This window comes from Aulonocara sp. 'chitande type north' Nkhata Bay, linkage group LG12 (assembly GCF_057382095.1).
Source record: "Aulonocara sp. 'chitande type north' Nkhata Bay isolate Kocher_YH1m ecotype deep benthic linkage group LG12, A_spYH_male_GT1.1, whole genome shotgun sequence".
In the NCBI taxonomy this organism is placed as follows: domain Eukaryota; kingdom Metazoa; phylum Chordata; class Actinopteri; order Cichliformes; family Cichlidae; genus Aulonocara; species Aulonocara sp. 'chitande type north' Nkhata Bay.
The window spans coordinates 40,236,200-40,308,288 of record NC_141355.1 but is presented as its reverse complement, the minus strand read 5'-3'; the positions used below and the strand labels follow the sequence as shown (position 1 = coordinate 40,308,288).

The window sequence follows — 72,089 nt, the reverse complement described above, 5'->3', positions numbered from 1 at the left end:
TTGAAAGAGTAGTTGTCAAACAGCTAACAGATCATCTGCAGAGGTTTATTTGAAGAGTTTCAGTCAGGTTTCAGAGCTCATCACAGCACAGAAACAGCTTTAGTGAAGGTTACAAATGATCTTCTTATGGCCTCTGACAGTGGACTCATCTCTGTGCTTGTCCTGCTAGACCTCAGTGCAGCGTTCGATACTGTCGACCATAATATCCTATTAGAGCGATTAGAACATGCTGTAGGTATTACAGGTACTGTGCTGCAGTGGTTTGTATCATATCTATCTAATAGACTCCAGTTTGTGCATGTAAATGGAGAGTCCTCTTCACACACTGAGGTTAATTATGGAGTTCCACAGGGTTCAGTGCTAGGACCAATTCTGTTTACATTATACATGCTTCCCTTAGGCAGCATCATTAGAAGACATAGCATACATTTACACTGCTATGCAGATGACACCCAGCTCTATCTGTCCATGAAGCCAGATAACACACACCAATGAGTTAAACTGCAGGAATGTCTTAAAGACATAAAGACCTGGATGGCCGCTAACTTTCTGCTTCTTAATTCAGATCAAACTGAGGTTATTGTACTCGGCCCTGAAAAGCTTAGAAATATGGTATCTAAGCAGATTCTTACTCTGGATGGCATTACCTTGGCCTCCAGTAACGCTGTGAGGAACCTTGGAGTCATTTTTGACCAGGACATGTCCTTCAATGCACATATTAAACAAATATGTAAGACTGCTTTCTTCCATTTGTGCAACATCTCTAAAGTTAGAAATATCCTGTCTCAGAGTGATGCTGAAAAACTAGTTCATGCATTTATTACTTCCAGGCTGGACGACTGCAATTCATTATTATCAGGAAGTCCTAAAAACTCCCTGAAAAGCCTTCAGCTGATCCAAAATGCTGCAGCAAGAGTCCTGACAGGGACTAGAAAGAGAGCAGATTTCTCCTGTTTTGGCTTCCTGTTAAATCCAGAATTCAAAATCCTGCTCCTCACATACAAGGTCCTAAATAATCAGGCCCCATCTGATCTTAATGACCTTGTAGTACCATATCACCCTATTAGAGCACTTCGCTCTCGCTCTGCAGGCCTACTTGTTGTTCCTCGAGTATTTAAAAGTAGAATGGGAGGCAGAGCCTTCAGTTTTCAGGCCCCTCTTCTGTGGAACCAGCTTCCAGTTTGGATTCAGGAGACAGACACTATCTCTACTTTCAAGATTAGGCTTCAAACTTTCCTTTTTGCTAAAGCATATAGTTAGGGCTGGACCAGGTGACCCTGAATCCTCCCTTAGTTATGCTGCAATAGGTGTAGGCTGCCGGGGATTCCCATGATGCACTGGGTGTTTCTGCTTCACTCACTATGTGTTAACAGACCTCTCTGCACTAGGGCTTGTGACGTATTTCCGTTTCCAAATACTGCCACTTGGGCATTTCCGGTATGTTTGTTTATCTCTTGGTAGCTATGCTAATGTAACTTCAGAATGAGTATAAAAAGGAAAGTATTTAAAACAGAACATTTTCAAAAACAGGAGAAGAAATACTCTGAGCATTGCTGTGTCCCACTTTGTTCGGCTTCAGCCAAATTTAACGGTATACTAAGACAGTGGCTGGTAAACATACGCCGGGATCATTTCACGATTACCTCTCAGGTCTGCAGCAGACACTTTGCCACTTATTGACCACTCCAGTGTTGGTCAAGTTACTTGAAAAAGTAATCAGTAACTAATTACTGATTACTTCCCAAAAAAAGTAATCCCGTTACTTTACTGATTACTTATTTTCAAAAGTAATTAATTACTTAGTTACTTTTTAAAAACACGATTTACAACCTGAACAGGTGATAAAGCGATAGATCTTTCAGCCCAATTCTACTTTTTCTACATAATCATCATACAAAATGTAATCAAATGGAAAAGTCTCTTTTTAAAACTTGTTTTATTAGTTTTAATCTTTTAACTTTATGCATCAAGCAAAAATTTAATTATCTGCAACATTCTCTGACTGGAAGAAATTAGTTTAACATTTAAACCTATTTTCTGCACATTCCAGCACATAAAATAAAATATTTTGTGTGTTTACACTCAGTCTTTCAAATAGATGCAAGTAAAACACAGCAGAAAATAAATAAAGTCAAAGACTCAGCGGTCCTGTTGCTCTATTTTCACCTGTAAAGCAGGAGTGGGGTAGGCGGAGGTTTACCCTGGTGCAGGTGTGCTGCGGTCAGTGGAAGAATCCGCGAGTTTCTCTGTGAGTTTCCCATTACGTCGTAGCTACTCGGTGCTTGTTGGAAGTTTAGGGGGTTTTTCGCTGTAAAAAGAAGTTTTCTTCCCATGCACAGCGGACACTAATGTTTTTGTCACTTTTTATGGAATCAAACTCAAAGTAAGGTCAGTACTTCCACGCTTTAAACGCTGCACGCTCATACTCTCTCTGCACTCGATATATGATCCATTGTTGATCTGCACACAGCTGTTGTCACGAACGTCACACTCGCTTACGTCACTGTCATGAGACATTCTCGCAAAAAAAATCCTGGTTTTAGTAACGCAGTAACGCAGCGTTACTAGGGGAAAGTAACGGTAATCTAATTACCGTTTTTGCAATAGTAATCCCTTACTTTACTCGTTACTTGAAAAAAGTAATCAGATTACAAGTAACGCGTTACTGCCCATCTCTGCTTATTTCAGCATGGACAAATGTTCTTGCCACTGCACTGGGGCCTCAGTGCATCTGGCTTACACGTGAAGAAGTGCAAGCTTACCTCCCTGAGGAATTCAAAGATTTCTCAGACACCCAGATGATCCTTGACTGCACAGAGCTGAGGTGTCAGACACCATCCTCACCACTTCTCCAAAGTGAAATGTACTCTTCATACAAATCCCACTGCATGATGAAAGCCCTGGTTGGCATAGCTCCACATGGTCCAGTGACATTCATCTCTGATCTGTATGCTGGTCAGGTTAGTGACAAGGAGCTATTCAAACAATCAGGCATTGCTGAGAAGTTGACTGAAGACATGGCAGTGATGGTAGATAAGGGCTTCCTAATCACTGATTGTTGTAAATGCAAAGTGTACTGCCCACCTTTTCTATCTAAGCAGAAGCAGATGCCAGCATACCAGGTTAAGGAGACGCAGGCCACAGCCAGACTCAGGGTGCATGTGGAGCGAGTCATTAGGAGGATAAAACCAGTGTTGGGACTAACGCGTTATTAAGTAACGCGTTACAGTAACTACGTTATTAATGTGTTAACGACCACGGTAACTAGTTATTATACCAAAACCAGGAACGCGTTACTCGTTACTGGGATTTAGATAGCCACCACACGAAGTAATGAATAACGAGCCTATCGCGGAGCTTCCACAGATTCAGTAACATTAGCAAGTGGTGGAGGCCAGCAGGTGGATGAGGGAAGGGGACGCAGGAGGAGAGACCCGAGGTGGTGAACTGAACTTCAGGTAAGAAGTTATGACCTGCAGTCTCTCTGGGTCAGATATGAACCAAGTTTAGTTGGAGTTTATTTTCGTTATTCTGACTTTTTCGTACTGCGTGCTAGCTAGCATGACGGAGTTTCTACACAGCTGGGTGGTGCTATGAAGTTAATGAAGTTGCACTTTATTTTGTTCATAAGTTATTAGAGTTGCCAACCGTCCCGTCTGGTATTCAGAGAAAATATTACGCGTTTCTTATTGAGGTGAAAAGGAACAGTTTGTCCCGTAATTCAGCTACAATGAAAAAGGCACAAAGCTGGAGTTATTCTGTGTCTTTGCTGCACAGCTGCCTCTTCTTCTCTCATTCTCTCCCCTCCCTCTCCCGTTTCTACTTCAATCACGAAACTTCTTCAAACAGCAGCGGGGGGACAGCTTGCTCTGAGCCGCGACTGGAGCGCCAAAACAAAGGCTAACCCTGGCGGATAACGGTCCCCACACTCGGCTGTACTGACGGAACATGGCGGCGTACATTTGTGGAAGATAAAGGAGGAAACCGTCGCAATCTGAGCGGATATTTCGCTCCGTGTTTGGCTAAACTCGCTGTCACGACTCCGAGTTGGAGCTACAGGGGCTCCGACAGCTGCTTAGACCGGCGGAGCCGCTTTAGCTTAGCCTGAATCCAGCCGTCTCACCTCGGCGGTGCGAATCTCCACAACCCCTCTTCGACCAGCCAGCTCTGGCTCCGTCGGACATCAAGTTGCGAGTTCGATTCCGAGATCAAGAAAGCGGGTGGCAGCGTTGCACTGCCATGTTGGCATCAGCGTCCATCTGCCAATCGCACAGACCCCCCACACGGAGCTAAATTAAACGGGTAAAAAGCCACAGCGGACCACAGGCTCTGCGGACGCCATTTTCTGCACCGGCGTCATTTCCCTTTTGGGCGGAACTGAAGGGCGTAGTGCGGCGCTGCATCAAAGATCGTGTATTTACCAAGAGGAATCACTCCAACGAGAAAGAAAAAAATCCCTAGGTTTGCGATGATGGCTAACTTACTCAAACCACGCACGAAGAGAAAAAAAGCACAAAAACACTTAAAAGGATTTTGTCTTTAAAGAGATGCTAAACAGCCCCAAAGTTATTGAAAATAACTACGCTACACACTTTCACATGAATAATGCACTCACATAAATGTACAAATGGTTAGTCCTCAATCATCCAGGTAAAGGTAAAGGTCTGTTTCTAAAGATGGCGCCTAGTATGGCAGCCTCGTCGCGAGCTCCCCCAAGCAACGGCTTTCTTCTGTGTTTAATTTTACTTTTCCTTTATTTTTTCACGAGCAGCACTTGTCTCCTTGTGTACGACCGACAAACCTTACTGGACATAAAAGACGGTCTTTCTTATAACTTTCCGGAGTTCAAGTTTTGCAACACGGACGCTCCGTTTGCAGACCCCCCATTCATCTCACCTGAGACGCCTTTGTTCTCTGGCCCTGGAGGCCACAAACGCCGACGCAGAGGGAGAAGATCTGGCGTTCTGGTTCGACTGAGACGGCGCACTTACAGACCACCGTTACCCAGTTTATTACTGGCTAATGTGCAGTCTCTGGAGAACAAGCTGTGCGAGCTTCGGGCACGGATCTCATTCCAGCGAGAGATGCGGGACTGCTGCGTGATCTGCCTCACAGAAACCTGGCTATCGGACAAGGTACCGGACTCCGCAATACAACTGCCGGGGTTCTCCGTGCACCGCGCGGACAGGTCACAGGATCTTACTGGGAAAAGCAGAGGCGGTGGTGTATGTTTCATGATCAACAACAGCTGGTGTGATTATGCGAACGTGCACCCGGTCAAATCCTTCTGCTCACCGGACCTGGAGTACCTGATGATTAAGTGCCGGCCATTCTGGCTACCGAGGGAATTTACAGCAGTGATTATTACGGCTGTTTACATTCCCCCACAAGCCGACACTGACCGTGCACTCAGGGAACTGTACAGCGCGATCAGCAGCGAGGAAACCACACACCCAGAGGCAGCGTTTATCACAGCCGGAGACTTTAATAAGGGAAACCTGAAGAAAGTCTCACCAAAACTCCACCAACACATCCTTTTCAACACACGTGGAAACCGGCTACTCGACCACTGCTACACCTCTTTCCGGGATGCGTACAAAGCCCTCCCCCGCGCCCCATTCGGCCAATCAGATCACTGCTCCATCCTGCTCCTGCCCGCCTACAGGCAGAAGCTGAAACAGGAAGCTCCAACCCGGAGGGCGGTGCACTGTTGGACGGACCAATCGGAGTCTGCGCTGCGGGACTGTTTTGATCACGCGGACTGGGAAATGTTTCACGTGGCCGCCAGAGACATTGATGAATACACAGACTCAGTCTGTGGATTTATCAGGAAATGCGTGGAAGATGTCGTCCCATCCAGAACAGTCAAATCCTTCCCAAATCAAAAACCCTGGATTAACGGAGATGTTCGCGCGGCACGGAACACCGCCTTTGCCTCCGCGAACACATCGGACTACAAACACGCACATTACCAACTCCGGAAGACGATCAAAGCAGCCAAACGTGAGTACAGGGACAGGGTGGAGCAACAGTTTGACAACCCTCGGAGTATGTGGCAGGGACTAAACATGATCACAGACTTTAGAGGGAAAACCAGCACACCGCAGACCACGGCCTCTCTGTGTGAGGAGCTAAACGTATTCTACGCTAGATTCGACACAGCGAACACCATGAGACCGGACAGTGTGCGCACCGCGGATGACGTCAGTGCGCACACTGTGTCTGAGGAGGATGTGCGGAAGTGCTTCAGGAAGGTGAACGCACGCAAAGCTACTGGTCCGGACGGGATTCCCGGCCGCGTCCTCAAGTCATGCGCGGCTCAGCTGGCTGGAGTGTTCACGCACATCTTCAACCTTTCCCTCTCTCTGTCTGTAGTCCCAGCCTGCTTCAAAATGGCCACCATCGTCCCTGTACCCAAATCCTCCACCATCTCCTCATTGAACGACTGGCGACCTGTAGCCCTGACCCCCATCGTGAGCAAATGCTTCGAGAAGCTGGTCAGGGACTTCATCTGCTCTGCACTACCCGACTCACTGGACCCTCTACAGTTTGCATACCGCCACAACAGGTCCACTGATGATGCCATAGCCCTGACACTACACACTGCCCTGTCACACCTGGAGAAGAGAGACACGTATGTGAGGATGCTGTTTGTAGATTACAGCTCAGCATTCAATACCATCGTTCCCTCGAAGCTGGACAGGAAACTGCAGGATCTAGGACTGAGCAGCTCCCTCTGCAGCTGGATCCTTAGCTTCCTGTCTGACAGACGCCAAGTGGTCAGACTGGGCAGCATCACCTCATCCCCCATCACACTGAACACTGGTGCTCCACAGGGGTGTGTACTGAGCCCTCTCCTGTACTCACTCTACACCTACGACTGCACAGCCACTAACAGCTCCAACATCATTGTGAAGTTTGCGGACGACACTACAGTGGTGGGTCTTATCACCAACGGTGATGAGACGGCTTACAGGGAGGAGGTCAGCGCCCTGACCCACTGGTGTCAAGACAACCATCTCACCCTCAACGTCGCAAAGACAAAGGAGTTGATAGTGGACTTCCGGAGGTGCAGAGAAGTACACACCCCCATCACCATCAACGGCGCTGCTGTGGAGAGAGTGAGCAGCTTCCGGTTCCTTGGTGTACATCTGGCTGAGGATCTTACGTGGTCAGTACACACAAACAAAACAGTGAAGAAGGCGCAGCAGCGCCTCTTCTTTCTCAGGAGACTGAAAAGATTCGGCATGAGCCCCTGCATCCTCAGGACCTTCTATCACTGTGCCATTGAGAGCATCCTCACTGGATGCATCACCACCTGGTACGGCAACAGCACCGCCTACAACTGCAGAGCTCTCCAGCGAGTAGTGCGGTGCTCTGAACGGATAATTGGAGGTGAGCTTCCCTCCCTCCAAGACATCTACAGGAAGCGGTGCCTGAGGAAAGCGGGGAGGATCATCAAGGACTCCAGTCACCCCAGCCATAAACTGTTCAGACTGCTTCCATCAGGAAGGAGGTTCTGCAGCATCCGGTCCCGTACCAGCAGACTGAGAGACAGCTTCTTCCACCAGGCCATCAGACTGCTGAACACGTCATAGACACCTCAGCTTCACTACTGGAACTTCAACATTATGCACTCCATACTGTATATAAATGCCACTTGTTTTGCACAAGTGGCATTTATAAAACTGTATAAACTCTGTATATTTTTATATATTTTATTATTATTATTATTTATTTATTTATTTATTTATTTTTTTTATTTTTTTTTTTTTACTATTTAATTTGTAAAAATGTAAATGTGTGTGTGTGTGTGTGTGTATACACACACACACACACACACACACACACACACACACACACACACACACACACACACACACACGTAGGAAAATATTTAGTATACACATCCAGAAATGCATACACTATTATATATTGTACATATATTTATTAGTTTCAGGTTGGCCATTCTTGTATTTTGCTCGTTTGTGTTGTTGTGTTTGCACATCTCTGTTGCTTGTGGGGCTCGCACACAAGAATTTCACTCGCATGTGCTGTGCCAGTGTGCCTGCACATGTGATGTGACAATAAAAGTGATTTGATTTGATTTGATTTGATCAATGATCAGCTGATCGGCTTTTCTCTCTTGTTTGTTTATCGCTCACTTTGTGCCAGAAAGAGGAAACCAGCAGATGTCGCGCTAAACAACAGCAGCACGTTTGATCAGCTGTTGTTAGAATTTATTTAATATTAATTTCTAGTATCAGCTGATGTTTGCTGGAGCCACAGCTGTAAAGCTGCTGGTCATGATGGTTTGGATATGTGGTGAGAGGGAAACATGAAGATGAAACCAGAAGATGTTCTTACTGAACCATCAGAGCTGTGATGGAGAAACAGGTTTACCTTTTAGGTCACATGGATGAGTTGAAGTTATGAACTGTTTCTGAGAGACAAATAACCCCAGGATCCTTTTCTAAGTAGCTGACAGCTGGTAACTGTGCAGGGGCGGGTCTAGCAAAGTGTTGCCAGGGGGGCAGGTAGGGCATTAACAGGGAGAGGGGGGCACAAAGAAATACTTTTCTTTCTTATTCTCATTTAAAATATCTAGCTTTTAATAAATAATTATCTGAATCTTACAACAAACAATTGATAGATTGATGCATATATACCATCAGAACAGTGTACATCACTGTCACAGCAGTGTTTGTTTTCATTCAAAGGCTTTATGATTTTTCCTATAATGGCGGCCGGTCTCTAGTCAAAATGCCCGGGACGATTTTCTGTCCCAGTCCAGCCCTGTAAGCAGCTCATCTGCAGTCTGGTGTTGCCTACATCTTCCTATTCAGAAGCAGAATTTCTGAGTTCTAAGTACAATCAAAGCACCACGACTGCAGTTTTTGTGTTGGATGTAAAAAGCGCACATGACGCTGTGACGTAGGCTAGAATCATGGCGGCGGTCAACGACGGTCCAGGCGTGGGATTTCTCTCGTGGAAATGTGCACATTATCTTTTCCTTTCTATTGGTAGGTGGCACAGTGCACTGTGGCAAGTAAGCAAGCTAGAAGACTGGCAAAGTTATGGAAGCAACACATTAACAAGAGAATTCTGAGTAAAACCATAGTTACTTTCCCTAGTAACTAGTTACTTTGAAAGTAACGAGTAACCTGAAGTAACTGAGTTACTTTTGATAGAAGAAACTAGTAATGTAACTAAGTTACTAATTTAAAGTAACTTACCCAACACTGCATAAAACACAAACTTTTTGATAGCATCATTAGCATGTCACATGTTTACAATATCAACCAGCTGTTTGCAGCATGTATGCTGTCAAATGACCAGAACACAGCATTAGTTTAAAAAATAGTGAGACAAGACGGAAACGACCTGCAGCTGAGGCCACTACAGTTGCATTTCTTCCTTCTCAGCTGACAACACTTGATTACTGTTTAATTATACTACTATCTTACTATTCAGATTCAGCAATTGTTTATCAAAATTATAAAGTAAATCACTGAATTGTTTTCATAAGTGACCCTGTGCTTTAACATCCAAAATATAATTAATCATTTTCTTCCCTCAGTTGAGTTACTGTCTAAATGTATATCAGTATGCTAGGCATGGAGTTTTAAATACCATGTAAATAAGTTCAAATTCAATGTTTCAATGTGTGTTTTTAAAAAATTAAATTGATGCCATTGCTTAAATAACAGTTTATTGATTTCACATAAAAGTAACAACAAAAGAAGTCATGAAATACTTTGCAAATAAAACCTCAGTTATTTTGTTCCAGCCTGAAGGATCTGTTTTCTGTTTGCTGTTCTCACTGTTCATTTTTTTCAAACACAGGTATCTTGGCATATATATGTAAAAAAAGAAGTAGTCGGCCTTTTCTCTGATTGCATTGTGCACATCTGTATCCATGTATATTCTTTGCACTAGGTAGTCCTCTTGTGCCCACACAACAAAGTCACACCACTGCATCCCACTGATGAGCAGTTGTCCTTGCACTTGCCAGTAATATGCGTGGCTCTTTTTTAGTTTAGGGGTACCACATTCCATCTGCACATATTTGCAGTCAATAAAGTTTTGTACATTGGGACATTTAAATTCGACAAAGCCAAACTGGGGGTATTCATTGGGGTCAAAAACAACACCATCAGGAGATACAGCAAGCCAGGGGGCAATGGGGTGAATGACCAGACCACAGGGTGAGTAGTTAACATTCATTAGCCTACTATACTCTGCTGCTATTGCAGGCTCCATCTCAGTTCCTCTCCTCATGTCTGCTGTCTGCCTTGTTCCCTTCAATATACGCTCTGCTAGTGACTCTGCCGAGCTCTGGCCTCTGACGTGACACACCTCCCGAAAAGAAGAGGCAGTCACTCTGGGCCTGCGGAGCTGATGCCACTCGGACGAAGAGCTTTGCTCACGTGTAGCTTCCTCTATTTTGTGAGCCATTTCCAGAGTTACAGACAAGCTTTTCAGATGCAGAAGCTCTTCTTCTGAGCACACAAACACACAATCTGATGGCAAGATGTCATACCCCTCCAGAGGCAAGTGCGGTGTTGGTGGTGCATCGCGGTGTAGTGTGATGTACCGGGTTGTCAAAACCGGCTGCTGATATGACAGAACACTGCCCTCCTGCACCAGCCCAAAGGCACTTTCCACAAGGGGCTTGTCAGGTCTCATGTTCATTGTGGTCACACGTGGTCTGTCCTCAATATTAAATTTTGCATATGCCTCCGTTATTCTGAACAAGCAGGGATCTGGTAACGGACCCACCATACACACACACACACACACACACACGCACACACACACGCACACACACACACACGCACACACACACACACGCACACACACACACACACGCACACACACACACACACACACACACACGCACGCACGCACACACACACACACACACACACACGCACCACTGAAGTATAAATAAAGACCTGGGCAAAGCTCAGTGCGAGTCACTGAGGCTGCCCTTGCTAGCAAGAAGTTCTGTGTGTTTCTCTTCTCTGAGTCTTTACTGAAGAGGTGTTTTAGAATATTTTCCCTAACAACCATCCTTGATAACTGTAATAACTTAGATTGTGTATATTTGCAGTATTAACTTGGTGTCAAATGTTTCTGATCACCCAAACACATGATTTAACTATCTGACTAGTCAAATTAGGAGTGATAAAGCAGGGAGACAAGGAAAACATTCAAGTTGATGGGCCTTTAGGAATGAACTTAACTAATGCTTAAATGAACTGAACCCCACAGAACGGGGATTAACAACTTTACACAGCTTCCTGCCTACACTTGGTCTGTGTGGTGCCTCACTCTTCCTCATTGACCTGTAGCACAGGGCTCTCACACCGACCTCCCCTGACGACCTGTCTTTATTGGACACTGAAGTACCATTAGCATTATTTCTGTATACTTTACACTTAGCAAGAGAAGCGTTAGGTAGTTAACTACCTGCTTAGTTAGCCAACTACCTAACGCTATTATAACAGTGTCTAACAACAAGTGACATTAGTTAAAGCTCAACTATAGTTTCGGACGACATAAAACACAGTTTAAGAAAACGTGTAATGTAGAGAACTGACATCAAATGAAGGACATAGCAGAGTAACGTAGTGTTTGCGTTTGACGTTAGCTAGCGTTTCTTTGTCGGTTAATTTACGTTTTCTTACCCTCGTAGTTGTGTATATATGATGCAGCATATAACTTAATCCTTTATCTAACATGAATCAGTGATGTTCAATTCTCCCTGGGAGGAGAGACCCGAGGCGGCCGCCGGTCCGAGTGTCCAAAAATTGTACTCAAGTAAGAGTAGCATTACTTTAAAATATTATTACTCAAGTAAAAGTGAAAAGTAGTCGTCAAAAAAGTTACTCGAGTAAGAGTAAAAAAGTACTTGGTGAAAAGACTACTCAAGTAGCGAGTAACTGTTTGAAATGTCAGATTTATTTTATAAATAAATGCTATCAGACAAACAAAAATAAATAAATATACAAATCTTAGTATTTTCAACAGGAATATATGTAAAAACAACAAAATAAGGCACAATGATTCTAATTTCCAGGTTTCAGTTTTTCACAACATAAAGCTTTTTTCACCAATACCTGCAGTAAATAATATAAATATATAAACAGTGCAAACAATTTCCAGTGACAAGATATGCTGTGAACTTTATATTCATTGTTGCTCCAAATGGCACAGCAGCCTCAGAGACAACAGAACGAGGCAGCTTCAACATATGTTCATACAAGCCAGCTCAGTTCACCATAAGTTGTATGGGTGTGCATCTGTTTCTGCATATTCAGCAAAAATGTGCCCTTTCTTCACTCAGTGAGGTGATGGTTCAGCTTCAGCAGCAGTTTGCTCTCAAGGTTCTTTCTGTGAAGCTGTGACTGTTCAGCAGTGAACAGGAGTCCTGCGTGACTGAGACGTCCTTCACAAGCTCCAGATGCAGGAAGAGCTGTATTGACTTTGATCGACAGCTTCTTGATGTGAGGAACGCCATGCAACAGATCCACACCTCTGATCTCTGGTCATTATAGTGCTGTATACACTGCCAAGCTGCAGATGTTTGGCAAGAAGATTCAATCACACTGGAGATGTTTTTACTAACTCTTGTAGAAAAACAAAATCCTGTCTTTCATGTCCCGCACAAACAGTTTGCAATAAATTCCAGATTAAGTTTAAAATAAGAATGCGTGTAAGGCTGAGCAGTGCTCGCCAACAGATCCTCCTGTTTGGCTGTTACTCTGGGGAAAGACGAGAAAGACGGTGATGGAAGCGCGACTGGAGCTGCGATGTAGACTCTAATCTCTGCATGGCTGTCCTGAGAAGGCAAACACCTCAGTCTGGAAAAAGATGAAACACGCCCCTTCCAACCACAGAGGAGGGAGTTGGATGGAGCTAGCATCCAAAAGCTGCCCATACACTGTGCGATTTTTGGCCCATTTTGAGCAGATTTTTCAGTCGCGCAACCGATTTGGGGATCGGCCTGAGTTTCGCCTTAATCGTGTGTCGTGCATCATGTAGTATACATGGGGTAACGAAAAGCAGTTAACACCTCACGACCAGCTCTCAATCATCAATCGTTTGGTCGCAAGATAATCAAACCTGTTTGAAATCCTGTCGCCCCTCAACGCAGCCTCTCACACTGCGCACGCACAAACACAGAAATGGAAGTGAAAAGGTGGAGCAGCACGGCAGTGCAGCGTGTGATCTGGACACAAGAGATGGAGGCACAACTCATCCAGGCAAGCTCATCATCCGAGTACGTAAGCGTAGAGCTGCCACCCAGGCAAAAGAAAAATAGAGTTATATCACGTTAGAGCGTGAAAAGTTTATTGTTCTAACAATATACCTTTCACATTTGAACAATATATTTATATTGTACAAACGTGATAATTATGTATATTGTAATAACGTGTAATAATAACGTGATATTCTATTGATTATTATATTGTTCAATATTGGTCCACACTCCAGCCTAGCAGGTGGCGGTAAAGTGCCTTTAAATTAGCGGCAGAAGAAGAAGCAGCTAAACACGGGGTGTCAACGAACATCTAGAAGCTAACTCCTCACAGCGCTTTGCTACATTATTAATTACCCTGACGGTGCTCGCTGCACTACATAGAGAAATGGAAAATGTTTTGCCCATTTTGTGGCGTTAGCTTCAGCCTCTTCACTCCTTTTTGTGCATCCCGCGTTTAGCTGCTGCTTCTTCTTCTGCTGCTAATTTAAAGGCGCTTTACCGCCACCTGCTGGGCTGGAGTGAACCCCAGTTGTCTACAAAGTCGTCAACATCATGGGCTCATCCGATTAGAATGAGAATAAGCAGTCATCAATTTATTCTGAGTCAATAAGGAAAGACACACATGGACTGCCAATGCTCCGCTGCCGCCCCGTGTGGGAGTGAAGAAAGACTGAGCCAGAGTGCAGTCCTTATACAACGTGTGACAGGTGACTGTAATTAAGGGCAAGCACCACACCCAATCAAAGGTGAGAGAACTAAACAAGGTGCATCTGGTGAAGTGAGTGGGTGTGCTGGGATGTGCTAAAAGTTGGGTCTTTACAACAGTTGCCAAAGTGCTGCTCTTAGGGGGTCATATGATTGTTGGGTTTTTCTCTGTGTGTATTTGTAAACATACACGGCAGACCCAGTGGCATTTTGATGCTTTTTATTAAAGCTTTGACGGTTGCTGTCCACAATACTCACAGAGCTGCAGCTCTCCCGCTGCTCGCTCAACACTATCACAACAACACAACCACAGGACCCAATACAATATTTAATTCGGCGGGGCGTGATTGCGGATGCCGTGCAGGTGCGTCCGCCTCCTCTGCACGGCACCGCAGGCCACGCCCCGCCACAGTATTATTGTAGGCTCTGAATTGAATTGAACCAAAATTTACAGGTGATAAGCAGTGAGATATAAGTGAGAGCGGACAAAGGAGGATGAAGATGGAGCTGGCAGGCAGGAGGAGAAGAGGAAGACCTCAGACAGTATTCACTGGTGTAGACATCAACCTGTCAGCCTTTTTCCTCCACAGCTGACTCTGATCCCACTCAGTGGAGCTCACACTGCTCCAAAGTCTTCCTGTGAACGTCGGCTGGCAGCGCCGACACGACTGCTGTGTCCAACAGTAACCCATCAACACTGCAACCAGAAACCATCCATATCCAGCACGAAGGGCTCCATCATCATCATCATCAAGAGGATTTCCAGGGCTTCCTCAGCCCCGAGACGTGTCCCAGTTTTCTACAGTCATGCTGTAATGCTGATAACACATTATATGTAACTTATAAGTAATGGAGTATGTTGCTTAATTACTCTTAACTACTCGCTACATTACTTTCATGTTACGTCATAAAATGACCTGAAACATAAGAAGGAGGGAACAGTCCAGCCCACCTTCACAGACCTCTGTCCGACTGAGGAGACACATGCAGAGCGAAGACGAAAACCCGAACAACCTGACCTCGGAGTGGTTGTCATGGTGATCCTACCGTAGAAACGAGGCTGCAGCCTGACTGTCTTTGTTACCTGCTGAAGTTCCTGCTCTGGCTGCTGGACTCGGGTCTGTGTACACTCGGCTGTCTGCGATAGGGGAACTGAAGAGGGTCCAGCGTGTCGGGGGGAGGAGCAGATGTGACCTTTGACCAGCCGCTCCAGGCACTTCATGATGACGGATGTCAGTGCAACAGGACGGTGGTCATTCAGACAGGAGACCACTGATTTCTTAGGAATGGGGATGATGGTGGATGTTTTAAGGGACCACTGACTGCCTCAGGCAGAGGTTGAAGATGTTGGCGAACCCCCCTGCCAGCACACGCTCTGAGAAGCCGGCCTGGGATGCCGTCCGGTCCCGGAGCTTTGTGAGGATTGACCTTTTTGAAAGTCCATCTCACAGCTTCTGTTTTGAGAGTTACAGCCTCCCTGTGCTCCTGAGGGTAGAGGATCTGCTCTCTGTTGTCTTCATCAAAACGAGCACAGAAGCTGTGAAGCTCGTCTGCGAGAGATGCAGTGGGCTGAGCACTGACCGTGTTGTCCTTCTTGTAGTCAGTGATGCAGTCAGTCCATCCCACAGTCGCCTGGTGTCAGAGCTGTGGCAGCTGGACTCCACTTTGTCCCTGTAGTCCTTTCTGGCCTTTTTTATGGACTTTCGGAGGTCGTACCTGCTGCTTTATATGCATCAGCGTCCCCGGAGTTAAAGGCAGAGGTCCGCACTTTTAGCTTAGCACGAATGTCTTTAATTACCCAGGGTTACTGACTTGGATATATGTTTCTTTACTGTGTCACTGAAAAATGTAATCTGATTACACTGATCATACATCACCATTATGTGGAAGTGATCACAAACAGAAAGATCTGCAGCTGCAGTGAAGGGTGGGAAACATGCAACAAAGAAGCCGGTGGAAGGTGGTTCTGAGGCTCCCTAAGTTAATGTCAGTTTTGCTGATTGGCTGGAAGCCATGGCTCTGCTCTTTTCTTCTTCAGAAGCTAAATGCCAAAATTGCAATCTGTGCTGGAAAACTTTGATCCAGTTTGATCAGATCTGGTCCGTCTACATGACGGGGTCCTGATCACAAACCAGGTCCTGATCACAGAGGCCTCCCCGCAGCCCAGCGGGAGCTTGGGATCTGTGTGGGCCAAACTGAAGGATTCTGGGAAGTCGACACCTAACCTGCCGCTGATGCAAAGACTCTGTTCAGCTTTAGGCTGCACTTCAATCCATCCATGATAGCATGCGACTGCAGAACCTTTCTCCTGAAATCTGTAATAAACGTCCGTATTAGAACGAAGCTGTGCACAAATTGCTGCCATCATTTTTACTTTTTAGTGCCACTGAATGAAAAAGGTGTAATTCACTTGTTCTAAGTGTTTCCTGTCAGGTTCAGACCTGCGGCTCAAACAAAGCACAAAGAATTCATTCACATTCACATTCAGAGAGAAAGCAGCCACAAAATGATCCCCCTTCAGGCTGACGCGTCCCCCGCAGCTCACACTCACATGCAAAGGTAACCTCCCTGCTCAGCATTAAAAGGCAGCTGTCATTAAGGCCACTGCAGTGTGTAACCACGTGTGTGTGTGAGCTGCCATTAGGCGCCCACCGCAGAGCAGCTCGGTCCACTCTGGCCCACGGCATGCTGGGAAAATCTTCAGCTTCCCTGCCGGTCTGAGCTCAGAGCCAGAGAGCTAAATGACAGGGTTGGCTCCTCCTGGACACCCCGCACGGCGAATCCAGCGCTCCCTCCACTGCTACCCTGCAATTAACACACTGCTGAGAGGAGGAGGAGGAGAGAGCTGAGGGAAAATAAAAGTGATGAATGTGTCAGATGAGGATAAAGATGTACTGAAGGAGTCGCAGCCATGATGGAAAAGCTCCATGTTCATGTATGTAGTCTGTGTACCACTCAGCCTCTTCTCACTGCTGCTGAATCATCATTCAGAGCCTGAACGGATCATGATGTCAATAAAACAGCAGAATAGCAAAACAGTCCTCTTTCATCTAACTGATGAACTAAGGACCGTTAAACGCTTTGAGTCAATTCAGATTAAGACTTTGGGGTGAAAAAAGGCACCAGGGAGCCTCCTGGGTGGGTATTTCATTACCAACATCATGGAGACCCAGATCATGCTGGGGGTGGATGGATGGCTGACAGACGGATGGCTGATGGATGGATGGATGGATGGATGGATGGATGGATGGATGGATGGATGGATGGATGGATGGCTGACAGATGGATGGCTGATGGATGGATGGATGGATGGATGGATGATGAATGGATGGATGGCTGACAGATGGATGGCTGACGGATGGATGGATGATGGATGGATGGATGGCTGACAGATGGATGGCTGACGGATGGATGGATGGATGGATGATGGATGGATGGATGACAGACGGATGGATGGATGGATGGATGGATGGATGGATGATGGATGGATGGATGGCTGACAGATGGATGGCTGATGGATGGATGGATGACAGATGGATGGATGATGAATGGATGGATGGCTGACAGATGGATGGCTGATGGATGGATGGATGACAGATGGATGGATGGATGATGAATGGATGGATGGCTGACAGATGGATGGATGATGGATGGCTGACAGATGGATGGCTGATGGATGGATGGATGACAGATGGATGGATGGATGATGAATGGATGGATGGCTGACAGATGGATGGATGGATGGATGGATGGATGATGAATGGATGGATGGCTTATAGATGGATGGATGATGGATGGCTGACAGATGGATGGATGGATGGATGGATGGATGGATGGATGATGAATGGATGGATGGCTTATAGATGGATGGATGATGGATGGCTGACAGATGGATGGATGGATGACAGATGGATGGATGGCTGACAGATGGATGGATGATGGATGGCTGACAGATGGATGGCTGACGGATGGATGGATGACAGATGGATGGATGGCTGACAGATGGATGGATGATGGATGGCTGACAGATGGATGGATGGCTGACAGATGGATGGATGATGGATGGCTGACAGATGGATGGATGATGGATGGCTGACAGATGGATGGATGGCTGACAGATGGATGGATGATGGATGGGTGGATGGATGACAGATGAATGGATGGCTGACAGATGGATGGATGGATGGATGACAGATGGCTGACAGATGGATGGATGGCTGACAGATGGATGGATGGATGGATGGATGGATGACAGATGGCTGACAGATGGATGGATGAATGGATGGATGGATGGATGACAGATGGCTGACAGATGGATGGATGAATGGATGGATGGATGACAGATGAATGGATGGCTGACAGATGGATGGATGGATGGATGGATGGATGGATGACAGATGGCTGACAGATGGATGGATGAATGGATGGATGGATGACAGATGAATGGATGGATGGATGGATGGATGGGTGGATGGATGACAGATGGATGGATGGATGGATGAATGGATGGATGGATGACAGATGAATGGATGGATGGATGGATGGATGGGTGGATGGATGACAGATGGATGGATGGATGGATGAATGGATGGATGGATGACAGATGAATGGATGGATGGATGGATGGATGGGTGGATGGATGACAGATGGATGGATGGATGGATGAATGGATGGATGGATGACAGATGAATGGATGGATGGATGGATGGATGGGTGGATGGCTGACAGATGGATGGATGGATGGATGGGTGGATGGATGACAGATGGATGGATGGATGGGTGGATGGATGACAGATGGATGGATGGATGGATGGATGGATGGATGACAGATGGCTGACAGATGGGTGGATGGATGGATGGATGACAGATGGCTGACAGATGGATGGATGAATGGATGGATGGATGACAGATGAATGGATGGATGGATGGATGGATGGATGGGTGGATGGATGACAGATGGATGGATGGATGGATGAATGGATGGATGGATGACAGATGAATGGATGGATGGATGGATGGATGGGTGGATGGATGACAGATGGATGGATGGATGGATGAATGGATGGATGGATGACAGATGAATGGATGGATGGATGGATGGATGGATGGGTGGATGGGTGGATGGATGACAGCTGGATGGATGGATGGATGAATGGATGGATGGATGACAGATGAATGGATGGATGGATGGATGGATGGATGGGTGGATGGATGACAGATGGATGGATGGATGGATGGATGAATGGATGGATGGATGACAGATGAATGGATGGATGGATGGATGGATGGGTGGATGGCTGACAGATGGATGGATGGATGGATGGGTGGATGGATGACAGATGGATGGATGGATGGATGACAGATGGCTGACAGATGGGTGGATGAATGGGTGGATGACAGATGGGTGGATGTCCTGACTGCACGAGATCTTAATGCAGATTTGATATTTGCATTCTAGTAAACAAAGTAAACAGACCTACAAAGCTTTGTCTCTCTCGGGTCATCTGCTAATCTGAAGGTCGATAGTTCGATGCTGGGATGCTCCAGTCCACATGCCAAAGTATCCTTGAGCAAGATGGGACCCTGAGTTGCTCGTGATGGAATTACTGGAGTGTGACTGTGTGTGGTGACATATAAAGTGCTTTGAGGGCTACAGTGGAAACATGGAAACAAGGACCGGTCCTGATGACCTGCAGCTGACGGCCCTGCACGTTTCACACTGATGCATCATGATGCGACGCCGACCGTGGATCAGAGACGCGTCGGACGAGCTTAAACGTCTCGCAGCATCTGTGCTCAGTCTTTATGTGATTTATTTATTATGTGATTTATTGATTGTTTTGTAGCGATCAGCAGTCAGACTGACGGCTGCACTTCCTGTCCTCTCGACTCAGAGTGCTAATTGGATAATTATCCAATCAAACATCAGAGCTTGTCCACAAATTAGCTGCTAATTGACCTGAGAGCCCCGAGAGAGCCAGAAACATCCACCCCGCCTCTGTGTGTGTGCGTCTGTGTGTGTCGCAGTGGGGGTTACTAATGGAGCAGGTAGGCAGTGAATTCATTACTGTGTCATTTCTAAGGAGGCCGTTTAAATGACCGAACCCCACGGAGCGAAATTACTGGTCTGTGTGTGTGCGTGTGTGTGTGTGTGTCTCCTTGTGCGTGTGTGTGTGTGTGTGTCCGTCTGTCTGTGTGTGTCCCCGTGTGTGTGTTACCGTCTGAAGGTCAGATGTGTTTTCAGGTGGAAATAAATAAAAGTAAACGAACAGTAGAAGATGATTTTACTGCCGTGTGTGTTCCTTTCCTAACCTTGATTGGCGTCTATTTCAGTCTCAACTGTGTTTTTATTGGTTTCCAGTGCGCTGAGCCTCCCACGCTCTGCGTGAGTCGTCCTCCAACACGAGCTCGTGGTTCTGGTCCGGGTCCAGAGATCACATTTAAACCCAACGCAGCACCAAAGACTCTCAGAGGACACTCGGGGAGGTCTCGTCTCTACGTCGTCCTCAGACCGCCACACAGACTGAGCGCGTCCAAACTTTGGCTCATCTCTACCATCATCTCGTGCTTGTTAAAAAGAAGACGACCTCCATTTATCCAAATGTAATTCACCAATGGCACGTCCTCCTGATGAGCGTGACAGCAGCGCTTTCATTATGTCTGAACAGACGTGTTTTCGCCACGATCGTCCATAAACAGATTTCTCCATGAAAACGCACAAAGCGTGTTTATGACGAGGAGGAATCAGACAAAACGAGAGCAGACGCTGCCGTAGGAACAAACGGGGACGCTCAGGGTCTTTCATCACAAACTGCATCCGAATGAAGACAAAAGAAATCCCATTTTCATCACGCAGGTGGAACAAAAGGCAGGAAACACAAAGAGCTTCCTGTCGAAGTCTTTGTGTTTGTGTCAGAGTTTCTGACAAACACCAGGAGGAGGAGGAGGAGGAGGAACGCACGAAGGGCATTGAACTTGCGTGAGCAAACGTCCTAAAAGTTCACGTCATCACTGAACGGCCTCTAACAACCATGTTTTTATTACTCTGCAGCTTTGTGTGTTCGGGGGGTGAACTGGTTTTACACTGGTTTTACACTGGTTTTACACTGGTTTATTCTATTCATTTTTTCTTTTTTTTACTTTAGTTTTGTCTCATTAAATCATGCAGAATATCACCAATAATTAAAACTCATATGTAAACTGATACTGGATTGTTTTACTTTCCAGAAATTTCCTTGATTCTCCGGATGAAATAAAGCAGAATTTTCACGGGAACATTTCCATCATGAGCGTCTCCTGAACGAGCACCGCCACCCGAGTCTAACCTCAGTCCCGCGTCTGCAGAGAGGACCGGTGCTTACAGGCTCTGCTTTGTCATTGGTCCTCACGTGAATCACACACACACACACACACACACACACACACACACACACACACACACACACACACACACACACACACACACTGTAACTGGTACATAATTGACTCACGAGTTGTTTTCACACCGTGGATCGGCTAACACGCCGTGACTTCTAATGGACGTCCGCACAATGCGGCCTCATTAGTCGGGCCGACAGCCTCTCCTCCCTGTGAGGCCACAGCTGTGGGACTTGTTGCAAACAGATGGACTCGTTTTTACGGGCGACCCTCGACACAGCGCGCTCGGCCTGTATTGTAGCGGCACAAAGAGCAGCTGGTATTTAGCGGCTGCTGCAGTCATGTTCGAGGAGGAGGAGGCCGCTGCGCGTTCTTAATCTTTTGACTCTCGAGACTTTAATGATCCTTTAATGAAAACACTCATTTGTCACATTTATTGGTGGAAAGTCGTTGCGTTTGGAGGCCGCGGGAGCGCCTGCAGATATTTGAAACTGCAGTTTTCATCCTCCAGCACAGCTCAGCCCGGTGAAACAGAACAATATTAATAATGTCTTTATCTTTTCTTTATATTATTTATATTTGTTGTGTGCAGGAATCTGACAGCGCTCCTGTTTTCCATTTTAAACATGACAGATTTCCTCTAAGTCAGTGGTTCCCAAACTTTTCCTGCTGGCCCCCCTTTGTTTAACAAGAAACATGTTCGCCCCCCCTGCGTGCACGCGCACACACGTCCTCCAACCACACACACACATATTTTGCTCCATTGTGGTTTATTTCACACCTCAAACATTTAGTAAACAATTAAACAAATACAAGTAAACTGCAATAAATTACAGGTAGTAATAAAATAAACCACTAACTCTTTTACGCTGCGTCCGCACCTACACGGGTGATTTTGAAAGCGCAGCTGTTTCGTCCACGTAAACGATGTTTCAAATCACCAAAAACTGAGATTTTTAAACTCCTTTTTTTGTGTTTACGTGGACGAGGAATACAGAGTTGGTCACGCAGTGTCAAAGGTATGCGCCTTTTTTCACGTCACGCTGTGGCCACGTTATTGTTTACATGAGATGAATTGCAGAATGATAGAGACGAAATGCTGTTAATCTGACTGTCTGCAGGTTTTACACGCAGTTACTGTCCCTCCGTTTACAAAGGCAGAGGCGTCACAGTGTGATTATCTTACGTGTAGTTGTTTTTTCTGTGTAATAATGTTCAACATTGCTGTCAATACATTATTCAAAAAATGCCTCTCTGTGCAAAATGTGTTCAAAAACATAAACAGCTGTGAGATCCTGTTAGTCCCTGATTTGAAGAGCCCAGCGCTGCTCCCGACGCAGGGAAACCTACCTCCGCACCTGTGCAGGTGAAGCCAAAGGGCAGATTTGCTTCACCATACTTTCTAGTCTTTGGCTTAGAATGAAGTTGGTTTGGAAACATATTCAGCGACGCTTCATCTCCTGCTTTGCGTCCGTGTGGGCGCCGTGCTAGACGTGTCCAAGCGTTGTTTTTTCTTTTCAGTGGTGAGAGTGAGACAGGGATCGGTGTTTTGAGCCATTTTATTCAGATCACAACACAACACACACCAACCCCGAGTCCCCGTGTTTTAACTCTGCGGGCGTGATTAAGGATGCACCGCAGACCACGCCCCCCCCTGCAATGGCTCGGGGCGGGCCCCACACTTTGGGAACCTCTGCTCTAAGGGAACACGTTTGTTTTTCTGCATTTTTGTTTGTTGTTTGCGGCGCAGTTACAAACCTGTTTAATGACATCACTCTGTTGTTGTTTGTGTAGTTTTCACGTCATCGTTTAGTTTGGTTGTTGTTTCACTGAAACAGGAACTCGTCTGTTCAAACGCATCATAGTCCTCATGAAACAACACAGTAATCAGATTACCACAGGCTGCCAGTACAAACCGTGGCAGTAAGAACAGTCATCATCACTTTGACCTTCTCATTAATCTGTTGACCTTGATGGAGAGGTCAGAGGTCAAATGTGACACCATGTTTGAAGTCCTTGCCTATGTTGACAGCACGCTCATGCTAAATAAATCCTGACTCGAGCTCGTGGATAGACCGTTACCGTGAGCCCGTTCGACCTGACGTCTGTGGCGTTGATGTGGCGGGACGTTCCCATCGCCCTGAACAGCACGGGTGAAGTACCATCAGCAACACGTGGCGTGTGCAGCTGGCAGTTTGTCCCGCGAGCTTCGCACTTTGTTTGGGGCTCATCGAGGACTCGGAGCGAGCCGCCGTCTTCAGCTCTTTAAACTCAACAGATTTCCGCTCTCACCGCTTCATTCGCAGCCTCGACAAACACAAAAAGAAAAGATGAATATTTTTCAGGGAAAGTGACGCTATTGAACCGCATGACTTTGTCCTCCAGAGCCAGGCGGAGATTGACGAGCGCTAATTTTCCCCCTGAAAGGCTCCCATTCAGGAAGAGGACTTTCTTTCAGCGCTGAAATCATTATGATTAACATTATTATGAAGAGGAAGAAAAACTAAGGTCAACACGTCTCCCACAGGTCAGCAGCTGAGAAAAGCTTGCCCATTAGCACACGCATGACAGCTGATAGGAGCCGGGTAAGAGAGGGGTGATACTGAGCCACACACACACACACACGTTTGTCCTTATATCCCTGTGGGGACCCAGATCAGTGCCGAAACATGAACCTGCTTCCATAATAATAAAAATACAAAGGTCCCCACAAGCTATATTAATCTGTCGTATATTTTTCAGGGAAAAATAATCTTTATGCTGAAACATTTGTTTTTATATCAGGCCAGTTCACAGCAGCAGTCATCTTTGGTTCATTATTTTCCTTTTAATCTAATTTTACATTCAATTATTTTTGAATTTATTTTTCATTTTACTTTATTTTTTATTCTATTCAGACTATTTTTGTATTTTCCTGTAACATGTGATTTTTATTGTTTGTGCTCATTTTATTTTATAGTTTGCCCTGCAGCATTTTCAACGTATATTTTTGTAAAGACTGGAAAACACTTTAAACTCGTGTAATTTTAAACGTGCACACATCATATCATCTGCAGGTAAATACACTTAACTGTTCGACCTCCAACACGAGCTCAGCTTCATGGTCTGTCTCTACGTACTGTCTCCATGAAGTGACATTTAATATTATATATAGTATTAAATACCATTGAAATCATACTTTTGTAGTATCAGTGCTGTAGTACTGCAGCGGAGGACCCGAGCATTTCTTCCTGAAGCAGAGCTGGTTTAAAGTGTCCTCGCAGCGTTGGTTAAAAGCTGAGGCCGGTCCTCACAGAGGTAGCCCGGTGAGCGCACACACACACCAAAGATTCAGAATTGCTAATTGAATTTCATGGCCTGTCTTTGTCGTTGGCCGCCACCTTCTGCTACTGTTGTCGTGCTCTGTAACAGTGAATGAATGAAAGTGTGTTTATGGGGGGGGGCGATGAAATGGCTCTTTGGCAATAAATGGCTCTTTTCAGTGGCGGTGTGTGTGTGTGTGTGTGGGGGGGGGGGGGGGGGGGGGGGTAATAGACAAGCCTATATACTCCCAAACAATAGCTCCCCTCCCCTGGTGGCGGTGGGGGGCGGCGGAGGATCAAGGCCTTTCCAGCCCATGAATTCATTAGTGCTGCTTTCTGGGCGAGGGGGCGCGCTGCCTCGTCTTTATCGTGCTGAAATGAGCAATAAAAGAGGCTTAGGGAGGTGACGGGGGGGCGGCGAGGGCTGACAGGACTCGGGCGAGAGACGGAGGGTGGATTTAGGGAGACAAGAGAGAAACTTTTGTGGAGGTGGAGAGCGAGAAGAAAAGTGGATGGTGTGGAGAATGGGGAGTGACGGGTGCGCTAATCTGGCATCCATCTGCTGCTGCTCGTACGTGACTGCCAGCGGCCCCCAGCACCTCGAAATGACACCAAAACATTGGACTAAATGTTTCTGGATTAGGTGCTTTGTCAGTGACACCCCTCAGCACCCGGCCCAGTGCATGACAAAGAGCCCCCCCACCACCAAATGGTTAATAATTAGATTAAAACTGAAAATAAATGAGGTGTGAATGAGGCTGAAAGCTGTCTGCCCATCCCTGGTCACACCGTCCACTCGTGGAACCAGTTCACAGCACTCTGCTGGTTCCCAACGTGCAGCTCGGGCCCCCCCAAAGTTCCCTGACAGATGATTAATGGTCACGGGCGTCAGTCCGCGTGCACGCTCAGTCGTGCAGGTCGCTGTAGACTGCTCTGTGCCTCGTGAACATGTTTAGATCCTGACCAGCGGCCTTCTGCTCGACCGCCGATCTCTGCAGCAGTCACTTTATTAGGAACACCTGCGTGTCATGCAGTGATCGAACGAGTCAGGATGTGACCATATGTTGCCCATTCTTGACCAAGAAAACAAGAGAACGGCGTGTGGCATCACGGAGATGGAATGAGCTTTTCTACTGGTTTCTGATCAGTTAGTGAATCAAAACTAAATAAATAAAAATATGAGAGAGGAATAAAAGTTCCCGGTCCATCCTCCCAACCCGCGCCCATGGTCTGGATTTGCTTCGTGACTGGACCAATAATATTTCAGTTTGAATTTCATGACACGATGCAGCTCAGAGCGTCGAGTGCTTGGCACCAAACATCCTCCTTCTGTCTGCACACACACATCTCACCAGAGTCCACTGAAATTTTCCCAATTTTTAGAGTTTTGTGACAGAAGCTGAGGCTTTGATGCAGACACGTGCGTTTGTGCGTGTGCACGGAGATAATGCAGGCAGGACGAGGTGGCTCGTCCCTGAAGCTGTAATAGCGTCGATGTTGTTGTTGTTGAACCATCTCGGCGCTCAGCGGCAGCGTTCGAGGAGATTGAGGCGCAGATGACATTTTGTGTTTGGAGCTGATGTGAGTTTTCCCAGCGGGAGGTAAAAAGGACTCGACTGCACTTTATTATCACTTAGACACACAGGAGGGTGAAATCAGGCTGTTTGTATTCAGCCTGACACTCCTCTTCATCACCTCCTCCTTCCTGCCTCTCGCTTTCTCTCCTCTTTTCTCATCCTGCACACCTCGCTCGGTTCAGTTCAATGATTCAGTCAGCAGGCAGTGCTGGAATGTAACTAAATACATTTACTCAAGTAAATCAGATTACTCGATTACTTTCTTTTTAACTCAGCAGGAAATATTCTGCACTTCCTGGATCCAGTGAATGCACACTGAATGAGTTCATGTTGATGGTTTGGCTATAAAAACATAAAATATGCAAAGTTTTAGCAACTCTGCTCATTTTAATATACGGCCATCATCGTCATCCTCATCATCACCAGCTGTACCTGTGTGTTTAAGTTAAAGACAACAGCTGTGATTGGTTGTGACGCTAGTCGACGTCCACATGGAAACACCAAGCCTGCAGTTCCTCCAGCATCCAGCAGGGGCAGCAGTGAGTCAGCCCCACACACTTCCATGTTAAAACTTTCCAGCAGAAATAAACATGTTTACAGCCGGATACACAAACTGCTCGTCTACAGATCAGCGCCCCTTGGTTATTTTTAGGGGCGTGGCCTCTTTGACTGACACTGTAGCTGCTAGCTGCCTGCTAGCTTCGCCTGAACTCGCCGTCTGGACCGTGTTTGTGCTGTTGGAGCCTTTTGGAACATTCAGAATTATATGACCAGTAACAGGTTATTGTACTAACAGGCCGTCCAAGAAGCTCCAGCTTTACTGAGAGAAATTGTGGTCAATTTATGTTGACTCCACCCTCTCATCCCATTGTGGTCACCAACGCAGCGACAGCCACAAAGCAGTCGTTGCTTGTTGAAGTCGATGATCTCAGCCGGCTTTGCTGAACGTTGCTTTGAGCTTGAGTCACAGTGATACCATAAACACGCCTCCGTCTGATTGCGCCCAAGTGCCTGAGAGCAAAACAACCCCGAAAACGAGTAAAGAAAGAACAACAATTAAAAGAGAGGTAAGAGAGCAAACTGTGAGCTGCGAGCAGTGCTTGTCGTCACCGACGGAGCTGCCATGAAACCGACAGCGTCCACAGTCTCCCTGCAGTCTGTGTTTGCTCAGTCGGAGCACGCTCACTGGGCTGAACGCCTTTAAATGTGTGGTTCCAGAGGAAAAGTTTGTGGCTCCATACATTTGGATGTGCCGGGCGTCTGCCTGTCTCAGTAATGTGTAATGGATTGAGTCTGCAGGAGGCCGCCATAATGAGTCGTCTAAAAGCAGCAGGCCTCTGATCATCTGTGCGATCAGCCCTCCTCCGCACACTTCAATCAGAGCTATCCGAGCGGGGCACGGCCACAAGTATGTGGACGCTGCTCAATGGGAAGAGCTTTTTATTCTTTGAATGATGATGAGCACAGAGGCAGAGAGGAATCTGCCAGAGGAGATGATTCAGAGAGCAGAGCCTCTCCTCAGCAGCACATACACGTCCCTCATAAACTGTATGTGCTACCCGCATGTCTGAACACCTCTTCTTATCACACTTTGTGCTTATCTTTTACATATTTAGTGACATCCATCCATTTTTAACCATTTGTCCGGCTTTCCTCACCTCAAGCACCACTTCCAGCTTTCCGCTGCGAGTCATTCCCAGGCTGTAGTATCCTACAGCGAGTATGGGTTTGCAGCAGTGGTGAACCGACAGCTTCTCTACAGATGCTCCGTCTGTGTTATTGACAATGAATCAAGTCAACTTTATTTACACAGCGCCAAATCACAACAACAGTCGCCTCAAGGTGCTTTATATCGTAAGGTAGACCCTACAATGATACACACAGAGGAAAGCCCAACAATCATGTGACCCCCTGTGAGCAGCACTTTGGTGACAGTGGGAAGGAAAAACTCCCTTTTAACAGGAAGAACCAGGCTCAGGGAGGGGCGGGGCCATCTGCTGTGATTGGTTGGGGTGAGAGAAGGAAGACAGGATAAAGACATGCTGTGGAAGAGAGACAGAGGTTGATAACAGTATGATCACCTGCGACCGGTCTTTGGCTAGAGTTGGCTCTGCTTAGGTACATGCGAAGTAGAAGGATTTTCAGAAACTGGCAGAGACGCACTTTTTAAATGACGTCTCCTACAGTCAGGTGTGAAATTCTGTAAAAAGGAGAGGAAGTTAACCACACCCTAAGCCTGGATGGGTCACCAGAGGCCTGAGGTACGCAGTCAGGTGTGTAGGACTTCAGGCAGTCACTGCAAAGGACTGTCATTCAAGTACTAAAACCAGGCCTGGTGTTTAACATGATGTTAGTTCATGCTTCATTCATATTTTATTATATGAGTATGAGGGGAATCGGAGGCGCCTGCAGCTTGTGCGTCACCGTCCCATCAGCACAGAAACCTTTCAGCAGCTCTGCGCCGACCTGAAGCGGGACGAGCCGACCCAAACCCGCCGCTGCAGGAGCCTCAGCTATTACTCACAGCCTGCCATCCTCATCCTGAGAGCTCCCTGACCTGTAAAGCTCGGGCCCCCTCCCTGCTCTGCGATTTCAACAAAGAGTCACTCTGAGCACCCGACCTCTTACAGCAGCTCGCTGACCCGACCGTCGGTCTTTGCGTCATTTTAGAATTCATTGTAAGACGTGACTGATGGTTGTAAACGCTGACCCCACCCTCTCTTGTGTGTAAGTATTTGATTTTTTTAAGTGTATTTAATGTCTGCAGCAGGAAGGACGTACAGGCTCCTCCCCCAGGATGCATTGTCATGGCAACCAAAAGAGGAAAGCTTTAAGGAGAAGCGGCAGGGTTTTCCATGTCTGCGTGTGTGCGAGCGCTTTGTCCACTCAGACTCGCTGCCGACGCCCACAGCTGGCCTTCAGTCAGCCCAAACTCAGCCTCAGGTCCAGCTGCTGTGGGCCAGATGTTATTATTCGTTTCATTTGTAAAGGCACCATGTGCGGTTTTACCATACATGCTGTCGCTGTTGATGAGATCAGGCAGGGCATGTCACTGCCCGAAAGCAGAAGAAGGTACAGTTCAGTCTTCAGCTGACCCTCGTTGATCTGACAGAGCGAAATCAGTAAGGTGAAGCAGCGGAGGAGGTGCCACTGTTTCAAATGTTAAACACTGAACACACGCTGCAAAATAATCACACTTTTCTAAAGTCGTTAAGTGACGCCTCTGCAGACTCTCACCGAGGTGGGACTGCACACTTTTTAGTGGAGCGCTTCGGTCAAAAGCCAAAGTTGCTCGTAAGAAGCTGAGCTGTCAGGTGACTGCAACCCTGGATGATCCTGGCAGCAGTCTGACGGGTCTCCAGTCAGTGATGAAGGCCTCTGACTTTGGTCCACTCAGGTTGTGTTTGGTCAGGCAACGTTTCCGGCGTCTGCTGGATGTGTTGTGGTTGGTAGGACCTCCGTGTACGCAGGACTTACACTCCACATGTGCTCGTTGTGGACGTCCAACTTATTTTAGACGCTGTGCAGACGGCTCTTCAGCTCATTCAGACACACTTGCACAAACTTGTTGTACTTTCTGTCGCCAACGATCACAAGCACACTCACTTCCTCTTTCACAATAAAACTTGTAAAAATTATACATAAATGTTCTTTTAAATTCATGAAAATGAATCGTGAATTTTCAGATTCATGTTTCATAAATTTAAAAGAGCAAAACGGATTCAAAATGTTCTAAATCCTTTAAAAATGAAAATGTGATGAAAGTTATGAGCGAGTGAGACACTGCAGTAAAAACAGCTGTTAAATCCAGCAGGGACACAGAAGGTCACGCAAGACTGAGGACAGCTACGTTTTTACATGGACATGTTGGATTCTGCAAAAGGGGACAGTGAGATTTTATGCGTTTTTTACGGCCTGTTAAAACTGCTGCGACTTCGTCATTGATTCAGTAAATAAGTCAAAAAAGATTTTTGATCCCACAAACACAGAAGGGAGTAAAAATCTCGACATGTTTCTCAGACTTACATGTATGAAATCAAACTTTATGGTTTCACCGGTAGGTACAAACAGGCCATTATCATTCTTCCCGCCTGCGCACTAAACACGGCAACGACGCGCACGTCGTGTCCAGCTCTGGACATCTAAACACGTCCACGGTTCAAACGTGGGCGTCTGTCACAGGTGCAGGAAATGTGCAGGATTAATAAATGTGATATTTTTACATTTACAAATATCAACATGATACATATGAATTATTTATAAACAAACGTGATTTATTGGGGTTGTTTTTATTTCACATTTTGCTGTTTTTCTTTAACTGGTTTGTTTATTTAGGTAGATCAACATATTTCTTTGTCATGAGGTTAAACTGTCAGTTATTAAAATGTGTTGAAATATTAAAAATGTTGAAATGTAAAATATGAAATAATAATGTTCAACAAAGCAAGTGACGTTTTTTCAGCTTTTATTCTGACGGAATTCATTTAACCAGCAAAAATGTTGCGACATGATTTCATGAATGATTGCGACACGTCATCACCTTCAGATCATTTCTTTCTTCATGCAGCGATGAAAACATCGAGTCACGTTTCTCCACGATCACGGAGTCTGTCTGACGGCCCAGAGCAGAAACGGGTTTAACTTGTTGTCTTTAAATATTCACGCGTGTTTTTTATTTACCGTTTTTCTTTTTCATGTATCCTTCCGCCCATAAACACGTGCAGAGGGAGGCCTGCACACTCCACACCTGTTGAGACCTTTCACACCTGTGCCCTCCGTCGTGGAACACGTTCGCCGTCTCTAACACGGGAAACGTGACGTGAACCGTGTCGCGCGCTGACCTGTGGAAGTGTCCCGGCCTCAGGCCCGCGGTGCCCTCCGACCTCAGCCAATCAACAGAGCGTCCGCCGAGGTCGTCCCGCTGAGCTCGGCGCGTTTGGGAGCGTCGCCGCTGCGGGGACCTCGGGCGGTTCAATATCGGAGAAAAGAAGAAAAACAGGAATTATCCACATGATTAGAGCAGAAACCTTCACTTCACGCACCATTTCACTCCAATACTCCCCCCAACCCGCCCGTGTCTCCGCCCCCCGCTGGGATCACACACACCTTCAGGAGAAAGACTCAGTCAGGAGCTGCTGCTTCGTAAAAATCCTCAAGTACCCGCTCAAAGTGCCGCTCGTCCATCAGCGCTGCGGCTTTGCTGTGCCGCAATAATAATAATAATAATAATAATAATAATAATAATAATATTAATAATAATAATATTAATAATAATAATAATAATAATAATAATAATAATAATAATAATAATAATAATAATAATGCTCTCTCCGTGTATTTAATAAATGATTTGGAGTTTCTCAGCCTCGAGCTCTCCTGATGCCAGCCGAGGATGAGACCGGTTGTTTGACACCAGCACGCAGTTTCCACCACACGCCACGGCTGATTGCAGACACGGCACAGAAAACCCCCGACAGACCCCAGTGCGTTCGTGGCCAAACTGACATCATCTGTTGATGCTTATAAGTCCGTTTTTATCTCGAATTACTTCCCATTTTTATTCTTTCTGCTTTTTTATTTAGTGCTATTTTATCCGAGGCGCAGCCGAGCCCACGTGGTTTCGTATAATAACGATTCAGGTCTTTGCTTTATGAATGCTGAGGGACTGACAGGCTGTTTCCATCTCTCACAGACACAGATGATGCTTTTATTTAGCAGGACCAAAACCAGGTGCCGCGGCTGATGAAGCATTCGTAGAAATGACGGTGAGGTGATGACTCATGTGCGCAAACAGCAACAAATGCAAGGAGCGAGCTTTCAAAACACCAGCTTTGAGCAGGGATGGTTATCGTTTAGGTTTTATCCGATACCGGTGCCAAACCGGTACTTTTGAAACGTTGCCGGTGCTTAAAGAATGGAGAACACACACTTTGTCCAAAAACCTCTCATGTTCAGCTGTTTTTTGTAAAAAGATAACAATGTTAGCCTTTTCTGCAGCTATGGGGCATATATGGTATCACTCTTGGCTGGAAGCAGTGCTTAAACAATGGAAAAAACACAAACTTTGTCCAAAAACCTCTCATGTTTAACTGTTTTCCACTTTTTCTTTGGTCATTTTAGCCTTTTTGGCCAGGGTGAAGGGAGCATCTGCCATCAAACAGGAAGACAGCCGCATGTAGCTATGATGATGTTTGCTAGTTCACCTTACATGCATTAATGTAATAACGTGGTTAGCCTACTCAACGTAAATTACACACGAACAACATTAAGCTACTCACGCAGAGAAGAACAGCTGCTGCTGCCATCATCATCCTCATCATTTCTGCTACACTGGCAGGGCTAGGGGCCAGGACTCTCCTCTTCGTGTTTTTGGGGGATGTTGCATAACAGGCAACCCACCCGCAGTAGATGCGCTCGGTGTGAGGTCTCGCGGCAAGCTATCAAATACGGCGCATTTCTGGGCTTTTAAAAAAAACGCTATGCGTCGCCAGGTGTTTCATCGGATTCGAGGTGTTACTTCCTTTGACAGCATCACAGTATCAGCTTAAAGCACTTGTTGCTGCTGAGTTTGCATCTTTTGCTGTGAAGTACAGCCAGACTTTGACCGCTTCGCCTTGGGCATTTTTAATCTGTAGCTCTGCTCTAAAAGAACGCACGTACCTGGACCCGCCTACTATCCTCGGAAACGTAAAATGATTGGCTAGAAGTGTATCACAGCTCAGGAAATAAAGCACCGAAATGTGCCTGCTTTTCGGTCTGGTTACTACCGTTTATGTCAGAATCCGGACACCGGTACCCATCCCTAGGTAGGAGCAGCGGGTGCAGCCGTGCACCTCCTGCGGACATGGACACTTTGAAAACACACTTTAATATTTGTACTTTTTGGAAATGAAGCTCCAGAAACACGAGCTGTGAAACTCCTTCAGCTCTTTAGTCTGTGACGTTTTCGTGGCCGTAAATAATCCGAGTTCTTTATCGGCCCCAGTGCGTGGATCGTGATTAACCAGCGCGCTGTGATGTTGACATCAGCACAGAGAAAAGGTCAAACCAGCTGCTGCACGAGCTTTTTATTTTTAACCTCGTGCACGACAAACGATCCCGAGAAAATCAGACGCAGACTGAGCGACTCCACGCGTGTCTGCGGAGTGCTCCACATGAAATCACAATACTTGATTCATCCATCAACAGTCACGCACTGGATCACATTAAATAACACAAGAAATGACAAAGTTTACCAAACACTCCTCTTCGTGACGTGTGTGTGGGAAGCAGATGAAGAGGATGAGAAAGAAAAAACTGGAAAGAGGAAATGAAAATATAAAAACGTTAAATGGTTCTTTGAAACAGATCCTGGTGATTTTAAACTTCAGGTAACTCAGAATTATTATGCTGTTGTTTATCTGATGCTCGTCTCTGTTGATCGGTTTTTGTATTCTTCTATCTGAAACAGGAAAGTGATTAAAACGATCGCTGCACCCAACTGTAAGCAGAGAGGGGTAAAAAGTCGTGACTCATGCGTAAGTTCCCTCTGGGCGTGACCTCTGCCCCTCATCACATCCAGCATGGCGGACACACTCTCGCATGGTCCAACAGGGAGAACCCTCACTGTAGGACACACACACACACACACACACACACACACACACACACACACACACACACTCTGTGGGTCTTAATGCCACTTAAGGCTGTTAGTGTTTCCTGTTAATGGTCAGCAATAACCTCTTCAGAAGCCATCCTTTTCCACTCTGCAGAGCTACACACACACACACACACACACACACACATAATAAAATGTACACACTCTATGATTTCACAGCCTTTAACTGAACGAAGTCTCAGATGGAGGGACGGGGGGATCACGGGGACACCAACTGGGTCTTCATAAACCACCTCATTTGAACAGTGCAGGTGTGTCAGTGTGTGTGAGGTCACTGCAGGTCACACTGAGCCTCTGTGTGATGTGTGGTCTCGTGTTTCTGGAGGAGCTCTTCTCCTCCTGTGGATCCTGGTCACACTGCCTCCAGACCCACCTGAGACCCACCCGACCTGATCCACACGAGCTCGTTTTCATTATGTTGCACACCTGCACGCTACTTCTACCTGTCACTTTGCTGCTGGGTACCTGAACTCCCCTGATGAGGGACAGTAAAGGATATTTCTGAGCTGCTGTACTCACTCTCACCAAACTCCTGCATGAACTGAGCACAAACAGCTTCTCTCACAGACGTTTCTAATAAACGTGGCCTGGGGTCATCAGGTGGTCACAGGGTGGCGGTGTTCTGAGAAACCATCCTACTGACAAAACGTCCTACCTGTATTATAATTTGACAGTGACTTGTGAATAAACCTACCCCTACCATAACCATAACCATAAGAAGTATCCTGGCTGGGTGAGAGAAAAAGAAGTTAATCGGCGTTGGTGTTGTGCATGCGCCGCGTCTGCGCAGAAACATTGGGATGTCTTTTCAGGTAGGATGGATTCCCACAACAGCGTCACTAACCATCATACAGGCGCTTCATCAACATCAACCCCGCCCCTATCGCCTCAGACCCTGTGTCAGGAGGCGGGGACTGAGGGCAGAAAGCATAAATCAGATTGGTCCTTAAACGCCTTGCTGCTGTGACATTGAAGAGCAAAAAATGTGTATATCAAGAGCAGAGTAACCTGATTACTTCTTATCCTTATTGCTGTGGACTACACGTTGAAGTCAAGTTGTCTTTATGTGCAGTGGAACCAGAGGTCAAAGGTCAGAGGTCTGTTTGCACACACACAGAAAACCTCTCTCTGATAGATCCTCCTTCTCCTTCATCTTCTTCTGCTGCAGCTTAAACTTCACTCCGCTCTCCACCTGTGGAGCTGGCTCTGACACGTGACTCAACGCGGAAGCGGAAACACAGCAGCGAAGTGGCAACAGCTGAGAAGCCCAGCAGAGATCGTCTATGAGGGCGACGCTCCGCTCAGAGTTTAAAGAGACCGGAAACGGCTCCGGAGTACGTGTTCACCGAGAGCTGCAGGAAGTGCAGCAATGAACAAACACATTAAAAACCGATCAGTGTTATTGATCACTGATAAATATCAGACAACAGTGAGAACTCTTAAAAAACATTTTTATTGACTGAAAACATTGCACACAAATTCTTTGTGGCCTTTTTAGGGTCATTTGTAGGTTCTCACGGGTCTTTGCGAGTCTCTGAGTTGGTTTGTGATGTTATTTCAGTCAAAGCTCTGATATATTACCAACGAGCATTAAGACCAGGATTCTTTATTAAAGGTCTGAATCTTTTTGGTCATGCTGAGCTTCCTTGTTTAACGGTTTGTGTTATTTTGTGAGAGCTTGCGCATCATTTGTGTTGATATCTTTGCTAAAGTTGTATTATTTGGTAGAATTGGTTTTAAAGCCAGCTTTTATCGTGTCCGTATGGCCACGCGGGCTCTTGCACTTTCAGTAGTTTCATTCGAGCGTGGTGCAGCTCCGGGTCTAGTTTTTCTCTCGGAGTGACACCTCTCGCCTCTTTCTTCAGAGCAGCTAACAGCGCGAGCTAATCCGGCTAACAGCTAACGGCTAGCTAGTGGCGCTATGATGGCGGAGCTGGTGCAGGGACAGGCCTCGATGAACCAGCCGGGGCTGAAGTCAGAGGGCCTGGCCGATGTTTTGCAGCGGGCCCGGCAGGTAACAACTCCACCCGGGCTCAGCCCACACCCGTTCCGGGCCGAATCGGGTCGTTTAGATCGAGCCAAAGCACTTTTATCGGAATTGTCCGTGTTTTGCTGCTGCTACTCGAACTTGTACCACACACACACACACAGTTACACTCACACACTCCGCAGCATGCTAACTAGCTAGAAGCAGCTCGGAGTTGGACTTGTGGCCGCTTGTGTAAACTTTTCCGGTGCTGACACGCTCCGGGAGAGAGTTTGGGGGGAGTTTGCCGAGCTGTCACCCGGAGGGGAGCGCGCTGGGACGGCGGAGGGGAGACGAGGGTGGGGGGGAGCGGGAGAGAAGTTTGGCCACACGTGTCACTCCGCCAGCGGGCAACCTGTTGGGCTGCGAGGGGCAGAAAGGACGCGGGTCACCGGGGTTACTGCGCCTTCTGCCCCCGTCGAGGGTCTCCTGCAGGCCGGGGGGTGTCTGTACCGAGTCCTAGCGGTTAATGGGGGAGACGGGCCCCCTCCCCCCCCAGGCTGCTGTTTACTGTAAGTTGGTTAGAAAGTAGGCTGGCGTTACGCAACAGCCTGAGAGCCATATACAGGCAGGAGGTGTGTCTGCGCCTATAGACAGACAGGTTCACCCTCCTGTGTCTGCGTGCACCTCACTCTGCACTTCTGCCTGCGTGCACCACACCTAAGAGTCAGCCTCAGGTAAACAGACAAGTGAGCGTGCCCTTTAAATTGGCACCCTGACCTCTGAGTGCCACCCCAGCCAATCACAGCCTGCTCCCCCAGGACTGACTGAAGAACTCCTCCAGGCACCGGTAACTTTCACCTGAAGACCTGAGAGCTCACAAAGTCACAGCGAGTCTGTCCGGCGATAGTTTCCCTGTTAATGGGTCTGTTTTATTGGACCAGAAACAAGCCAGTTCCACAGGTGTGTTCCTCCAGGTGTCACTGCGGTGACCTCAGGTGTGAGGTGCACGCAGTCTGCAGGAAGTTGGATCATTTGTGTTTTACTTCCTGTTAGTGTGTTGTCTCTTAAACTCCCTTAACTCTCAGCCACACTCTGTCACACTGGGTAAAAACATCCGTCACTGCCCGCTAACACCTGGCCTGGGGCGACGCTTGGTGGGCGATGCAGACTAACCAGGCGCAGTCCTCCGTGTACAGAGTGCTCGGCGACTTCCTGGCAACCACCAGTTGCTAAGGAAAAATGTGTTGAGTGGTTGCTGCTTGTCATCGCGTAGAATTGGTCATGAAACGATGCTTTACCAAAAACCTCGGTGCGATTGCTTTGGTTACCAGCACGTTGATTCGATCGTCTGTAGTTTACATGCAGCCAACCTGTCTGCAAACTCTCACAAAGCGAAGTGTCTCAAACGGGAAATGTAGAACGCTCGTCTTCAAAGTAAAAGCTGTGCTTTTTGTTAGTGATAAAGGATGACTTTTACTTTGAAGGCAAACGTTCTACATTTCCGGTTGGTGTCGCAGTGTATTTAGCGTCTTCCATCAGCCAGCTCGCTGATTTGATGGTGATTAGAATTCCCCCCCCCCAAGTCTGGTCAAAGTTTAGCTCCACCCTGTTCCTCTGATGATGGTTTACACCAAGCGAACCTCCACTAAAGAAACTGCAACACCTCCAGCAGATGGTCAGGAATCACACACTTCGCCTCTCATTTACTACGTAGGAAGTGATGTCACAGTGTTACCATACTGAACTGTGGAATCACTTCTTCTTTTTGAGTGCAAGTGCTGCTGCTGACCAATGAAATCATGCTCTGGAAATGTGTGCACTGGTGATGTTAGCTACGTTGTGCTAACTCACAACGTTTGTGTGTATGTGTGTCAGATGTGCAACAGATGTGTGAGACATTTAAAACGTGACTGGATTTTGAGGTTTGTGACTTGATGTTTGTGCTGTCAGCGTTTAGCTCCCTCTCGGTTTTTCGGCTGCTGGACTCGTGGCTGCTCTCGTGTTTTCTCTTAATGAGTAAATTTGTTGATGTGTTCATCCTGAGAGCAGTCAGCAAGCTCTTATTTTGAAAAGTCAGTTGTCGTTAACCAGTTGTCCCTGGTCCTTACGAGTAGGGCTGGGCGATATGACCCAAAATTCATATCTCGATATTTTTTAGCTGGATGGCGATATAAGATATATATCTCAATATTTTTTTTTTTTTAAAGCCATAAGTTAAGAACAAAAAGAGAGTTCTTAGTCACACTGTGTCCCAGATGTCACACGGGCACTTTTATTTACATACAGCGTAGATGTACATGAAAACATTACTCAAAAATAAATTATCAGCATTTATTAAATAATCATGCTCCATAAATAAAAGAAAACTGTTCTTTTTGTGCATAACAAAAAGCTCACAATTGTGCAGTCAAAATGTAAACTAACAGACGCTGAGCATAATAACAAAGAGACAGATTTCAGAGCTGCACCACGTCTCTGAACAGGAGCCATTTGTGGTCCTTATACACACACAGTACGTATCACTCCGCGAGGCTCCTCCCCGGTAGCCGTAATCATCCGACAATCCATCAAGCGGTGCAGCTCCGTAGCTTAGCAAAGTCATATTAAAACATTTTTTGACAGATTGCTGAGCGCTGTGTTCCACATAAAATCGGTTCGCGGTCAGTAAGCACAACCAGAATCCATACATAGGGCGCACTGTCGAGTTTTGAGAAAATGAAAGGATTTTAGGCCGTGCAGCCCGGTTAGCACGGTTAGCTCGCTAACACGTTGACGCCGTCCAGCCCCACGCACGGGGCGATCCGCGGTAACTCGCTAACGGAGATTTTCCGCTTTCATCTTGTCATTGCCTGCAGATGAAGCTATGGCGGAGGGGCAGTTGTGTTCAGTGAAGGAGAGGCGAGGCCGAGTAACGCAGTGTAGAGACAAAAGTGGACGAAAGAGAGGCAAACCTGAGGCTCCACAAGTATAATTATAACGTAACATAGACTATATCGATATAAACGATATTGTCACATCTTATATCTCGCATGAAAATATATCGATATTTTTAAAAAACTCGATATATCGCCCAGCCCTACTTACGAGTAAGTCACGACAGTCCTTCATGTCATTAGCAGCTTCTCGTCCTTTTGTTGGAGGCTTCTCCTCCTTTGTGCCGCACTCCAGGTGTGACGGTAACCTTGGTTCTGTTCTTCACACCAGAACCTGCAGCAGGTGAAAAATGGTTCATGAGCAGAACTGGGACCATTTGGAGAATAACGTGGAGAAGAATGAGTGTTCGAGCTCAGGAGAGGCGGTGGGGGAGCCTCTCCTGAGTGTGGAAATCTCACCACTAATGTCAGTAGATTGGAATTATTTAAGTTCTGTTTTCTTTCTCAAAGTTTAAGGGCATAATCTTCGCTGTGTTGGCTGCTGAAAGACAAACAAATCTAGCTGCTGTTGATCTCCAGTGAGTGTAGGCTTTCAGCCTGCTGTGTACCTCAACTGTCCAGGTGTGTTTACTCTGGAGGCTATAACACTGTCTGAGAGTACGATACGAGCTCACTTCTGTCCAATGACGCTGTTTCTAGCCTTTGTTTAGCCTCAGGTAGCTTCTGTTAGCTGCTGTTAGCCTCAGTTAGCTGCTGTTAGCCTCAGTTAGCTGCTGTTAGCCTCAGTTAGGCGCAGTTAGCCTCAGTTAGCCGCAGTTAGCCGCTGTTAGCCGCAGTTAGCTGCCGTTACCGAAACTGCCTTCGAAGTGACTATAAAATAGTTGGAGTTTGATGGCTGGTGAATAAAACCTCACACGATGTGAAATCACTGGGAAAGCATGATTCTTTAAAAAAAAAATATTAGCGTAATGTTAGCAGTTGTTGATGTTTAGCTTGTTAGGTGTCAGTTGACCAGAGATGGGAGGGTCACATGTCTAATCTCCTGACAATAAGTTAGTGCAGCATTATCAGGAGTAAATGAGCACGTTTAGTGTTAGAGCCCTGACCACAGTTCAGCAGACGAGGCTTGAGCTGAGGAGGAAGAGGACGACGCCTCCGTCAGGTGTCGGGTCAGAAACCTTTGTTTAAAGTTTGCACGTTTCAGCTGAGAGAGTTTCAACGGATTATTTTCTTTACTAGCTGTCTGCGGCTCACCTTTTACAGGTAATACTGTGAGGCTGTGGAGCACTGTGAACAGGTGTGAGCAGGTGCAGCAGACTGACTCCGCCCACTGGACTATTTTTACTGAGCAGCAGATTTTTCTTTAGTCTTTATCAGGAAAACACTCAAGGTTTCCTCTGTGTGCGTCTGTCTCTCTCTCTCTGTGTGTGTGTGTGTGTGTGTGTGTGTGTGTGTGTGTATTTAATAGTATTTGCAGTCTGCGTACCGTCAGTTCGTCCTCTGAAACAAACAGTTTTAGCTCCTCCCCCTAAATGGCAGCTGAAGTCTTGATGTCATTCCCTGGTTTTTTGTGGCCTTCTTTATAGTTTGATGAACATTTTCTGGGTGTTTGTGGTAGAAGAACATCTATGCTGGACCCTGAAGAAGATGATGGACGTGTTGAGGAAGGTTTAGTCTCCCAGGTAGAGTTGTGACGTTTGAGCCTCACGCCTTTAAAACGGCTCCACCAAATCTTTGTTCTTCACACCAACTGTAAACTTTAATGAGCTGCAGCTCTGTTAGAAATATCTGCGCCCAGTCAGTCGAGTGCGTCTGCAGCCAAACCGGGCGCCTTATTAGGAAGCCTCCTGGTTTAGGGAGTGAGGCTGAGCTGTGTCGGCCTCTGGAAACAGGCTGCATATGAAGACACGTCGGCCTGCGCTCGGGCGGCCGACCTGCTCTAAAGCAGAGGTGCTGTTGGACTTTCTGCTGACCTGGGACCAGTTTGGGGCCTAGTCTTTATCCTGCTGTGGTTTTGGACCTGTGTACTGTAAAAACTTTACTGTTCTAATTTTAGTATCGCTGTTAGTTTCCGGCCGCTCACGTGTGCCGAGCTGCTGTGAACAGATGCAGGTGTTACAGCTGTTTCTGCCATGTTCACAGATGGTGGGCAAGCTGGGCGGAGAAGGGATGTCTCACCTCAACAGCTCCTCAGTAAGTGTCGAGCCCTCGCTGTACTACCCGGGCCAGAAACGACCAGGAGAGGATGGAGGTAAGAGGCTCATACACCCGCACTCCACCCGTCAGACTGCTCAGTGACAGGACGGCCGTGACGTTCCAGCATTCAGCGAGTTCTTATGAAAACACTTTACAGGCCGTCTGTGGATGTAAGAAGGGAAACCTGCTGTAACTGCGGCCCGACTGAAGCTGCAGTGACGTCTTTTTATTTTGTTTAATAAACGACGGCGGGAGAATAGCGTGTCTGTGCTCCGACGTGTTCCCGTGTTTGCCGCACACGTCATGCCAGTTCGATTCTCGCTGTTCGCTCTGATGATCGGCGCCGTCACATCAGCCTGACGTCTAATCTCTGTCTCTGTCTCCCAGTAGGTAACCAGCTAGCAGCCATGGGGCATCAAAGGTACGACCCGCAGCTCGTATTGATCACACTCACACACACTCTCTGTGGTGTGTAATGATGCGTGTGCAGCTTCATATTCTTGTTTGCAAATCGACACGTGTGAGGTCGTGGAGGTGCACCTGTGTTATAGATCTGTCCTCCTGCAGTCTGCATCAGAATAATCACTTATTGACACACACACACACAGCCATGCGTGACCAGGATGCCGATGTGTGTGTTTCTGTGTGTGTTGCAGGGTAATCACAGAGGATTACAAGGTCCCTGACAGGATGGTGGGCTTCAGTGAGTATGACCTCTGACCTTTCGCTGGGCTCTCGAACCTTTACATAGAATATGCGTGTGAACCTGGAGCTGTTCCCCTGTACTGTGCTCTGCAGGCGTCCTGGTGTCTGTCTGTAGTCTCATTTCTAGCGACCAATCACATCTGAGCAGCCTGTGGCTGTGTGCAGGTAAACAGGGGGATGGTATTTGCATCGAAACCTTTCTCACAGAGACTAAATCCTCTCCTCAGCCAATGGGCTTCCAGTCTGATGGTAACCTGCTGTCTCGGCGTTTTTACTGAACCTTTCCTTTGACTCAGAACTGTGACGGTTCTGGTTTGTCTGGATGCAAACCCCATAAGTCAGACGTTAATGTCAGAACCAGAATGTGGGTCCGAGGCGCCGTTTGGCCTCAGAAGCCTCGAGCACATCAGCTGAGCCAAGTCTCATTTTCCTTCCCGGTACCTCAGAGGAAGCAGGCTGACGTCAGTGTGTTTGACCTGGAGTCACGGTCCTTTACTTACTGCATGTACAGAAGCAGCAGGTGGATGTTCCTCTAATTACGTCTGTCCTCCTCCACCTCAGTTATTGGCAGGGGAGGAGAACAGATCACCAGGATCCAGTTGGAGTCGGGCTGTAAGATCCAGATCGCTCCCGGTGAGTTCAGCGCTCCGTGTTTTTACGTTTCCTCGGACCACGGAGAGTCCAAACTTCTCCGTGGTCCCTTTGAATTAAACGGCCTGACGACTTACCTGACGCATGCGTGTTTCTGCAGAAGGCGGGGGTCTGATGGAGCGGCCGTGTTCTCTGACGGGGACTCCGGAGAGCATCGAGTGAGTTAGTGAAGCTGGCGGAGCTGCAGGTGAAGCGACGCTCCCGCTAAACTCTGTCACGTCTGGCTGTTTTCAGGCAGGCGAAGCGGCTGCTGGCCCAGATCGTGGACCGCTGCAGAAACGGTCCGGGTTTCCATGGCGATGGAGAGGGCGGGGCCTCGGTGCAGGAAATGCTGATCCCAGCCAGCAAGGTGGGGCTGGTGATTGGCCGAGGAGGAGACACCATCAAACAGCTGCAGGTAGATTCACGTCACAGGTTCAGATCAACGGGGGGGCTCTCGCTCAAGGAAGTGATGTCACTGCGAGAGGTGAAATGAATATGACAGCTGACATGGTTCCGCTCACTGTTGGGTCTGCAGACAGACATGTTTCCAAGTCTTTGAACTTTAGATAAACAAGTCTAGTGTTTCTTTTACATAATTATAATCATTTAATGACTCAGAGTTCTTTGTAGTTATTTTATGGTAAATGGCCTGTATTTGTATAGCGCTTTTACTTGGTCCTAAGGACCCCAAAGCGCTTCACACTACATTCAGTCATTCACACACACATTCACACACTGGTGATGGCAGCTACATTGTAGCCACAGCTGCCCTGGGGCGCACTGACAGAGGCGAGGCTGCCGGACACTGGCGCCACCGGGCCCTCTGACCACCACCAGTAGGCAACGGGTGAAGTGTCTTGCCCAAGGACACAACGACCGAGACTGTCCGAGCCGGGGCTCAAACCGGCAACCTTCCGATTACAAGGCGAACTCCCAACTCTTGAGCCACGATCAGATCGTTTTCACTTTCGTAACCCTGCTGAGGAGAGTTATCTGTGCTGGCTGGTGGAGTGTGTACGTCCTGTTTAGAGCGTTCGCCATGAAATCAGGTGTTTTCCTTTTATAGAACAAATCGTGACGATCGTGAAGCAGGAACGTTTGTAGGGTCAGGACTGAGGTGCCGATTGAATAACAGGGTTTCAAATAGCAGGAAATGTTAGTGATGTTAACTGCTCTGGTTTTCAGGAGCGAGCTGGAGTGAAGATGATGATGATCCAGGACGGCCCGATGCCAACGGGGGCCGACAAACCCCTGCGCATCTCCGGAGACCCGTACAAAGTGCAGGTACGCCGGCGAGTACTGTCCAGGAGTAATCGTTCTGCAGGACGATAACTGTGACGCAGACTGCTGATTTATTACTGAGCGTCAGTGAAGCAGGAGCCGTCAAAGGACGAGCTGAGGACACCTGGAGCCACGTACAGCAGCTGCGTCCTAATGAAATGAGACCATGTGACTATCTGCAGCTTATTAATACAGGGAAACTGACCAGTTACAATCATCTAAAAAACATCCTGATCTGATTCTTTTCACTACAGATTTGCTGTAAAGTGTTTAGTGAGGAAAGATTTACCGCTGAATCCACAAAGTTTGAGGACATCCTGTAACAGGATTTGTCAGTGGAACCTACGGGCGGATTCAGGGCTCTGATTTGTTGGATCTGTCATGGGTTCCTCCGAGGTCCTGGGCTGGTTCGGTTTAGATGATCCTTAAAAGATTTTGGCTTTCAATGACAAAAGGTTACTGATCGAATTGGAGACTTGAGGTCAAGCAGAAAGTTGGTAAATATTTCGATGCTTTTTAGTTCCATCCTTTGAGGCGGGGCTAATCCCGGGCCGTTTCCTCCTGCAGGCAGCGAGGGAGCTGGTGTTGGAGGTGATCCGGGAGAAGGACGGAGACTTCAGATCGGGTCGCAGTGACTTCGGCGCCCGACTGGGAGGAACCAGCCTGGATGTATGACTTGGGCAAACAAGCGTTCCTGGGATGGTTGTGTTTAGACGCCGTGCTGATCTCTCCGTCTGTCCTCAGGTTCCCGTTCCCAGGTTTGCTGTCGGCATTGTGATTGGCAGAAATGGAGAAATGATCAAAAAGATCCAGAACGATGCAGGGGTCCGGATCCAGTTTAAAGCAGGTGTGTCATGCTTTGGCTCATTACGTGCTGAATCTTTCTGAATGTGAGCTTCGAGTCCGCTTCGTTCTGCAGCTCCTATCATCACATCATCCATGAACACCAGTGAGCGGCTTCCACCATGATGTGGACGCGTCAGCTGCTTCTCTGCACTTTCCTGCTTCATCATCTTCAGTGCCGTTATTGTGAACGTCATCCTGGTTTCATCTCTGTCATATTTAAAGCTGTTAGTTTGTCCGGCTGCTTTTGGAGGAACAAACGCTCAGATTGACTTGACACACTGCCTTTCTTCTGACTAGCATTAGCTTACTAGTTGACTTCTTGATGGCTACCGTAGCAGCTAGCTGGGAACCGTTAGCTTGCTCTTTAACTTTGTCCCCATTTAATCCTCTGAGGCGACGTATTTCTTTGCAGGTAAGCTAGCTAGCATTAGCAGAGAGACAGCTCAGGCTGGTTAGTCTGATTTTGTGTTCACACCAGTTTAATCCACAGTTCAACTGGTCAGTGTGAGTTAATCATTTTATTACAGTGCTTGTTTACACAAGTGTAGAAACAGATAAGCAACGGACTTTCTGTTCACACTGCTGAGGATTTGACCTCTGACCTTTTAGATGATGGTGTCAGTCTAGAACGTGTTGCCATGGTGATGGGTCAGCCGGACCGCTGTCAGCATGCTGTCCACCTCATCAATGAACTCATCCAAACAGCACAGGTAAACACACACACGTTGGTTTTTCTTCTGAGCGGGGACCTTTGTTTATGTTCTGCTTCATGGGTCCTTTTACATGTTGCTGTTTTCACAGGAACGTGATGGTTTCGGTTCAGCCTTGCGGAGCGGGCGGGTCAGAGGTCGTGGTGATTGGACTATGGGCTCTCCTGGCCCCCTACAGGAAGTGACATACACCATCCCTGCTGACAAATGTGGCTTGGTCATTGGCAAAGGTAGGAAACTGAGTCTGCTTAGTCTGGTTAGAAAACTGAAGGTGAGGAAGACGTTCACACTGCTGTCGTTTGTGTTTACCAATGTGTTTACATTAATGCAAAGGTCAAGGTTCAAACGGGTGCCTGAAAACCTTGAATATGCTTGGATTTCAATGTTGTCTGTTCAAGGTTTGAAATGTGCGCCCTGCATGACCGCACTAACATGCTGCAGGTTTTAATGACAAATACAAATCATGGCTCAGATAACAAGGGTGCAATCCGCCTGAAACGCCTGCAAACAGGATTTGCACCTTTTCACACTGGGGCAGTTTGTGTAAGTCCGAGTGAATCATTTTCCACATTGTGTGCGTTACTCAAGATAATCATAACAATTATTATTACTATTTTTGTAGCTAGCAAACTCGTGAGATGGATGATTGACATGCACTGAGTGTGATGCCATACAGCAGCGCCAGTATAGCAGTTAGTTACGGTGATTTATGGAACATGCTGTGAACTCAGACTGAATACGGTTGTTTTCCCCCTGAACAGAATAATAATAGAGCGTGTCTCGTTTTTAAACACAATCTAAAGATCACAGCAATCTGAGGAAGTTTCACTTTAATCCACGTGAACGAAGCTACGTTAGCTCATTGCAGCAGAAACTGCGCGACGTGGATTGGATGAGTAACATGATAATGATCTTATAATCCTGTCACTGTGCGTCTTATTTTGGTGTTTTGGTCCTGAGTGTTTGTGCTGTGAGCAGACGTCCTGCAAACATCAGTGAGACACATTTTAACCCCACAGTACCAACAACAGGCGGCGCAGCCTCATTGACTCTATTTAAAAACCTCTTACAGCCCATCAACCTGTGTGTTTGTGAGAGAGTTGGAGGTCAAGAGGGTCGAGCAGCAGCCTCCAAATTAAAAGCCACAAAGAAGAAGATGTCAAGTGCAGCGTGTTTAGACACCATATGGCCTGTTTGCGCGCGCACACACACACACACACACACACACACACACACACACACACTCTTACTTTGCACCACTTTAGAGGACCCCGTGTTCGTTTCCTCTGATGAATTCTTCGTGCTGACAGTCCCCCCACACATTCAGACCTGCTGGTTGTGAGGAGCAGCCAATCACAGAGGTGGAGGATGAAGTGAGGGGCTGCGCCGGCCCTGATGATGGGTTATTAATGCAAAACTACTGAAACAGAATCCAAGAATGAAACAAAAGAAGAGGTGACCTTTAACCTCTAATTATCAGGGTTATACTCGGGGTCAGACTCAGAGCTGATCAGATCTAGCAGGCTCCACTGTGTTCATGTGGAAATGAGGTTCAGTATGGAGGTTGGCCCCGCCCCTCCCCGCCCCTGGTTCTGCTGGAGGTTTCTTCCTGTTAAAAGGGAGTTTTTCCTTCCCACTGTCGCCAAAGTGCTGCTCATAGGGGGTCATATGATTGTTGGGTTTCTTTGTATTATTGTAGGCTTCAGACTGACAGCAGCAGCTCTGAGTCGACACAGGTCCTCCTCCTGGTCTCTGCCAGCAGGTTCGTGTTTCCTGTCCTCATCTTGACCGTCCTGCTGGGACCAGCTGTACCTGTGAAGCCCCCCAGGCTCCGCGGCTAATTACACAAACTGAAATTTAATTTAATAATTTTCCCAGAATTAAGCAAATCAGATAAAATCCTCAAGTCAGGTTTAAAGTTAAAGTCGAGGTTTTCAACTTCCATTTATTTAAACTAGAGCTGGGCGATTTTTTTCATATCACAATGTTTTTTTCATTTCAGGCGATAACGATATCTATCACGATATAAGCCAAATAACTATATTTGTAAGATTTAAATGTGCCGTTGCTCACACGTAAAATGTGAAATAATCAGCAGCTTGTTTTGATTTAAATATTTATTTCCCATAATAAGTTCAACAGGGTAGATGTACTTAAGGAACATGAGACTTTTTCAGATAAATAAAGGCAAATATTGCAAACTACACAAAAGGCAGCCGCTAAAGCGTTTAAGTTTCAAAACAGAACAAACGAAACAGACTAAACTGTCAATTCCACTTAGAAACAAAATATTAAACGAACGTTGTTCCTCTCACACGCTCCTGCACACCAAATCTGGAACTACTGTCCATCATGTGTCGTCCTTTTTATCTACCTCGGGAATTTACATCGGTCATTGTAAGTGCCGTTTATATTCCACCACAAGCGGACACGGTCACCGCCTTATGCGAGCTGCATGAGGCACTCACACAGCACCAGACACAACACCGGGACGCTGCGCTTATTGTGACGGGGGACTTTAATAGCGCCAACCTCAAACGCGCAGCGCCGAACTTTTATCAACACATCACCTGCCCCACCAGGGGTGAAAGGACACTGGACCACTGCTACACTACAGTCAAGGACGGCTACAAGGCACAATCCCGCCCCCCGTTTGGCAAATCTGATCACGCCGCCATCTTCCTCATGCCAAAATACAAACAAAGGCTGAAACAGGAAGTTCCGGTTCAGAGGAAGGTCGCGCGCTGGACGGATCAATCGGTGGCCGCGTTACAGGACGCACTCGATGACGCAGACTGGGGCATGTTCAGAAACAGCTCCGACGATGACGTCAACGTGTTTACGGAAGCGGTTGTGGGATTCATCGGGAAACTAGCGGATGATACCGTGGAGACAAAGACTATCACAACGTTTCCCAACCAGAAGCCGTGGGTGGATAAAACCATCCGCGACGCTCTGAGATCCCGCACCGCTGCCTACAACACGGGACTCATGACGGGGGACATGGACCCGTACAAAGCCGCGTCATATCATGCCTGATGTCATGATGTCATGAAGACATCATGCCTCGTCCCTGTACCAAAGACGCCTCGTCCCAGTGGCCCCCAGGATTACAGGCCCGTGGCACTGACCTCCCACATCATGAAGACCCTGGAAAGGCTCATCCTGGACCAGCTGTGACCCATAGTAAGACCACATCTGGATCCCCTTCAGTTCGCTTATCAGCCTCGTCTCGGAACAGAGGACGCCATCATCTACCTGCTCAATCGTGTCTACACCCATCTGGACCAGCCGGCGAGCACTGTGAGGGTCATGTTTTTTGACTTTTCCAGTGCTTTCAACACCATCAGGCCGACCCTCCTGGGTGATAAGTTAGCAGCGATGCAGGTGGATGCTTCTCTGGTGTCCTGGATTGTTGATTACCTGACAGGAAGACCACAATATGTACGTCTCCCACAGTGTGTGTCTGACAAGGTGATCAGCAACACAGGGGCACCACAGGGGACTGTCCTCTCCCCCTTCCTCTTCACCCTCTACACCACAGACTTCAGCCACTGCACAGAGACCTGCCATCTTCAGAAGTTTTCTGATGACTCTGCGGTGGTTGGATGCATCAGCAGGGATGATGAGACAGAGTACCGGGCTGTGGTCGACTCCTTTGTCACGTGGTGTGAGCAGAATCATCTGCAGCTCAACGTGGCAAAGACCAAGGAACTGATCGTGGACTTCAGGAAGACCAGGAAACACTTGACCCCTGTTTCAATCCAGGGGGTCAGTGTTGACATTGTGGAGGACTATAAATACCTTGGAGTACACATTGACAATAAACTGGACTGGGCTAAAAACACCACAGCACTTTACAGGAAGGGCCAGAGTCGTCTCTATTTTTTGAGGCGACTGAGGTCCTTCAACATCTGCCAGAAAATGCTGAGGATTTTCTATGAGTCTGTTGTGGCCAGTGCGATCCTCTATGCTGTTGCATGCTGGGGGAGCAGGCTGAGGGTCGCAGATGCCAACAGACTTAATAAACTGATCCGTAAGGCCAGCAATGTTGTGGGGATGGCGCTGGACTCCCTCAAGGTGGTGTCGGAGAGGCGGATGCTGTCCAAGATAAAGACAATGTTGGATAACACCTCCCACCCACTCCATGACATGTTGGTCAGTCACAGGAGCTCGTTCAGTGAGAGACTGAGATTACCCATGAAGCACCACTGAACGACACAGGAAATCATTCCTGCCTGTGGCCATGTCCCTGTACAACGCATCCACTTAACACACTGTTTGCTGCTACAGCTACACATGTTTCTTTTTCAGCTATTTATTTATAAGTGACTTATGTATGTATGTATGTATATATATGTATATATTGTACTATTCTTAGTTAGCGTATTGTCTGTCTTGTCTTAATGTTGGTTTAAAATGGAGCACTGTAACAAAAAATAATTTCCCCCAGGGATCAATAAAGTATTCTGATTCTGATTCTGATTCATATAACGTGCGGAGGGCGGTGAAAGAGGCGAAGCAGCGCTACGGGAGGAAACTAGAGTCACAACTCCAACAGAGTGACTCTAGGAGCCTGTGGCGGGGACTAAGGACAATAACGGACTATAAAGCACCAACAACCGGTATGACGAACGCGGCCGTGACTCTGGCAGACGAGCTGAACACTTTCTATGCTCGCTTCGAGGCTGCAGCTAAGGTCTCCAACAATGCTAGTGTTAGCGGCGCTAACGGCTGCAGACAGGAAGATACTGCCAGCACCGGAAACGTGCTCGTCATCTCCGAGCATGAAGTAAGGAGAGCCTTCAAGAGAGTGAACACCAGGAAAGCAGCAGAACCAGACGGCATCCCAGGTCGTATCCTAAGAGACTGCACATACCAGCTAGCTCCTGTGTTCACTGAGATATTCAACATCTCTTTATCTCAGTCGGTGATCCCCACATGCTTCAAAGAGTCCATCATTGTTCCTGTCCCGAAGAAACCCCACCCTGCTTCTCTCAATGACTATCGCCCTGTAGCCCTCACCTCAGTAGTGATGAAGTGCTTTGAACGCCTGGTCAGAGACTTCATCATTTCTTCACTACCAGACACACTGGACCCACTACAGTTCGCTTACCGTCCAAATCGTTCCACAGACGATGCCATCTCTCATCTCCTCCACACATCACTCACTCACTTGGACACTAGAAGGGGGAATTATGTTAAAATGCTCTTCATAGACTACAGCTCTGCATTTAACACCATAATTCCCTCCACACTCACCACCAAGCTGGAGCATCTGGGACTCAGCTCATCTATGTGTCAGTGGATCTCCAACTTCCTAACTGGCAGACCACAGGCAGTAAGGATGGGCGGACATGTCTCAGCCTCCACCACTGTCAGCACTGGAGCCCCCCAGGGGTGTGTTCTGAGCCCCCTGCTGTACTCTTTGTACACATATGACTGTGTGGCCACTACCAGCTCCACCACCATCATCAAGTTTGCTGATGACACCGTCGTGGTGGCCTGATCTCTGATAACAACGAGACGGCCTACCTGAAGGAGATTAGGAATCTGGAGAACTGGTGCCAGAGGAACAACCTCCTTCTAAACGTCAGTAAGACAAAGGAGCTGATAGTGGACTTCAGCACTAAGCAGGAGAGGAACTACCAGACCCCCGTCATCAACGAGTGCCCAGTGGAGAGAGTGGACAGCTTCAAATACCTCGGAGTTCACATCACACAGGACCTGTCATGGTCCTGTCACATCAACACCGTGGTGAAAAAGGCCCGACAGCGTCTCTACCACCTCAGACGCTAGAGAGACTTCCAACTGCCCTCCAAGGTGCTCAGGAACTTTTACTCGTGCACCATAGAGAGCATCCTGACGGGAAACATCTTAACCTGGTTCGGGAACAGCACCATGCAGGACAGACGAGCTCTACAGAGGGTTGTGCGGTCAGCTGAGCGCACCATCCGCTCCGAGCTCCCTGACCTGCACTCAATCTACAGCAGGCGGTGCTGGACCAAGGCCAGGAAGATGGTGAAGGACCTCAGCCATCCCAACAACAGACTGTTCTCTCTGCTGAGGTCAGGAAAGCGATTCCGCTCCCTGAAGACCAACACAGAGAGACTGAGGAGGAGCTTCTTCCCGCAGGCGATACGGTCTCTCAATCACACCACCACACAGTACTGACCCACACATACAGTTCTTACACACACTGGACTTTCTGGACATTGTTTTTGCACAACACTGGTCACTATATTCTTCATTTCCGGTTAATACTTGTACAGCTGCTGTTATTGTGTATATATTTATTTATATTTATATTTCTTCATACATTCTTATATAGTTCTATATTGTGTATTTTGTTGTACAGTTATTTTATTTTCAACTTTAATTTATATATTTTATCTTATTCTTCCCAGTTAAATTTACCCTTCATTCTAATTTGTGTTGTACAGTTATTTCATTTTTAACCTTAATTTATATTTTATTCCTTCCTAGTTAAATTTACCCTTTTTAATTTTTCATATTTATTTCCTATCTTATTCATAGCCTTTTCCTTTTTTGTTTTCTTTAGGTCACGAGCAGTTGTCCAAGCATTTCACTACATATCGTACTGTGTATGACTGTGTACGTGACAAATAAAATTTGAATTTGAATTTGAATTTTATTACTTCTAAAAATAAATCTTAGTTTGTTTTACAGAAGATCAGACAAAACTGACTAACTTTTGTCAACATCAACTAAACTGAGAACTAAAAGGAAATTCTCGACCTCTCCTTGTTGTATAGCTGAGCTTTTCAAACAGCTGTAACAGTTACTAGTCTGACAAAAGCCGAATGACGAATCAGCGCTTCCAGTCAGAGACTGAGCTGCACCGCTTTATTGTATTTCCAGACTTGCTTTCGGCACATTTACAGTGCAGCTGCTCTGTTTTTGTCAGACTTGAAATAGCAGAAATACCTTCACACTACGGAGCTTCTGTGGCTCTTCCGTTCGACAATCTCTCCGGCGTTGGAACCATCGTCTGTTTTCTCCTCGGTAACCTTCGGTCGCGCTCTCGGCACACTCATTTCCTCCGTTACCCGGCGGCACGGCGGCTGGCTGCTTCCCAAACAAATACACATGTGCAGCTTGGCACTTGTGCTGTACGCAACAAGTCACGTGACGTGACACTGCGGCTGTGATTGGTTCGGCTCTGCGCTACTTAATTTGGATTGGCTGGGTTTTTTTTTTTTTAAGAGGACAAGAGCGGTGAGGTCTATCACAATAGTTTAATTTTTCTATCGAGAAAAAGTTATTTCACAATACATATCGTTATCGTTCTATCGCCCAGCTCTAATATAAAGTCACATAGACCGACATGTCCAAGAGTGCTAAGCTAACCCAGCCATCGAGGTCATCCCCTGATTCCATGCAGCATCCTGCAACATGATTTTACTTTGAGTGTAAACACATTAAAATCCCACCGATGAATGAAGCACGTCTGTTTCTGTCAGAAACAGCAAAGAACAACAGGGTCTACTCTTTTCTACTCTGAGCGCTTCTGAGCGTCTGTCGGACGCTCCCAACATCTTCATCCGATGGTTTCCACCTGAGCTTTGTCGCGTTTTCCCAGCAGTGACACCACTGAGCCCTGCTGAAGGACTCACCACCTCTGCACAGTCCTGCTGACCCGGGGCCGCCCCCGGCGCTCATATTGATCAGCTGTGTGAATGACACCTGCTGTTTGTGTCTGCAGGTGGAGAAACCATCAAGAGCATTAACCAGCAGTCTGGAGCTCACGTGGAGCTGCAGAGGAACCCCCCACCCTCCACTGACCCCAACACCCGGGTCTTTACCATCAGAGGCACCGCCCAGCAGATGGACCTGGCTCGCCAGCTAATAGATGACAAGATCGGGGTATGTAAAACAAGCGCACCTCTGTAGATGCTTTATCTCGAAGAACGAGCGCTGACCTGCGTCTCCTCCCACAGGGTTCGGGTATCATGAGTAACGGAGGGTTCGGCTTCAGCCCCTTCACCCAGGGTCCCGCTGCACACCAGAAGTAAGAGTCCTCAGATCTTAGCGCACGCTGCCGTCACACAGCACATACGTCCGTGATCCACGTCCCTCAGAAGCAGGAAGGACGCTGCACCCACGGAGCGAGTCCAGTCCATGAGTGGGCGGGGCTGCTTTGGTGTTCTTCTACAGCGGGGGTGGGGAAGTCCAGGCCTGCAGCTTTTAGATGATCGCAGCTGATTTAAAGGAGCTCCTCAGGCCTGGAGTTCCCCACCCCCGCTCTGAGTCTGAACATCCTGTTGTAATGATAGCCAGCTGCGCTCTGATTGGCTGACTGTTAAAAGGCATTGCTAACTTCACTGCAGGTAAATGTGATACCTAACAGGTAGTTTCAGGTAACCATGGAAACTAGGGCTGGGTATCGTCACTGATTTCTGGAATCGATTCGATTTGAATCAGGGAAATTTTGCCTCAGACAGTCAGAAATATTATAACTCTGATCACTTATCACTGCGTATCTATATTTTTATATCTATAAAACAAAGCTGACACTGTGGAGGGTAAAGAGGGAGGGAGGGGGGGAGGGGGAGGGAGGGGGGGAGAGCTGTGCATGAAGTGAGATAAGATAAGATAAGATAAGATAACCTTTATTAGTCCCACACGTGGGAAATTTGTTTTGTCACAGCAGGAAGTGGACAGTGCAAAAGTTATGAGGCAAAAATTAGAATACAATAAGAATAAATACAGTACACAGCTGTACAGAATAGAATAAAATACTATATACAGTAGAATAAAATAAAATAAATATACAATAAGATAAAAATAGAATACAAATACAAATACTATATACAACTGAGTAAAAATACAACGATGACAGAAAGGATTATTGCACTTAGTATTATATCGTGGTCGAAGCAAAACAGCAAAACTCAGAGTGAGTTCATGACGGTGTTTATGTGGAGCGTAGTTTGGATCAGGTTCAGAGATAAACTAACAGCTTCAGAATCGGCGCAAAAAGGGCGTGAACACAAAGCTCGACCCGCCGAAACGTCAGAGTCAGCGAGCTGTCGGCTTTCAGCCCCGAGCGTGTCCGTGCCGTCGGTGAGAAAGTCACAGCTCGCTGACTCTGATGCGTCGGCGCTGTGTGTTCACGTCTCTGTGCAGAGTCGTGTTCCTGCTCTCAGTCACTGTTTCAGCTGTTTGGTGGTTGTTGAAATGTTGTGAGGCTGAACCTGAGATTCTGGCGTTTCGGCCAAAATAAAATCGATTCAGGATTTTAATGAATCGATTTCACGCCATCCAAGCCAGAGTCGATTCTAATCGATGATCAAAACCCTAATGACGTGACGTTCTCTAAACGAGCAGTTCCACGCTCTGCCTCAGGGGGAGTGAGGGCGGAGGCCATGTTTGCTGTGGGCGTGCTCCGTGATGACGCCGTGTGATGACGGTTCATGGAGAATTTCAAGAGCTACGAGTGTGACCTGTTTTCCTGTGGTCACGATGAAAACCTTCGCGGTCCACACACGTGACGTTTCCACCTCCAACACGACCACGGCAGCGCCGCAGGCCCGTGTAAGTCTGAGGCAGCTGTGGGCGTGGCTGTGGGCGCTCCGCCACATCAGCTGATTCGTTTAACTGTCCTCTGCATTCTGTCGCGTTCGTTTGTCTAACGGCCTCATGCTGAGACGCTGATGATGATGGACATGTGTGTGTGTGTGTGTGTCTTTGACTCAGCCAGCTGTGTGTTAAACACATGTTTTTATGCAGCTGTGGGAGTGGGCAGACCTTCCTGACCGGCGTCTGGGGAAACACCTACCAGACCAGCTGGCAGAACCCAGGACAGCAAGACCCAGGTACCACACACACACAGACACACACAGACAGACAGGGACGGACAGGGTCACACACACACACACAGGGACACACACACACACACACACACACACACACAGGGACACAGACACACACACACAGGGACACACACACACACACACAGGGACACAGGGACGGACAGGGACACAGACACACACAGGGACACAAACACACACACACAGGGACACACACACACACACACACAGGGACACACACACACACACACAGGGACACAGGGACGGACAGGGACACAGACACACACACAGGGACACACACACACACACACACACACACACACAGGGACACAGACACACACACACAGGGACACACACACACACACACAGGGACACAGGGACGGACAGGGACACAGACACACACAGGGACACAAACACACACACACAGGGACACACACACACACACACACAGGGACACACACACACACACACAGGGACACAGGGACGGACAGGGACACAGACACACACACAGGGACACACACACACACACACACACACAAACACACACACACAGGGACACAGACACACACACAGGGACACACACACACACAGACAGACAGGGACACACACACACACAGACAGACAGGGACACACACACACAGACAGGGACACAGACACACACACACAGGGACACAGACACACACAGACAGACAGGGTCACACACACACACAGGGACACACACACACACACACAGGGACACACACACACACACACAGGGACACACACACACACACACACACACACACACACAAACACACACAAACACAGGGACACACACACACACACACACACACACACACAAACACAGGGACACACACACACACACAAACACAGGGACACACACACACACACAGAGACAGACAGGGACACGGACAGGGTCACACACACACACACACACACACACACAAACACAGGGACACACACAGGGACACACACACACACACACACAAACACAAACACAGGGACACACACACACACACACACACACACACACAAACACAAACACAGGGACACACACAGGGACACACACACACACACACACACACAGGGACACACAAACACAAACACAGGGACACACACACACAGCCTTTGTTTAGTCTAGAAGCTAAGACTTGTGTGTGTGTGTCCCTGTGTGTGTGTGTGTGTGTGTGTGTGTGTCCCTGTGTGTGTAGGTCACAGTATGGCTCAGACAGGACAGATGGACTACTCTAAAGCATGGGAGCAGTACTATAAGAAGCTAGGCAAGTCAACAGACGCACACACAGACAGACACACACACAGACAGACACACAGAGCTGTGACAGAAACATATTTTGTATATGAATGTGTGATGTTTATGTATCTGAGCTCCGAGCAGTGACATTGACTGTGTGTGCGTCTGTGTGTGTGCGTCTGTGTGTGCGTCTGTGTGTGTGTGTCGGTGTGTCCAGGTCAGCAGAACCAGCCTCAGAGCTTGATGACAGACTACAGTAAGGCCTGGGAGGACTACTACAAGAAACAGAGTAAGACGTGTGTGTGTCATGTGAAGCTCAGTGCTGGGAAGGTTACTTTTAACATGTATTACACTACAGATTACAGATTACATGCCCCAAAATGTATTTTGTAACGTATTCTGAATACTTTGGATTAGTTAATATATTACCTTGTTTTTTACAACTACATGAATGTCCTATTGCTGTGTGATTTATTACTATTACTGAAGGTTACTCTCCACACCAATACCAGCTAGATGTTTAAATCTTAATATAATGAGTAACAGTAGGTGGACATTAGGTAAGGCTGTACTTTTTGCAGCGATCTCGTATAGAAAACTATTCGGCGTGTATATACAGTGGGGCAAAAAAGTATTTAGTCAGCCACCGATTGTGCAAGTTCCCCCACTTAAAATGATGACAGAGGTCAGTAATTTGCACCAGAGGTACACTTCAACTGTGAGAGACAGAATGTGAAAGAAAAAAAATCCATGAATCCACATGGTAGGATTTGTAAAGAATTTATTGGTAAATCAGGGTGGAAAATAAGTATTTGGTCACCTCAAACAAGGAAAATCTCTGGCTCTCACAGACCTGTAACGTCTTCTGTAAGAAGCTTTTCTGTCCCCCACTCGTTACCTGTATGAATGGCACCTGTTTGAACTCATCATCTGTATAAAAGACACCTGTCCACAGCCTCAAACAGTCAGACTCCAAACTCCGCCATGGCCAAGACCAAAGAGCTTTCGAAGGACACCAGGAAAAGTATTGTAGACCTGCACCAGACTGGGAAGAGTGAATCTACAATAGGCAAGCAGCTTGGTGTGAAAAAATCAACTGTGGGAGCAATCATCAGAAAATGGAAGACATACAAGACCACTGATAATCTCCCTCGATCTGGGGCTCCACGCAAGATCTCATCCCGTGGGGTCAAAATGATCATGAGAACGGTGAGCAAAGATCCCAGAACCACACGGGGGGACCTGGTGAATGACCTGCAGAGAGCTGGGACCAAAGTAACAAAGGTCACCATCAGTAACACACTACAACGGCAGGGAATCAAATCCCGCAGTGCCAGACGTGTTCCGCTGCTGAAGCCAGTGCATGTCCAGGCCCGTCTGAAGTTTGCCAGAGAGCACATGGATGATACAGCAGAGGATTGGGAGAATGTCATGTGGTCAGATGAAACCAAAGTAGAACTTTTTGGTATAAACTCAACTCGTCGTGTTTGGAGGAAGAAGAATACTGAGTTGCATCCCAAGAACACCATACCTACTGTGAAGCATGGGGGTGGAAACATCATGCTATGGGGCTGTTTTTCTGCCAAGGAGACAGGACGACTGATCCGTGTTAAGGACAGAATGAATGGGGCCATGTATCGTGAGATTTTGAGCCAAAACCTCCTTCCATCAGTGAGAACTTTGAAGATGAAACGAGGCTGGGTCTTCCAACATGACAATGATCCAAAACACACCGCCCGGGCAACAAAGGAGTGGCTAAATACTTTTTTGCCCCACTGTAAAACAGGTCCGCGGCTCTGAACCGTAGTAAAGGGACCTCTGGCTAATACGTCGGGTTCGTGTCGGGCTCGTAGCTGAAAAATAGCTTTACTTTGTTGTCTGGGTCGACTTTGCTAGCGAGAGACAGAGAGAGGCGTTGAAAGACTCCAACGGAGCTTATTGTTTCAGAGGAAACACGAACACAGCGTACAGTCGAGTCTTAATAGCTTACTTACAGCTGGACTACACTGCCCACGAGGCTACATTCTTCAGGGCGATGCCTGTAACACTCTGCCTGTTGCCTTCTTATTAAGTCATTTTTTGAACAGTAATTTTTAAAAATATTTCTTCATGTCAGTATGCGGCCACATGTAGAGGTGACGTGGGCCGTGAGATTGAGACACAGACATTGTACTCTGTTACTCACCAACACTGGTGACGCTTCAGGCTGTTCCTCCGTCTCAGAAAGAAAAGTCACTTCTCTGCGTTTCTCTCTGAGCGGCTGTCAGGTGTGCTTTACAAGTTGAGCTAAAGAACAAAGGTAGGCGTGCACAAGTGTGTGCGGGGCAGCAGGCAGCTGACAGTTCCTGTTTTTACCTGTGCTGCTCCTGCTCAGGGACATTTGTAGTGTGAAGGTCAAGTTTGGCCTCATTGCATGTAAAACTATGGGCTCAAAATGTGGTCATAAATATTTTGTACTTGTAAAAAAGATTTGTGTGTGGACTTAGAAAAAAAACCCTGCAAGTTACAAGTACGGATTTTGACCCTATTTTTCTTCCTTTCATCTGATTGGTCCATGTCATGTCAATCACAAATGTAACAATCCAATCAGAGAGCAGATGGGTTTGGCTGTCGAGGGGCGCTTTTTTTGAACTGCAGGTCTTTGAAGGGAATAAATGCCCTTTTACATGCCAACCCAGCGTTTTCCTTCATCACCACGAAGGAAAACAGTCTGTGGCCGTCCGAGTTTGGTGATTTTTGTGTCACAGGTCTACGTGTTTAATACAGGGACTTCCACAGCCTTTTCAACAGCGCTGCGGACCGCGGGGGGGGGGGCAGTGTTTTGTAAATGACAGTCTTCATCACAAAGTTTTCTTCGTTATGAATTAGCATACATGTTTTTATTGAACATTTGAAGAACCAGCAAAAAAAACCAGAAACTCTTGTAGAGGACATAAAGTCAGAGATAGAAAAGACAAGGAGCAGGTGCATCTAGTACAGGTAGAGCTGCTGCAAAAACCCACAGAGCCCAGCAGCCAGCGCAACAAATTCTGGATCCTTTGCTTTTAGTTAGCAGTTAGCATTAGCAGCACATCCTGCGTCCGATGTGAAAGGACTTTTATGCTGCGCACTGTGACTCACAGCAATGGTCCCGGGTCAGCCCTGACTTTGTGTTAAACTAATCCTAAAGTAATAATGTATTTCTAACCACTGATATACCACAACTTTATCCTTTCAACAGCTGCTGAAAGTTAGGGGACCTAGCTGCTATCGGATATTTATATAGCGATCCTCCAGCTTCAAACGGTATCACCCTTCAAGGACCTGCAGTTCAAAAAAGCGCCCCTCCGACAGCCAAACCCATCTGTTCTCTGATTGGATTGTTTAATTTGTGATTGACATGACATTGACCAATCAGATGAAGGGAAGAAAAATAGGGTCAAAATCCGTACTTGTAACTTGCAGGGATTTTTTGGCTAAGTCCACACACAAATCTTTTTTACGCACACAAATCTTTTTTACAAGTACAAAATATTTATGACCACATTTTGAGCCCATACAAAACCAGCTGATTGATGAACAACATCACACTACATGCGTGTGTGTGTGTGTGTGTGTGCGTGTGCGTGCAGCTCAGTCGTCTCAGCAGAGTTCAGTGCCAGACTACACTGCAGCATTAGCAGAATACTACAGACAGCAGCAGCAGCAGCCCTACCTGTGGAACCCCGCCCAGATACAGGTAACACAGGCGCCTTCTGCTTCACAGCGATGTCCTCCTTCCGTTTGTCACGACGGCTAAATGTCACTGTCACTTCCTGTCTCCTCAGGATCACTAGAGGCTCCTCCCTCACCGGCGAAGGCCTCGGATGGTTGTCGATGGCGTCCGAATCGGGGTTTCCTAGCAACGCTCTGCCGCTTCCTCCTCCTTTTGTAGAGAAAAACTAAGGATTAACTGAAAAATCACGAACTTTCTTTCTGTTTTTTAACCTTACAAAGTCGATATTTTGTCAGGCAGATGTTTTTGGACTAGCCTCCGGTCTCCCGCGGTGTAGACCTGGTTTTTCTTTGTTTTTATTTTTTATCAAACTTGAATTTCAAGATGTATCCGTGTGGCTTTGAACAAAACGAAATCCAGTATAATCTATATTTTGTCTAGTTTTATTTTCCAATAAGAAAACGGTATAAGGCTTAGCAGTCTTGAGTATGAAAATCAGATATTAATATTATTATTATTATTATCATTATTTTGGTTATGATAATGTTTTAAAGCATGCGTCAGGCTGTGTGTTGACTCAGTTTGTTTTTTATTTTGGCATCAAACCGTTTTAATGACATCGGATGGAAATGTAAAGTTTTTGTACTAAATCTGCTCGCTGGGTCTGTTTCTCCTAATTTTACCTGTTCAGTCGCCAACTTGGAGGTGCAATGATGCATTACTGTTTTCTTTTGGTTTGACCATAGCTCTTATTCTTGTATCTTTATAGTGATTTCTTTAGGTTTTTATGATGTAACAATGAATAAATAGCGACTTGTATTGCGTTGTCTAAAGCCAGATCTCTCTGTGGTCTAACGCTTTGTATTCTCACACGATTTAACCTCCAGTCACCGCCACATTTTCCTGCCTCCGCTTTTATGACCGAGTCTGGGAAGATAAGTTTTCTTTGAGTGAACTTTATTATTGTTGTTGTTGGTCGCATTTCTATTTTCTGATTTGTTTTTAGAGGAAATTTCAGGAGCTGATCAATGAAGTTATCGATTCCGTGTTAGCTAAACAAACGTGTGTGTTACCTCAGCTGTGTGAATGTTTCTGCTAGCTGTGCTTCGTTAGCTAAGTGGTGCCTGTTAGCTGAATGTAAGTAAATGGAAATGCTGTCCGAGCGCTACGTTAGCTGCTGTGGGGTTGTTTGTTTTTTTCTATGCGCACGTTACAAAGGCTAGCTGAATGAATGTGCTAACTGAACACCGTGCTTGTCTGTTGTGTGTTAACCAGGTGTCGGGTAGGTCTACAAAACCACGTTCCCAAAATTGTTCTCAAGATCATTTATGCCTAAGGTCACATGTTCCCAAAGTTGCTTCCCAGTTTCCAGGTTCCTAAGTTCTCAGGCTTCTTTGTTCCAAGGTTATATGTTCCCATTTTTGTTCCCTAGGTGCTTTATGGTTAAGCTAACCTCTAAGCCTCGTTTCCATCTCAGGAAGCGCTAAGCTTATTTCAAGTTCCCTGACATGTCGGGCAGTCTAACTAAAAGCCATACAGGGAACAGAAAATCCCTTTCACAGGTTCCAGCAGTCGTCACGTTGTGTGGCTAACGACTTACATTACGTATAGCTGTGGGGAACGTAGCAGTAGTGACTGTTTGGGAACTTGGTGTTACTCTGCGCTCGTGACGTGTTGCACAGACTGTAAATAACGACTAATAACATTTAACCTGATGCAGATCGTGGAGATTTTGTAAACATTTTAGAGGAAAAGTATATTAGAAAAGTAGAGCTGTACGGGATAATGTCTGAACGTGGAAGCATGAGCTCTCACACTGTTACTGCTAAATGGTGTAATCTGATGTGTTAGCAAAAGGCCAAAAACAGCGTTTCTAGGCTGAACGTCCATCTGTCTCATTCAACCGCATGACTAGCATGAACGAGTGACTCTGTAAATACGACTTTAATGTTCGTTAGCCAAACAAACTAGCCGGCTGCTGTACATTAGCTGTATGTTCTGTTTATATTAGGGCTGGTTTACACTTCAAAATAAATGTACAATTGTTTTGTTGCTGTTTTATACTTGCACAGATTGTAAATGTGTTTTTTTGTTTGTTTTTCAAACGCAGCCGGACTTTGAATCTACTGATTAGTTTCTTTAGCGTTAACATGCAGTTAGCAATAAAATTATTTTGTGCATAAATTCACATTCATTGATACTTTTTAAAAATGTGCTCATCTGTACATGTGCTACACTTAGCGTTAGCACTGTTGAACGTTATCAGCTAAGCAAGTAGTAAGGATTTAATCTGTGTGTTAGCTGAACGTTTAGCTAAACTTTGCGTGCGTGTTAGTGTATGTATGCTAGCGCTGTGTGCTGTTATAAGTTTTGTTTGTTAGCTGAGCGTTTAATGAAAATGTGTGCGTTTTGGCTCACTTTGTGCGTCGGCTCGGCGCTGTGTGCGTGTTGGCAGAGCAGTTCTCTGAACGTTGTGCGTGTCGGACCACAGAGAGGTTTGTCTTGTCGAGGGAGATCTGGTTGTCGTTGAATCAGTGCTTCTGCTTCGTGTATGTGTGATGATGATGATGATGCTGATAATAATGACGATAATAATGAGTTCTCCTGTTCAGGGGTCTATTTAAATCTGTTATGAATATTCATTTTGTCGATGTGATGATATGGTTTGTGTAAATTTCCACTCTGGCGGGTGCTCTCCAGTTAAAATGTACTTTGTTAAAGATGATATTGTTTAATTCACGTGTCGTGTCTAACCGAAGCTGAATATGTGTTATATTCTCAAGACTGCTAGGCTAACTGTCTCTCTCTCCTTGCCTGTTCCCGTCTGGATGCCGCCACCTTCAACACGCCTGTAATTGGACCAGACGAGCTGAGCGTTGTCGTCGCAGGCGTGTTGAAGTCCCGCAGCTCGTTGTTGTGGCCCCTCCGAGGCGTGGGGAGCTATAGTGAAGGGGTTAACCCCCCCCCCCCCGGAGTTGTTAACGGTGGAGCGGACGCCGGCCTGGTGTCCGGTTCTCGCAGCGTCTCAGGACCTGAACCGGACACGACGCTCGCTCCACTCTGGCCTAGAACTTCCCAGTCCCGATCCCGGTCCTGAAGGGGGGACGGGGAGCTTTTTGGTTTTATGGTTTCTGTTGTTTTTCTAATGGACAGACGTCCTAACTGTAACCTGCAGATTTTTCTATTAGATTCTATTGACAGATAGAGTTGTGTATGAACCCGAGCCACGAGACTGTCGGTGGTCGAGGATGATGATTAACATGAGGGTTAATAAATGGGCTCATTCTTTCTGACTGTGTCTTTGTGACGTGCATTCACATCAAACATTCAGCTGCTGAGAGCTGCAGCCACGTGACAAACCTGTTCATGTCCTCTCATGAAGTCTTCCATCTCTACATAAACCCGCTGCTTCCCTTTAATGAGTTCTGACACTTCTGATGCAAACCCAGTGCTGTAGTTCTGGAGCAGGTCTGAAACAGAAACCGCCCGTCAGTTTGTGCTTGGTGTTATTTTAGGTTCAGCCTCTTCAGATGGGGTCAACGTGAACGAGCTGCGGTCTCAGAGCTGCGTGGTGGACTGCGTGGACGGCCGCTGCTCCGGACAAGTCCTGCCCAGATGTTCTCAAACAGCAGTGCTGAGAGAGCCTTGGTGAGCGGTTCCCACAGCAGCCTGTAAACAAGCAGCAAACCATCCAAAAAACTTGATTCTGTTCATCTGGACGTTTTCTTCAGTGTTGGCTGACTGCAGGGTTCAACCTTATAAACAGGACATCTGCACAATGGCTGACACATGCAGCACTGATGAACAATGCTGCATCCGCCTCACAGCTCTGTGTGAATGCTTCTCATGGACATTGATCAGTGGACATAAGAATTTGCATATTAATGATGATAAACTGACCTCCAGCACAATGTCCTGTTCATAAGGTTGAACCCTGCAGTCAGCTGAGACTGAAGGAGTTACCTGATGATGAGGAAACGTTTCTCTCACTGACAACATCCAGAAGAACAGAATCAAGCTTTCCTTACCTGGATGACTGAGCGTGCATCAACACAACCAAGCTCATCGTTTCCATAGAAACAGCTTCCTTTGACCCACACTAGGCTGAGTTTGCCATATCTGAGCCATAACTGCCAAACGTGGCATCGATGTTTCTGCTATCAGGAAACTGATTTAAGGTTTACTCTTACTGACCTTAACACTCGTTGCTGTGCTGGAATCATCCGATCCGAATTGCCCCAAGTCTTCACATTTGAAAGTGAGAACTGTTGTGGAGCCAGTTCAGGGAATATAAAGCGCTCCCTCTGCAGTCTGTGCCTCAGCCAACCAATCCAAATCTTTCAGATGGATTTCAAACTTCCAGTTAAAACATGTTTGCCACAGAGGCGGACCTCCAGAACCTGCAACATTTAAAGTTTTCAGCCGGATGTTTGTGAAGACCCAGGAGGATTCCTGAAGCCATCTGAGGAAAGCTGGGACATCTTGGGTCAAAGCTGCAGCTCAGACTTCAGACATTTTTCTGTTCGTCTGTTAGATTCTGAATTTTCATTAGCTGGTGTGGAGTCGGTCCTCACAAATACATAGCAGCTCTTCTCACATGAAAAGTGGGAGTTATCATTTATTCATGTTCCCGGAGCGCAGACAGATGGTCTGAGTGACGGCCTGATGTCATCCATCATTAGGGCATTACTGTAATCACACGCCTGCAGATCCCTGGGGATCAATAACAGTGATCCATCAGGTCTGCAGCTCGAGGCGCCGGGCACCTGAGCAGAGTTAAAAGCCCCGCCCCAACACGGCCTCCTGCAGGAGCAACAAGTTTCAGAGATGGCATCTGTTTCACGATGAGCGTGACGAGACGGCGTTATTTTTGTAAACCTGAAGCTGACCGACAGGCGTTTGTTCCCACTGCGCTGAAAAGAGTGACAAATGTTTAAAGTGATGAAGATGAAGGGAAAAAGTGAGAGCTCTGTTATTACTGCCAGTGTAGGTGTACTCGTATATGTGCCTGTGTGGGGACTGTGGTGTCATTAGCGTCCTCAGGGGACCCTGCAGTCACTGAGTGCAGCACTTCAGTAATTATTCAGTATGAAACTGGCAGCTATCAATTCTTTTGGTAACTTATCAAAGAAATAGGACGTTTCCTTATCGTCTGATGACTTTATGGAACGTTTTAGTGTGCCATCCTCAGACACCTGCACAAGGGCCAGTATTTGAACACGTTTCGCGCTCACGGTAGAATCCAGTTCAGGGTCAGCGCCACAGTCCCCATATTGCATTATATTGCCGCGGGTCCTCACAGAGACAGCTGGACCGGCGTGAGTGTGTGCTGCGGTGCGGAGGAGAGTGTTGGCGGTCGTAAAGTACAGGAAGCAGCTCGGTAAGTACAGATGAACCCTGAGTCTGTGGCAGGCCTGATTAAACATTAAAGTAATGGTGATCTGGATCCAGTCCAAACCTTTTCCCCGAAGCTCGGAGACCAGCAGGCCAATAATCTGTCTGCCAGCCTCGCTGCAGGGGGCAGAAGTATGTGGACGCGTGACTCAGTGTTCATTAATGCGCTGCTCTAAAAGCCTGCACTCGTGCGGTCTCAGTCCTGCGGTCGATGTTTGTCCCGCTGATATGACAGAACATTACAATGAACATTAACCCTTCACGAGGCAAAGAGCCAAGGTTACAGAGCAGCGTGACGCCTCGTTCATCATCCAGGCTTTGTTTGCTCCGGAGGACAGGCCAGACCACAAGTTTGTGGACGCTCCCGCAGTTGCTGCTTCATCTTTTGAGTTTGAAATGAGGAGAAAGCTTTGATGTGAGCAGGTGAACATCCTTCCGAAGGAAGCGTGACTCGTCTTTAACACGTACCTCCATGTCTGTACCCCCCACCCCTCCGCGCACACACACCAGCCCAAACAGCTGGACGGCAGACTGACACTTACTGTCGTTGGCACCAAAGTTAAACTGTAACTTGAGTGATGATAACATAAAATAATAATAATGAGAACATACATATGAGTGATGTCTCAGACTGGATACACAGTGAGCGACGTCATCGTCCTCTGTTACTGAGCAGCTGCAGACCAGATGTGCACCTGATGTACACCAACTGCTGCACCTCCACCCACCAGTCTGTCAAGCTAATCAAGTTTGCAGATGACACCACCGTTATTGGACTCATCTCGGACGGGGATGAGTCTGCCTACAGGAGGGAGGTTGAACGTCTGGTGTCCTGGTGCAGCCACAACAACCTGGTGCTGAATGTCCAGAAGACAGTGGAGATTATTGTGGACTTCAGGAAGCACACAGCTCCACTCCCCCCCATCATCCTGTCTGACACCCCCATCACCTCTGTGGACTCATTCCGCTTCCTGGGTACCACCATCACCCAGGACCTGAAGTGGGAGCCCACCATCACCTCCGTCATCAAGAAAGCCCAGCAGAGGATGTACTTCCTGAGGCAGCTGAAGAAATTCAACCTGCCAACACGGACGATGATGCAGTTCTACACTGCAATCATCGAGTCCATCCTCACCTCCTCCATCACCGTGTGGTACGCTGGAGCCACTATCAGGGACAAACAGAGACTGCAGCGTGTTGTGCGCTCTGCTGAGAAGGTGATTGGCTGCAGACTCCCATCTCTGCAGGACCTGTACACCTCCAGGACATTGCGGCGTGCAGCTCGGATCTCAGCTGACCCTTCTCACCCTGGACACAGTCTGTTTGACCTGCTCCCCTCAGGCAGGAGGCTCCGGTCCATTCGCACCAGAACCTCTCGCCATAAGAACAGTTTCTTCCCCTCTGCTGTTGGACACATGAACAATAACCACATGATTGTCCCCGCCACTAACACATGACCCTACGCTGTGTCACTGCATCATTCCATGTTTGGCACTGATCACCACCTGCACTCATGTATATATCTTTCTACGTAGCACTCATAATTCTTATTCTCATGTATATATCTCATGTATATCTCATGCACATATCTTTCTTTCTACATAGCACTTTAATTCTTATTGTTTGCACTGAAGCACCGCAGCAATTTCCTAATGTTGTAAACCTCAACATCTGGCAATAAACCCATTCTGATTCTGATTCTGATTCTGATGTGAGCGACGTCATCGTCCTCTGTTACTGAGCAGCTGCAGACCAGATGTGCACCTGATGTGAGCGAGGTCATAGAGATGCTCACCTGGTTGTTCCACAGCGTGTCCGCAGCACTCGGCGTTGTTCTGCGCTACACTGAACCTCAGTCAGACTCATGTTTGAATTGTGCTCGCAGCGCCCTGCTGAACTTTGACCTCTGCCTGAAACCATGTTGAAGGAGCGTGAAGCGAGACGTTTGTCTTGAAACCTCGAAAACGATGAAGAAATAAGGACCGAGCAGATGCTCCGCCTCAGCACCCCGGGTCACATGACCACGCGGAGCAGAAACATTTCTAAGCATCGGTTCGTCTTAGAAACATAAGTGTGCAGCACATGTACTCTATTACAACCCGAACACACCTGACAGCGCTCAAGTTACACTTTCCAACTTACAACGAACCAGAACCTGAACCTGAGCAGCTGAAACATGCCGATACGTTGAGCCGGACTCGGATCGACCTCCGATTGGGGTGGTTCCGTGTGGTCGTTGGTGAGAGGAGGGCGGAGACAACAGCCTCAGAAGATCACGTTTAACGCCATCTTTTATTTACAGTCTCACGGAGCAGGGCTCAGGTTTGTCTCCAAAAAACTGAAAACTGAATCTAACAGGTCAGAAAGACGATCACGACTGACCTCTGACAGCAGAGGAGGATGATGATGGTGGTGGTGGTGATGAGGCTCGGAGCGGGGGGGTGGGGGGGTGTCTCGCGCAGCTGAGCTCATTAAAGCGCTTTTAAACGCGGATTATTTGCGGCTCCGTCTGCGCGCCGCATGAATACTAATGAGGCCGCAGCGCTGCTTAATCATGTTAGCGGAACAATATCAGTGCGCCATTTGTGCGCGTTCCCACCACCTCTTCCTCACCTCTCCTTTCACCTCCTCCCCGCCTCCCCCTCTTGTCTTCACGCGTGCCAGTCACCTGCCGCCCCCCCCCCACCGCCCCTGACTTCCCGCCTAAAGTGGATCCTGATTGGCCGTGAAGAGCGGGATAAAGGCGCGAGGACACCGGGCACGCTCACGGGCCTTTTTGTCGGAGAAGCTCATTAAAGCGTGTCCGCTTCAATACATGCGCGTCCCCGTCAGCAAAACCCTGCTCTGCTCCGGGAACGCGCGGCGGGAGAGACCCGGGGCCGAGGCCGCCGGAGGAGTCACCGAGCCCGGAAGGAGACACCGAGGACTCACCGAGGAGTCCCGGAGCAGATTGATGTCGGATTTTATATTTACATTCAAATAAGCACAAATATTAAGAAAACACACACACACACACACACACACACACACACACACACACACACACACACACACAAGCCCGTTCAGCTATCCCAGTGAGGACCTTCATTGACATAATGCTTTCGCTAACCATTACAGATGAACACCTGACCCTAAACCTGACCATAGCCTAACGGTAACCCTGACACTAAAACCACATTTGGAGCCTCAAAAAGGCTTCAAACTTGTGAGACCGGTGTGTGTGTGCGCGCGCGCGGGTGCGTGCGTGCGTGCGCGTGTGTGTGTGTCCTCACAAGTGACTGTTCTCACAAGTAAAGTAGAATGCAGATTTCGGTCCTCACAAAGATAGCTAGACAGGTACACACACACACACACACACTCACTTCATGACGCTGTGTGTGTGTGTGTGTGTGTGTGTGTTTGGACAATAAATGTTTAAAAGCTCATAAATACAGATCAGAGTGAGCGAGAGAATCATAATCCTGTTGAGAGACAGCGGGAGGATGAGGAGGAGGTGATGAAGAAAGCAGCTGTTGTCCTCTAATCGGTTTTTCTGCTCTGTCACTCAGCCCCCCAAACACACACACAGACACACACACACACACACACATTCCTGCGCTTCATTTTCAAACCTGTTAAACAGAAGAAATCTGTGTTAGATTGAATTTCAAACACACAAATGACACATTTTACATTCATCTGCATTTGTTGTGTCAGCTTGATTAAAATGATAACAATGTATCAGTCATCGGTTTATCATCAGTTACAGTTTCTGAGCTGTGGGCGGGTCTCAGTCTGATGTTAGGATCATTTTTCTCATATTTGATCGATGGATTTGATTTTTGTTATCGCTTTTAGTCTCCGCCCAGTTTTGTGACGTAGTTGTAAACTGAAATGTTTCCTGTTTTTGTTTTTAACGATCAGCTGTTTGATCGCTGTTTGTTTGATCAGCTGCCCATGAGCCTGACCTGCGGGCTGAAATCAAACTACCAACCCTGCCTTCAGGCAGGAGCAGGTGAGCTCTGAAACACGCGCCAGGAAGCTGACCTGCGCATGCGTGAACACCTGCCCTATGAGGTCCTGCCCTAAGAGGGCTTGGACCTCCGCGGGGCCTCGGTCCAGTACCGGCCCGGCTCCGCTCCTCCCGGTGGGGTGTCGGTGTCACGAGCCGAGCTGTAAACGGAGCCAATAACAGCGCGTGCAGGATTCCCCCCTCCCTCTGTTAGAGGAGGAGGAGGTGATGGAGCTCCATATAAAGACCCCCCCACACGGCCCGCGCCCGCTTTGCTCCTGCTCCTCTCAGGATTTTAACTTCACCTCTTACTGAGACACGCAAGCTGCTCCTCTGCTCCTGTCTCCTCCTCGCTCCTCGGTCGGTGTAAAACAGGAGTTTTTGACTGTGTTTTTTTGTTTTTTTTTATTTGTTCAACGGGAGGATTTCTCCCTGACCCCGGCTCTGACCTCGGCTCTCCCCTCGGCTCTCGCCGCCATGGGCTCCGTGCTGCCCGGCTCCTCTCTGGGCCTGAAGCCGGGCTTCAAGCCTCCGCTGTCCCTCGCGGACATCATCACCTCGGACATCCTGCACAGCTTCCTGTACGGGCGCTGGAGGCACGTGCTGGGCGAGCAGCAGCACCACCCGCACCAGCATCACCTGCAGCACGAGGACCGCACCGCCCCGAGCGCGAGCCCCAAGACCGCGTTCACCGCCGAGGTGCTCGCGCAGTCCTTCTCCGGAGGTCAGTGACCAACCGTACAGCTCAGAAACGGAGACACCAGATAACAACAAGCATAATAATAATAATGATGATAATAATGTCAGTGGTAACTTTATTGTCTCCAATGGCAAATTGATTTGCAGTATGTCCACACATCACACAACACAAAAAACAAACAAACACACAAAATATTATTTTACTTATCCTACTATAATACTATTATTAATAACAACGACAATAATAATAATAATAATAATAATAATTGATCTCATTTCTTCTGTTTTTTTTTACTCGTTTTATTTATTCTCTATATTTACAAATATTTGCAAATATTTGTAAATATTTACACAAGTGTCGCATAAATTTTAATTTTGGAGCCTAAAACGAAAAAGATAAAAATCTTTAATGAAACAGAAAAAAGATTTAATTTAACCTTTAAACTCGTATTTAAAATAAATCTGTTAAACTGTTTAAATATGAATTTAAAATATTGATTCTTGTTTGTTTGTTGCTAATTATCCTCATCAATAACTGATCAGATTTGATCACATTCTTTGGATGGTTTGTTAATGAACAAACAGCTGCTGACTGATTGGCTCCTGATCGGTAATCACGTCCGTGATCTCTCTTTCAAAGCGCGAGCCGCGGCCCGTTTCTCGCTGTCGCGCGCTCACTTCTTTTTTATTTTAATGTGATTTTATTGTGAAATTCGTTTCCGTTCTGGGTGAAGTTCGTTGGGGACAATTTAGGAGGAGCGACCGGGCTTCGGGTGGATGCTCCGGGTCAACTCTCCGACGGACGTGTCGCGTTTTCCCGCGGCGGCCTCAGCTTTCATCTTCACGCCTTTACTCCCGCTTTTCTCTCCCCGCGCGCTCCTTCAGCTCTCCCGTATAATGTCCAGGGGGTTTTCCTGATTGTAGACGTGTTCTCGGGAACATTTCCTGCTGCTTCCATCAGGTATTCATCTTTCGGGGACTTTTTCATCCATAAACCGGCAGAAAAATGCGCTCCGAGCGTTTCCGACGCAGTTTAAAATGCGTTTAAAAAGTTCGAAGCAGCGCTGTCATTTCTATTTTCATTTTTGAATTCCAATTGTAGAAGCAGGAGTGACACATGTTGACATGAAAATCTGCGCGCTGTGTTTGTGTCCAGAGGTGCAGAAGCTGTCCAGCCTGGTTTTACCCAGTGAGGTGATCATCGCTCAGAGCTCAGTCCCAGGTAAGCTCACCTGTAAACCTCTGTGGGTTTGCTGGTCTCTCTTTAAAGACCAGCCGCAGATCACCGGTGCCGTGTTCTTCTTACGCCCTCTCTTTACTGTTTTCTGTGGTCCCAGGAGAAGGTCTGGGCATTTTCTCCAAAACCTGGATCAAAGCGGGGACAGAGATGGGTCCGTTCACCGGACGCCTGGTGTCACCTGAACACATCGACCTGTACAAGAACAACAACCTGATGTGGGAGGTGAGGCGACGTTCACGTTCAGACTGCTCTGTCCCAGCTCTCATGTTTTGGTGTCTTTCTTTTTCCTTGGATTTTTTTTCTAGAGCAGCTTTGTGTGTTTCATAATGAAAAATAACCCTTCTTATCCTCTACTGGAAAGCAGCTGTTTGTGTTCCCTAAAAATAAATAAATAAATCATTAAAAACAAAAACCCTTGTCTTTGTCAGAGGAAGGTTTTAGGTTCAGCGTTGCCCCCATGGAGTTCCCCAAGGCTTGATTCTGGGGCCGTGTCTTTGCTCCCTTTAAGCTATAAGAAGTCTGCCGACTTTCTACCAGCTGTCAGACTAACTCACTCAATTTTAACACTCTACTTAATTAGTCACCTACTAGTAACGAGCTCCCCGCTAACTTATAAAACTCACAGCGAGCAAGTGGCTGGCTAAATGCAAACATACTTGCTAAACAAATACCTGAAGGCTAACTCAATGTTAACCATCGAGTCTTTCAGCTTATTTCCAGTGTTAACTAGCTGCTGGCTGGACCTTTACAGACAAACCTCAGTATTTACTTAAAGTTTGCTGGTTAAGAAGTTTAGTGACTTGATTTTAGCATATTAGCTAGCTCACACCTAACTAACAAGTCAATTGCTACCTAGCCAGCTAATTGGTTTATCAACAACAT

General features: G+C 47.0%; 2 protein-coding genes across 4 annotated transcripts in view; both read left to right on the top strand.

Annotated features, from left to right (window-relative positions):
- Positions 1–35,764: 35,764 nt before the first annotated feature.
- LOC147318231 (far upstream element-binding protein 3-like) lies at positions 35,765–63,176 on the top strand. Of its 3 annotated transcripts, none has more exons than XM_086257858.1 (19): positions 35,765–35,905; positions 40,876–40,984; positions 41,320–41,350; positions 41,586–41,632; positions 42,196–42,267; positions 42,386–42,443; positions 42,520–42,682; positions 43,453–43,551; positions 44,116–44,217; positions 44,293–44,395; positions 45,004–45,104; positions 45,196–45,334; positions 52,831–52,991; positions 53,066–53,136; positions 54,858–54,943; positions 56,149–56,217; positions 56,407–56,478; positions 59,801–59,907; positions 59,996–63,176. In XM_086257858.1, the coding sequence occupies exons 1-19, from the start codon at positions 35,813–35,815 to the stop codon at positions 60,002–60,004; spliced, it is 1,692 nt and encodes a 563-aa protein (XP_086113984.1). In that variant the 5' UTR covers positions 35,765–35,812; the 3' UTR covers positions 60,005–63,176. The 3 variants fall into 3 exon arrangements, with proteins under 3 accessions (XP_086113984.1, XP_086113982.1, XP_086113985.1); XM_086257856.1 differs by having other exon boundaries at positions 41,317–41,350; XM_086257859.1 differs by lacking the exon at positions 56,149–56,217 and having other exon boundaries at positions 41,317–41,350.
- A 6,280-nt stretch (positions 63,177–69,456) lies between these two features.
- LOC147318229 (PR domain zinc finger protein 12-like) overlaps positions 69,457–72,089 on the top strand; it is a 7,926-nt gene continuing 5,293 nt past the window's right edge. The window contains exons 1-3 of the mRNA XM_086257855.1: positions 69,457–69,992; positions 71,124–71,189; positions 71,305–71,429. Coding sequence (XP_086113981.1) covers positions 69,746–69,992; positions 71,124–71,189; positions 71,305–71,429 — 438 coding nt within the window. The 5' untranslated portion in view covers positions 69,457–69,745. The remainder of the gene's footprint in view (positions 69,993–71,123; positions 71,190–71,304; positions 71,430–72,089) is intronic.

Excerpts from the sequence above, each read along its gene's own strand:
- LOC147318231 (XM_086257856.1), top strand. The coding sequence starts at position 35,813 with ATGATGGCGGAGCTGGTGCAGGGACAGGCCTCGATGAACCAGCCGGGG. Across the intron at positions 45,335-52,830 it reads TGGCTTGGTCATTGGCAAAG|GTGGAGAAACCATCAAGAGC; the intron begins GTAGGAAACTGA and ends TTGTGTCTGCAG. Across the intron at positions 56,479-59,800 it reads GGACTACTACAAGAAACAGA|CTCAGTCGTCTCAGCAGAGT; the intron begins GTAAGACGTGTG and ends GTGTGCGTGCAG.